General features: G+C 40.4%; 5 protein-coding genes and 2 long non-coding RNA genes across 8 annotated transcripts; 5 read left to right on the forward strand and 2 right to left on the reverse strand.

The window, feature by feature from the left end:
• Nucleotides 1-5,268: 5,268 nt before the first annotated feature.
• Nucleotides 5,269-12,783, forward strand: tmem106ba (transmembrane protein 106Ba). Its single transcript, XM_056380949.1, has 8 exons — nt 5,269-5,396; nt 7,518-7,728; nt 8,711-8,774; nt 8,911-9,070; nt 9,495-9,635; nt 10,052-10,101; nt 10,192-10,245; nt 11,332-12,783. The coding sequence occupies exons 2-8, from the start codon at nt 7,530-7,532 to the stop codon at nt 11,450-11,452; spliced, it is 789 nt and encodes a 262-aa protein (XP_056236924.1). The 5' UTR covers nt 5,269-5,396; nt 7,518-7,529; the 3' UTR covers nt 11,453-12,783.
• Nucleotides 12,784-17,205: 4,422 nt separating this feature from the next.
• On the forward strand, nt 17,206-21,116 carry seraf (Schwann cell-specific EGF-like repeat autocrine factor). Its single transcript, XM_056381587.1, has 5 exons — nt 17,206-17,556; nt 18,116-18,211; nt 19,225-19,329; nt 20,272-20,367; nt 20,790-21,116. The coding sequence occupies exons 1-5, from the start codon at nt 17,217-17,219 to the stop codon at nt 20,900-20,902; spliced, it is 750 nt and encodes a 249-aa protein (XP_056237562.1). The 5' UTR covers nt 17,206-17,216; the 3' UTR covers nt 20,903-21,116.
• A 144-nt stretch (nt 21,117-21,260) lies between these two features.
• On the reverse strand, nt 21,261-48,016 carry vwde (von Willebrand factor D and EGF domains). Its single transcript, XM_056381586.1, has 31 exons — nt 47,676-48,016; nt 44,960-45,150; nt 43,313-43,544; nt 42,082-42,150; nt 40,632-40,861; nt 38,705-38,794; nt 38,262-38,409; nt 37,891-38,105; nt 37,632-37,705; nt 37,128-37,401; nt 36,228-36,424; nt 35,224-36,104; nt 34,761-34,897; nt 34,082-34,246; nt 33,430-33,534; nt 32,252-32,366; nt 30,840-31,096; nt 29,363-29,582; nt 29,125-29,262; nt 28,762-28,977; nt 27,819-28,247; nt 27,177-27,272; nt 26,847-26,942; nt 26,633-26,728; nt 25,385-25,480; nt 25,191-25,286; nt 24,152-24,247; nt 23,933-24,028; nt 22,847-22,942; nt 22,539-22,636; nt 21,261-21,974 (listed from the first exon to the last, which is right to left on the reverse strand). Exons 1-31 carry the CDS (start codon nt 47,749-47,751, stop codon nt 21,960-21,962), a joined length of 5,340 nt encoding a protein of 1,779 aa, XP_056237561.1. The 5' UTR covers nt 47,752-48,016; the 3' UTR covers nt 21,261-21,959.
• Nucleotides 48,017-48,497: 481 nt separating this feature from the next.
• On the forward strand, nt 48,498-49,082 carry LOC130172711 (uncharacterized). Its single transcript, XR_008828324.1, has 2 exons — nt 48,498-48,794; nt 48,911-49,082. It is a non-coding gene; the product is annotated as an uncharacterized LOC130172711 (long non-coding RNA).
• Nucleotides 49,083-53,912: 4,830 nt separating this feature from the next.
• Nucleotides 53,913-57,235, reverse strand: LOC130172535 (uncharacterized). The gene is made up of 3 exons (XR_008828279.1): nt 55,406-57,235; nt 54,550-55,093; nt 53,913-54,298 (listed from the first exon to the last, which is right to left on the reverse strand). It is a non-coding gene; the product is annotated as an uncharacterized LOC130172535 (long non-coding RNA).
• A 3,908-nt stretch (nt 57,236-61,143) lies between these two features.
• Nucleotides 61,144-64,261, forward strand: si:dkey-30e9.6 (uncharacterized protein LOC564083 homolog). Its single transcript, XM_056380872.1, has 4 exons — nt 61,144-62,069; nt 62,259-62,343; nt 62,556-62,698; nt 63,300-64,261. Exons 1-4 carry the CDS (start codon nt 61,641-61,643, stop codon nt 63,384-63,386), a joined length of 744 nt encoding a protein of 247 aa, XP_056236847.1. The 5' UTR covers nt 61,144-61,640; the 3' UTR covers nt 63,387-64,261.
• A 1,378-nt stretch (nt 64,262-65,639) lies between these two features.
• arl4aa (ADP-ribosylation factor-like 4aa) lies at nt 65,640-69,748 on the forward strand. 2 transcript variants are annotated; one of them, XM_056380874.1, is made up of 2 exons: nt 65,640-65,787; nt 68,268-69,748. In XM_056380874.1, exon 2 carries the CDS (start codon nt 68,367-68,369, stop codon nt 68,967-68,969), a length of 603 nt encoding a protein of 200 aa, XP_056236849.1. In that variant the 5' UTR covers nt 65,640-65,787; nt 68,268-68,366; the 3' UTR covers nt 68,970-69,748. The 2 variants fall into 2 exon arrangements, with proteins under 2 accessions (XP_056236849.1, XP_056236848.1); XM_056380873.1 differs by lacking the exon at nt 65,640-65,787 and adding an exon at nt 66,789-66,969.
• The last annotated feature ends 1,315 nt before the right edge of the window (nt 69,749-71,063 follow it).

Raw genomic sequence — 71,063 nt, forward strand, 5'->3', positions numbered from 1 at the left:
CACGAGACAACAATAACCAAAGGATACTATAAACTGCCCGAGCATGGTAGATCTGCTTGGAATTATTTGACAGACTCCCTGCTGGGATCTATCCGGTCTCTAAAGTGTCACAGCCCTGTCAGTGATGAGTGTTGGTTATGTGCCTGGAAGCGTACAGTAGCCCTGCTGGTTCCCATCCCTCTGATTCTTTTCTGCTGCATCTAACATATGTTCTTTTTTTCTCATCTCATGATAAAGACGTTATTCAATAAATGTTGTTGTTTTGAAAAGAAAAATTGTTGTTCAAGCTCTTTTTCTCTAGACTGCTATGAATTACTGTTTTTTTTTTTTATGTCTAAAGACAGGCAGTTATTCCATCTGATGATACATAATCACAAAACAACAAGAGTGAAAGCAACAACAGTAGAACAAGCAGCAAACATCTGTTCAAATGTAGTCCAATAACAAAACAAAAAAACGGACTTTCAAGTTTTCAGATTAGCTCTGTAACCATTTCTTCACATGTACAATCAAGAAAATGTGGTTGTATTTGATGTCAACACAAAATGTAATGGGGAAACAAGACATCAAATTCCTCAAAACTCAAAAATTGGAAACATTTTTATCACTATTTTTTTTTTTTTCTGCTAATTTCATTCACTCAACTGAAAACATCACTCATTTTGCAAATTGGGGATTCAATTTGTTCTACATATTTAGCACAATCGGGCATTATGTGCAGTCACATGGACGTGATTTTTCTTTTTTTTTATCCTTTTCTCAACGCTTGCTTCTTCTTTCTGCTGTGTAAAATATTTGGTGAGTCTTGTGCAAAATAAATCCGTCTACTGCTGGGTCAGACCATGATGAATCCCTGTTAAATTTTCTTCAATATGCCATTTTTCCATGCTGCAGTTTTATTTTTTTATGTTTTCTCTATGGGTGTGTAGTAACCCTACTGAGAATCCATTTCAAAATGGCAAGATTTTGTGTTGTATAATCCCACTTTATGATAATTACCGGGATGATTCCACTCCGGCTGTATATTTGAACCCAGATAAATACCCATGATGAATGACGTTTATGCCGTCACCAGCCCCGGCACACTGATTCTTATCTATTTATTTTTATATGAGATTACTATGTGAATCATGTGAACTAGTTTCATCCCTCTTGCATTTTAACAGTTTTACAAAGCAATTAAGGCCAAGTGCGATTCACTTAAGAGGTTGTTAATGCTGTATTTAAGAGCTCAGTCATTGCTGTTTATTTGCACTGTCACTGCTCAGTTCACAGCTTACGGCCGGGACTGATGTGTGCACACCTCTTAATGATGCTCAGTAATTTCTCATTTCATCCAACAGGCTTTGTGTTATATGCTATCATATGTTTGATTGTGTCTAATAACTCAAGTGGACTTACACTGCAGTGCTGTAAATTGCTTTAATATACCATGAGAGGGCTTGTCAATTAAATATGAAGTGTGTGCTCTTGCTGTGGCACTATAGGAAGAAAACAGGGACAGAAAGCTGTCAAGAGCAGAAATCCAGTGAGTCACCGCTCCCAATATTCTTCTTTTCTTTTTTTTTTTTAGGTTAAGAACAAATTGACACCAGACATGAAATATTACAAACTCAGAATATCCTCCACTTCACCTCTGCAATAAGGAGTTTTACACATTCACTGTGAAGCTGTGCTTCTGGTTTGAAGTGCTGACACCTGAAGTAGGCTGACGTGTCCTCACCACTCACTCCCTCTTATCGGGGACACACAGGCACCTTCCTCACACAGCGGACTGGACCAGCACTGCCACTTTTAACCTGCCTCCTCAGACTGGTGCTGAGGTGTTTTCATATGCCTCACGGTGATTCAAAATGAATTAGTCCTCTCTGTGTACTACACAACTGTACTCGTACTGTGAGTTGCAGTGACAGGGGAGGATTCTGAGATTAGGGAAGACAGACTACTGCATGAATAAGCAGGGCAGGAAGCTAACCAATTTGCCCATTGGCAAGCATTAAGTTTATAACAAGCATCTTGACAGCACATTTTCGTCTGAGGTTAGATTGTTTGGCAGGTGGCGGTATCAAATCTCCTCACCATGACGCCTGAAACTACAGATGTCAGTCTTCTCTCAAGCAAACTGCAGTGTGGTTTGATAGAAGCCAGAATGTGATGCAAACTAAGTGCAAGAAACAACCACAACACACATGGTTTTATGGCTTTAAGGTGAGAAATCTTGACATCTGAAAGCCACGAGTTACCCATGCTTGGAAAGCAGAGTATAACAAAATGAAATGACAGAAAAGCACAGTGTGTGCTGAGCCTCAATTTACGCTATTTTTTTAAGAGTTCTTAACTGGAATGAACACCAGAGAAGGTAGGAGTTCAGTCTATTATGTTCAGTTCAAACATCAGGGAGATGGGAATCAAAATTTAAAAATCTCTAACCAGGTGGGAGGAAAGATTACAGAAAGCAAGAAAACTTGTCTGCAATGGTTCAGATCAGAGAAAACAAACTGCAGTGATCGCCTCCTTTAGATGCAACTGGAGCTCTGAACAATGGCTGTTTTCTTTCCAAAGTGCCTAGTGAGTTGACAAATCCAACACCACCTACGTGGACATAGCTGGTGGTAATTTCCAACCCAGTAAATAATAAAAGAGGAAGTACTCTGATCCCAAACTCTCATATCAGCAGGAGCAGATCTGCAGTCTAAATCTTTTTTGAGGATGCATGTTCCGGTCCTCCAGGTTCAACACCGAGTTCATGTTGTTACTTGCTGTACAGTCATTGTTTGATTAAAGTGAAACTAAAGGAAATGAACAGTCTAGATGGTTCATAAAACATTTAGAAAATACTGTGAATGCACATAATTAAAAACATATTTTCTCTAAAGTAGCAAATCCGTATTTAAGGGGATATTCAGGGCCGCTGTTGATGCTGGTTTCTGCCATTTAGCTCTGGCATTATGACAAACTTGTTGACGATGCCAAGTAGGTCATTGTTAAAGCCAACCTGTGTCAAATAGCATTTGCTATTTATTTTTAGCGTATTTTTAATGTGACTCGCAGATGGTTGCTGCACACAGCACTGTACAATGACTCATAAGTGTCACCGAGTTTAACAATCACAGGAAAGTGTATAAAAAACAGAAAGTCTATTGTGATAAATCATTAAACCGGATCCATCTGGTACGCAGAACAAACACTAATTGTTATTTGCAAATATTATCTTGACCTAGGCCAGTTTTCAGGCATTACAGGTTATTATTTCATTAGCTATTTTCTAAGTGTACTTTTCCCTCAGCTTGCCAGGTTATGTATTATTCACAGTGGTTGCTCTGAAGTCATGGAGAGATTAAACAGATTAAAATAAATCTATTGTAACTGTAATTTGATGTTTGCTCATGGGCATTAATGACCATGTTATGGTTGTCATGAGGCTTCACTAGCTCGCTGCTGCTGAGTGACACATTCACACATGGCAGCACACTGCCATCATCTGGCTGATGGAGAGCACATCCCAGTTGTTCTATGAGTGGTCGTAGAAATACTGCATTTTGGGTATCTGATGTTTTACAGTCAGTTCTTTGGGGTCTACTGGAGTTAAATTTGAATTTAAATTTGAGGCTTCAATAGTTTTACTTTGGTTAATCCGAAATGACTACAGTAAGAAAAGGTGGGCTTTTCATTTTTGGACTACTCTCTTAGTTTCTCAGCAAGTGTGAATAGTTCAACTTTTAGTTGAGATCACAATTAACAGCACAGCCAAAACAAAAAACTGTAAAACTGCAATGTTAACTATATATATACCTCTCGCCATCTGTTTTTCAATCTTCTGAGATGCAGTTTCCACTGAGAAACATCTGTTTTAAGAAGCTTAATGGAATAATATGGTAAATTCTTGCTGATTAGCAGTGACAATGGTAGTGCTTGTGGTACAAACTTGCTCACACCGAGAACGTCTGACATGTTTGTGTCAGCTGACAAGATTTTCCAGGAACTGCAGCAAACCTACATTGTGGATGTTGTCTTTATCACAGTATGTGGGACAGTGTTTCCAAACACTGGCTGTGATTTCTTTAGGTCTGAGGATGAGTCTAATTTTGTACTCCATGCTGTTTTAACAGCATACTGAAAATCTTGGCCTACTGTTCAAAACGTTTTGTCTTGTTTATGATGCTATTCTGATCCGTGTCACTTTAAAATCAAATATTCTGCATCAATTCTGTTAACTAATTGAGTTTAGATCAGTATCTACTTTTTATTTCATTACAAAAGTAAATATTCTTATCTCAGTAGTAAAGCTGTATATTCTGTTTTGGTTTGTTTTATGTTACTAATGATGGATTTTTCCACTGGTGCTGATAAAAAAATAATGTAAAAATATTCCTACAGTGTAATGATCCTGTTGACTTGATGTATGTCTGTATTAAATCGCACTGTTTCTCAGTTTTAGCATCAGGACACTTCAGTCAACTGTTCAGTCAACTAACAAAAACACATTTACCGCCTGTGTGTGAAAGCAGGCACTGATTTTCTTTATTTCTTTTTTTTCCCTGATCCGAGTAAAGGTTGACTGATTTTCCTCTGGGTACATGATTATACAATATTCTTTACAGCGGATTTGTAATACATAACAGTGCTTTTAAAGTGATTGCATTTTGTGGTCCTTTGTGCCTTCAGTGGGATCACTGTAACTTTTTATTGTATATATATTTTTTAAAGTATTTATAATTTGAGGTATTCATTAGGGTTTGGCATTAATAGACTGTTATTTTGTAAATCATGGAGTTAATTGCATTTCTCAGAGGTGGAAGTAGCTTATTCCCATTTTATTTTACTCTATATACATCACAGCATTTCAGAGGCAAATGCTGCAATCCACCACAAAAGAGGTCATTCAGCCAAACAAATATTTTTGCATTTGACATTTGAAGTATATTTATCAAAACATACCTTCTGTCGTAGTTAAATTCTAATATAGAATTTTGATTTGTACTAGAGTATTTTTTTACTTCAGTAAATCCGGGTACTTCTTACTGCAGTACTGTGAAAGAACAAACTGACTAACACCACTCTCGCCACTGGTTTTGCTATTGCACGTTTTACCAGGTTATTAGGTGCATAGTAATCTTGTCATACTTTGTGTTTTTTTTTTTTGTGTACATCAGTTTGTCTTGTAGAACCTGTTTTGCTGTTAATATAGCCATCTATGTTATATGTTAATATACCATCTGCGTTGTTTTGGTTACCGTCTGCAAGGTGGAAACGGTTACAACACCCCAACATGAGTCCGACCAATGGGGAGAGGAGGGGGCGGTGCCGTCGGCTTCATTTCTCATCGGTGTGTGAACCACAACAAAACAGCGACGACACGACGAATGGCAAACAAGTCAGAATAAAACACAAAACAGGTAAGACGTTAGCTGACACCACGAACCGCTTGGTTATTTTATTTAACACACAGCTCACTGCCAGTGGAGTATTGAACGGGTCTGGGTACGTATTTACGCAGCGCGCGGGCTGGTCTGCTGAGCCGCCGTTGATTCGTGCCATTTCATTAATTAAATGTCTAATTTACGCGACGACATGCAAACCCGTTTTTACGATTGTGTCGTGTAGGAATATTTAAAGCCAAATATCGGTTTCGGTGGTGAGAATGGAGGCGGTATTATGGTTTACTCTTGGCCGGTACGCTGTGTTCTTCTTGGCTGAGCCTCGGCGGCTAAGCGGCTCGGCAGCATGGCGGCTCGGCCTGTGTTTGCGATGTAGACACAACAGACAATCCTGGTCGGCATTTCTCTGAGCCACAGCCTGCGGTTTGACTCAGGCTATTATTATCTTCCACACTGTTGTGTGGATCTTTTGCATTGTGTTACGTTAGCAATTATTACCAACGGGTGCTTTGGCCTAACGCCACCGGTAGAAGAAGTGCTCACATCAAGAGGAACCATTACCACATTACCCCGTTACAACTACAGGTCCTGCTTTCTTAATCCTACTCAAGTAGAAGCACTGAAGCATCCTCTGTTAAATATATTTCAACTATGAAAAGTAAAAGTGTTTTTTGCATTATTAAAGTTACTTAAATGAAACCATATGAGAAGTGGAGCTGTCAACAACTCTCAGTGTGACAGGCCGCAATTAGACACTGTGTTGTAACTAAAATGTCAATGTAGTTGGAAACCACTTACCTAATCTGAAACAGTGCTTAGTGTTTTAGGAGCTCATATTTTCATGTAAAATCATATCTTTTGAAGTCTTAATCTAAGAGGTAACTAGTAGATAAAAATGTACTATATAAGTACAAACTGCCAAAGACACAGTGGATGACTTGACTGTTCTCACAAGCTTTTAATTTAGAGGAAACCTACTTTTCCTACAATTATTGGTGAATATATATATAATCTAGACGCACAGTAATATTAATGATGAACGATGGAAGACACACAATGAGGAAATATTCGAGTAAAAGTCATGCATCTATTTACGGAAGAAAACAGAAGTATTATTTGAAAAATGTACTTTCAGAATCAAAAATAAAAGTACTCATAGTGCAGAATGACCCATGTCAGTATTGTATCATTATTGGTACATTAACATGTAAACGGTTGTTTATTATTTCCTTCTGAGATGCAGTGAAGTATAAAGTAACGTGTGGAAAAACCTATGTAAAGAACAAGTATTTCCATACAGTACTTATTTAAATGTGCTTAGTCACTTTGCACCATCAAGGAAATATTATGAACACCATGTGATAGACAAAACAACAGTACTCAGTGGACCATCCACTATAGTTTCCTACCATCCGCTAGTCTTGAAAAGTGCTATATAAATAAAGGCTTACCACTACCACAGACAACAGACGGTCACAAAAACTCACTTTTAAAATGGTTAAAAATGTTAGACAGCTGCTACAAGTCTAAATAGCCAAATGATTTTTGACCAGAATATATATTTCCTTAATCTATTTTTACCCAGTATTATTGTCCTTGCACAGATGTGTATATACATGAAGAGTCTCTTAAAACTTGTACTTACTAAATACTTATATTTATGAATATTATACTGATGCCAGAGATGTGACCATCAATTTCCAGTATTCACCAAAGACTAGTGGCTCATTCTCCATTTAAAGACAATCAATGTCTATCATTTAAGGCCTTAATGACCAAGATGTCACCTATAAAAAGTATAAAAAGTCTCACTGCTATGATCTCTTTTGAAGGATACTACACAAGCTGTAAGCCTAATGCACTGTATACAAACATCTATTCAGCAGCACACTTCCAAGCCCTAACAGAATTATTCCTCATATATTACAAGGGTTTTTTTTTTTTATTATTATTATTATCACGGACAGTGCACCAGTTGAAGTCTCTTCCTCTGGGGAAATGTTTGCTGGAATCTGTCCAGGTCCAATTTCACATTCAAATGGCTGTGTGGCATGTGGTTAGTCAGCACGTCCTGCTGCATCTATACAGCAGTTCCTCTCTCCTCCCCTCTATTCATGCCATCTTTTGTGTTGTGTACAGACAGCTGCAGCTATGGGCAAGTCCCAGTCACACTTGGCCAAGCACAAAGACGAGAGTCAGGACGCACTGACGACTGCTGGCGACTACGGTGACGGTCAGACAGAAGAGGATGGAAAAAATGGGGATGTATCTCAGTTCCCCTATGTGGAATTTACCGGGCGGGACAGTGTGACATGCCCCACATGTCAGGGCACTGGGAGAATCCCACGAGGTACAACTTTCTAGATATTAGTCATTATTACTCAGTGACCATTATTAGTATAAATTTTAACTCTGTATACAGAATTGTTTCTCTTTAACATTAAATATTCAAGACTAAATAAGCAACAACCAACATCCTTAAATATTGTTTATTAGGAGTCTTCAGGTCTGTGTGGGTATGGATTTGTCACATTTGATTGACAATGACAGCAATGAAAATGAAATGAAATCTACAGGAACCACCTGCACATCTTGGTGGCTCCAAAGTCTGACTCAGAAATGTTTTTAAGTCCTATTTATGGACAGTGATCAGCTCTCTGCTGTTTGGGAGACAGTTTTGTTTCAGGCAAGTTGAGTTTTAATCTGTACAAGTGCAGAGGCCTCTACCAGGATCTTACTGTGATATAAAGGCAACCACACAGCAAACTCTTTCACCCGAAGTGAGCTACAGTTTTACATTTTAAAAAATCATGCATTTTGCAGTGAAGATGAGTGAAGGCTTCTGTGTTTTTATGTCCAACTCCAAAATGCTCACACGAAACCTAAACTTTATATAAATCAGATCCAGAATGCTAGTGCACGCATTTACAAATATAATACTACAACTGTCCAAATGTAAGGAATACAAGTTTCACACAAGATTCAACCAGATCTTAAGGCCTTAATGTCTACAGAAATGCTACAGATCACAGATACAGCAGGTCCATAAGAATAATGATAAGAAAGAGAAAATGAGTATTTGCAGTACGCCATATTGACTTTTTCTTAACTTAAAGATAACACAATTAAAGATCCATTTCCATCTTCAATTATCTCTACATTGAGAATAAACCAATCATTGATTAAAAAAAAGAAATAACGTATGATTTCACAATATGGCGATAAGAGTCTAGCTCTACAGCAGTATTAGATAGTGGGAAATTTACAACCTGCTCCTAACTCAATCAGTCAAATGACAGCTTTCCTATCCTTTTTTTTAAATCATTCAACAGGTCAAGAGAATCAGCTTGTGGCTCTGATTCCATACAGCGACCAAAGGCTCAGGCCAAGCAGGACGTAAGTCTGCACTCTGTGCTGTTTTTACAGATTAACTGTGTAAGCTATCTGTATGATTAAACTAAATGAACACACAGGGGCGTGATAAGATATCAGCTGGTTTCAGGGTCTCACTTCTCTTCTCCCTCTCCTGCAGAAAACTGTATGTCACAATATCAGTGGCTCTCTGCCTGCTGCTGTCTGGCCTGGCTGTTTTCTTCCTATTCCCTCGCTCCATTGATGTGTCGTATGTGGGGGTGAAGTCTGCCTACGTCTCCTATGACCAGGAAAAACGAATCGTCTATCTCAACATTACAGTAAGATTGTGTAGTTATGTACTCCCTTAACTTCAAATAAAACCGCAATCATACACTGTAGGAGAATTTGAATGTGAATATTGCGGAGCATTTAGCAGCTAAAGAGCCAAAAGCAGAGCTAAAAGAGTGTGAATATTGGACATAGATTCACTAGGGGGACAGAAACACGACTGCTAATGAATGCTAATGTTACTCCGTGTCTGCTGGGTGTGTATATAGGCCACTGTTTGCGAACAAGTTTGCCATTATTAACTTAAAATGTGATTATATGTCAGTGTTGTGTGTTTACAGCTGGTTTCTGCTGCCTCCAAGCAGCAAAAAAAATCTGTTACTGCAGCTTTAAAATGCTACACCTTTCTAAATTAGGAATTACCACAAGGTCCCTTCTGCCACAATCTCACACCTTTTCTCCTCTTGTATCCAGAACACTCTGAACATCACCAATAATAACTACTACGCCATATCTGTGACCAACATCACAGCGCAAGTACAGTTCTCCAAGACGGTGATAGGCAAGGCCAAGTTTAACAACAGCACAGTGATCATACCACTGGATGAAGAGCAGGTAGGTTTGAAATACTTCACTGTACAGAGAGGAGGTAAAAAAAAATCAATTCAAGTGAATGCACTGAACTTCTGATCCACTTTAGTTATGACACTTTCACAGCCCACACAACAGCTCATTGTTACACCCACAGTCACAATACCAAGCAGCCCCATCTGACTTAACTCATAGACTTGTCTTGTGACTTCTTAAAATTAATATCAATTATATTCAGTCATTCAAATCCAGTCTTCAAACAGATGTTCTAAGCACCGTTAAAGCCTCATTTGTCACATTACAAATCTTGGCACCACCTCTCACTACTGGACATTGTTTAAACAGAATTTAGGAGAGAAAAAACACACACCAAACCACATTAGGTTTAGTTTTAAATAGCAGAAATGTGTAATATTTTGATATAAACTGTGTTGTTGCAGATTGACTACACAGTTCCCACCACCATTGCTGATGAGATGAGTTATATGTTGTAAGTAACCTACTTAAAATCCTAAAAGTGCACTATTGATACGTGGATCATGATTATTTTTTCATTTTATACCTTTTTTTTTTTTTACAGTGACTACTGTACTTTGCCAACCATTAAAGTCCACAACATAGTGGTGATGATGCAGTAAGTATGGCTGGATGAACAGTTATTTAAACATTAGGTATTGTGATTTTTATCCTTCGGTTTGTCGTGAGATGCACGACTGGGCATCAGCCTGTTTTATGTCAACATCTCTCTCCTCCACACTCGCATAGTTTCACCCACACATGTTGAAGAGCTGCCCAGAACAGCCCCGGCCTTCTGCTGTGGAGTACTGCTTACACCAACAGAAGATACTTGGGCCTTTGGGAGCCTTGCTAATTTACACGTCAACGCTGACATTAAAGCAGACTGTAAATTTAGCAACTATTTCTCAAAGGCAGAAATGAACTTTATTATTTGACTTAATCCTCTGTGGTAAAAGCGTTCGAGCCAAGTATCATGAGACTAAAATCCAGTGGAAATGGGAAAGAAAAGTTGTAATGTAATGACCTAAATGGAACTTGCGAATGTTTGTTGCAGGCTTCATTTTGATGCAATTAACAAGGGAAAACAATGTTTATCAATCAAAACAAGCAACAAAGAGTGATGACAGAAATCAGTGCAGTTTGTGTCTAGATATTTTGGGAGGTGAGGCAAACCAGGAGAACAGAAACAAAACAATATAACCATAACATGAATCTAATGCAGACATTCTGTAAATAAGTATTAGGTTAGGGTTAGGTTAGGTTAATTAGTTTTCTGATGGCAGACTAATGATTGCAGTACTACTTAGAGCAAGCCACTGCAAAGCATTGTGGTCAATGAAAATGCAATCTTGTGATTAGCAACGTTCAGACTGGCTTTACTCAGCTCGCATACATAAACCAGGAGTTAAACAGTTAGAAAATCTGCTGACTTTTCAAGATTATGAATTAATGTAATAAAAAATAAAAACTATTTTAGGGATTTATCCATTTCCTGTGGATCTTGAAAATCTAGTCAAACAAAAACTTCTGCCCCAGAGAAATATTTATAATCTACTGAAGCTCAAATCTTAATCTGTTAAGAAGGAGGGGATTTCCCATCTGTTATTCCCACACCATCTCAGGATTTAAAAAAAAATGACAGCAGCATGTCTCACCTTGTTGCTGGATGTACGGTAGTTGACTCTGTGGTTGACCTTTTCAGGGTGACGGTGACGACATCGTACTTCGGACACACGGAGCAGGTCTCCCAGGAGATGTACCAGTATGTGGACTGTGGGGGGAACACCACCTCCTTGCATGGGCATGTGCAGGTCTACCAGTAAAACAAGCAGAAGACCCTGGGTGTCAGATACTGCTGCAAGTGAGGTTCTCTCACAGGTTGACTGGGCTGACTCCTGCAGAGGAAGTCCTCAACAGTGAAATGATTGAAAGCAGTAGTTTCAGATATGATGCACTTTAGCCGGATCCTTATCTTCAGAAAGTATTGAGAATGTTGGATGAGTACAGCAGGAATGCGGTAACTGCTGCTGCCCCCTACTATTCTATACCACTTTTAAATACTTTTAATAAAAATACAATAACTAAGCTACAAGAGGTACTTGATTTTTTTTTTTTTTTGGTCTTAGTGAAAACCACTGAGCAGTTCCTAACCACTCTTATCTGCCCTCTTTTCATTCCTTCCTGCTGCAGCTTTTCTTCCTTTTTTTTCATGAAGTAGACTTCTTGATATTGTGTAGTGCAATACGTTTGGTGTATCATCTTATGTCATTTTTTTGAGGGGGGGCTCAGAATGTTTTTTATTTTCAGCTTGAGTAAAGGTTGGTAGTATCAGTCTTTTCTTATGTTTATCTATCATCCAGCAATCATGACTAATGTGAAGATTTTGACATCAGCATATTTTTTATGAATAATTGAAACCATTTTGCCATTTAAGAAAAAATAACTTTTTAAAAAGGGATAATATTTTCAATTTCATAGCAAATGTGGAAGCAATACAGTGGGCTGTTAAATACAGGAATATGTAAATGTAAATATAAAATATGTTCTTTCCTTCTGGTTTGCTTCAAAGCATTATATCTAGAATAACGCCTGGTCTGGAAGTAACTTTTTCCCTTTAACGAGGCCGTCTTATTTGTGTGGGTTATGGTGTCAGTGCTATATTAATCCACTCTGCACCTTTACTTTGAGTCGACTGCTACTCTTTAATTTTTGAGATTACAATGACTTCTGCCTGTCTCTTTTATCCCGTGGTATCATTTTGCATTGGCTTTGGATTGATCACCACAAGTGACTCACTGTGAATGCTGTGATAATATGTTAAAGTTTAACAGCAGCATAGATTGTGTAAGTTGCTGAGTGACATTTGTTTTGTCTGACAGACCATGCCCCATAACACATAAATGCCCAATACATGATTTCTAAGTTTAAAATTTCTGATCTGATTCTTATTTTCTAATTTGTGATCACACAGATATTCTGTCTGTTAATACAATTCCCAGTCATCATAAGAAAACTGTAAGATCCAACCCTTCATGACATTTCATGAGACAAGTTTAGATGTGAAAACCTTTCTGTTTCTGCCTAACATCTCCACAATGTTTTTTTGTGTTTTAAATGCATGAAGCTGAAAATAAAATCATGGTTCACTTCAAAAGTCTTTTCAGTATTTTTCTGTGCGCTTGTAAATGTCTCTGTACACACTGGGTGTTCTGCTAAACCACAGTAACATCCGCCTCTGATGAAGACCCCAAAACTGTTGGTTTATTTATTTACACATTATTTATTAATTACATTATAACTTACTTTCATATTTATCAGATACTTAAAATGATGTTAACATCCACATCATTATTTTTTTTTTATTGTGGTAAAAATCTTTCAGCAGTGTTGATATTTATCAGGTGTTTTTACCATAATTAGGATAAAACAACCTAGAAGTGAACATTTTTGTTAAGTTGTGTCTCGATCGTACTAAAGAATATGTCTTTCAAAATTAATATTTATCATAAGGCTGCAACAAACTATTTTAATTTTCGATAAATCAGCTGATCATTTTCTCAAACAATAATTGGATCTATGTCAGAAAAGAGTGAAAAAAGTCCATCACAGTTTCCCAGAACCAAAATAACATCTTCACTTGTCTTATTTTGATGGACCAACAGTCCAAAACACAAAAGATATTCAGTTTACTATACAACAAACAGCAAATACTCACATTTGAGAAGTTGGAAACCAGTGAGTCTTTGGAATTTTTGATTTAAGAAACAACTAATTGATTATAACAATAGTTGAAAGTTAATTTTGTGTTATTTGGCTGATCAATTAATCATTTCATCTCCAGATTATTGTCTCCCAGTGCAGCCACATGTTTTCATAATTGGAACAACTTTCATGCGGGGGGGGGGGGTTGTGAAATATTGGATCATGTAGTAAAGTAATATAAACTACAAATACTTCACTGCAGTACTACTTCATTGCATTCCACCATTGCCAGACGACAAATAATAAACAAGAGGGAAACGAGGACAATGAGGTCCAGAATGTGAACTGAATGGACAGACCACCACTAACCCCACCACTAGAGGGCAAAACAAAAAGCCTCCCTCCAATGCAGAGGAACAAAGAATCACTATCTAGATATGTAGGCCAGTAAATACCCACAGAGCAATAAGCCTCATCTGTTTGGTTTAGACTTTTTAGTCTGATTGGATTTAAGACTATAGTTGAATAGTCCGTTTCCCTGTATAACAAAAGTTGCCACCGATATGTAAAAAATGTTCAGATATAACCATCTATCTATATAATCTATTTTTTTTCTTATCATTTACATGCTATACATGGTTGTATTTTACTGTATGTCACTGTGTTACTCATGACTTCTTGATGCAGCTAAAAACACACAACGTCCCCAGTGATCATGGTATGTTCACATCTGCTGCTCTCATTAAAGCACCAGTTCACTTCCTCTCTAAGATCCAGGTCAGTGGTTTGGACCAGAGCTACACTGAAATACATGTGGCCAAAAAATGGAGGAAAAACACACATGCACACAACCACTGAGCACCATCAGTTTCCTCTTTGTCTCTTATGGTATTTTGTTTTCATAGACTGTCAGTCAAAATGTTATTATATGACATAAAATATAATCTAATGTAAATGTATTAATTTAATGTAATTAGTGACATTATTGGCTTATTTTATCAGTATTTACATGTTAGCAAACATCTAATAATTTAATTAATTTGTTATGAACATTTTGATCATTTTTTTCTTAAGTGAAGTTTACTGTTGAAAGTGTTATTTTCCTCTTTATCTTTTACTGTTACTATCATCTTTGACAATAGATTTAATGTTAAACTGTCAAATAAATAAATATCTTTGTCACAACTCCACATTTAAAAGGGAAAGATGTTTCTTCACTGCATCAAAAAAGTGACATAACATGAACAAACATCAGGATTAGCCTTCAAAGGTCCAGTATTTATCATTTATCATTATGCTATGTCTTGCCATCATTTATAGTCTGTTATTTTCTGGTTTGAGATTGTACTTGTCGCCACATCTACACTGATAAGCAATTGTTTGCTTCTTTGATATCAAAATGGTTTATAATTAAACCATGCTACAATAGACTTGCGATCTGGGTGTTTCCAAGCCTTTGTCTACATGCTGGGCATTAAGCCAGCCTGCCCTTGACCATTGCTAATGATAAGCCGGTCAAGTACTGAACATATCACAATGTGTTATCAAACAAAAACGCTAAACACAGTCACATAATTATGTGCCTGTAATTCTGTACTAATTCAGCTTGACAACTCAGTCTAAAGTTCATGACTTGTTTGGATCCAAACTGAAAAGTCACAAAGGAGGACTATCTCAGGCCAAGCTGTCTGGAAAATGAAAATGAGAACTACTGAGTTTCAAAGCTTTGTCTCGCTGCCAAGACCGGACTCAACGACATACAACAAACCCAGTTCTTGAATCAGTGTTGGCTGCACGTCCAGAGTGACTGGCAATGAATGAGCAGTGGAGGCTATTCAAAGTCTTACTCATGCCCTTTAACCAGCAGCTTTAAAGTTACAGGATGATCCATCTGACTACTTGGCAGTCTGGTATCAACATACAGAACTTTGTATGAATGTCACTGTAGGCAGATGAGCAGCTACAGTGTACTGGATTTTTCCTACTAGCTCGCAGCCAACAGGTTTAACTGTACAGAGGCACGGTAGAGAAGACAGCTACATCCGCTGCTGATTTGGTGTGTTATTTCCATTACAGCAGACCTTCCCCCTCATCCCGTAGTTAATATAGGCCCAGCAACTTCCACTCACCAGGTAAAAGGAAATGGCTTTTCCATATGTGCTCTACATGAGCACACTACCTAAAAGAGGTCAGACTCACTGAAAATAATACTCTGAGTCCACTGGATGTGGTCTCCCATCACAAGAATGCAAACATACAGTATGTCCACTACAGCATGACTGTTCATGTTTATGTCTCTTCAAACAGTGTCACACTGGATAACCAACAGAACGTGTTATCAATAGTTTTTATAGGATTAAGCATATCCAAAGAAAACTTCTCACAGTGGATATTCAAAGTAATTTCTCACTTGTGTTGTACTGGGACAGGGGCAGAACTATCTGCAGGGCTACATACCTGTAAAGGTAAATGATAATGTTGTGTTTTGTTTTCTTAATTTGAGCAACAACAAAAAAACACCCCATGGCTCTATGTCCAAGTCCCATTCAAATGAACATATTTCAAATCTTGTTTTTGGACTGAATTTTCATCACCTGTGAAAAGGTCACAGTAAGGTAACAAACATACAACCACACTACAACTATCCATCGATCTGCTTTCACACCAACTTGCCTCAATATAATGGGTTTGTATTCATTTTTTAGTTCGCTTTACCGTTTAGCTGTACATATACAGAACTGAAAATCTTTTAGGCATCATCATCATTTAACTTCATACCAAGTGCAGTAAACAGATTTAGGCTGTCTCTCTCTTTGGCTTTATGTTTGGGCCAGTCAGGCACCTACCTGACAGTCCTGCATGACGGATAAGAATCTAAACATTTAAAGTGCCTAAAACTCTTGCACTGTACTGTTCATGTGAGTGCTACTGAAAACCAGTCTCCTTAATGTCCCAAACTTTTTCTTCCACTTTTTATCCCTCAAGTCATTTTAGGATTATTAAAATCCTCTTATTCCACTGCATCTGACAGTGTCATATATATTCTGTATTACAGTTTTCCAGTTCTAAATTGAAGCTATATGACAAGTGAGATATTCAAGACCTAGACTCCATAATTTAAAGGCTTGCGCTCTTCCAGTCCTCCAACTTCATGTGTTTGGTGCAAACTTTGGGATCTCCACCAGAATTTAAAATAAGGTTCTGGGAGTTTTAACAAAGTTTGTACTGACTGACCCACCAATACATTTTTTAAACATGCACTAAACAGGACTGTGCTGCATTACACTGACAGGTGTTTCTATTATTTAAGGCAACCATCGTGGATATAAATGGGGGTGGACAAAATAATGGAAAAACTTATTCAATACAATTCAACAGCAGCCTCCAAAATGATCACAGTTGAATCAACACATCTCTAAAACACTTCCAACACATACTGAACATTAAATGTCATAAAGGGAGGATTTACTGCAGGACTGTTGTGTTAAAGTCTGCAATAGTTTTAGCCAGGTGTCACCTGAGAGACTTTAGCCACTAGCTAATACGTGTTTTGAGTTAGCGTTAACAAAAACATTACACAACTGCTTTTTAATCCCCATTGAGGATTAATTTTAATTATTGACTTTCCTGCATCCATTTGCGTAATTTGTTAGTTTAACGCTAAGAGAAAAGTGTTAGCTAGCTAAAGTAGCTAGTTAGCTTAAAAGTTAAAGTTACCGTTAGTACTTTGAACTTCGAGACCGTTTCTTTGAGAAAACGTTTTATATCGTCTTTCAGTTGCCAACAACTAAAGTTTGTGTTGTTTGTGTTGTTTGTGTTAATGTGTCCAGTGTTTCCCGGCCCCCACCACAGGACACTCCCCTCCCCCCCCCGGGACTAACCTGCATGAGCTGCAGTTTCTCTAGGTGGAGCAGCGGAGGGACTTCTCTCCATCTCCGTCCACCGCCTGTCTCTGTCCGTCCTTCCCCTGCTCTCTCTCTCTCTCCAGTTTACACACCGACCATGGGCTCTGTGGGTCCCGGCTCAACGGTTCTCTTTCTCGCCTCCTTGGTGGCTCTGGTCGGCGTCTCTTCCGCGGGCTCCGACGCACCCCGGGGAGTCGCGGTCGGGTTCGTCTTCGACCCCAAAGCGAAGTGCGAGCCGCCGTGCGAACACGCAGGAATCTGCATCCGCAACAACACATGCTTCTGCTCCAGGGGCTATGAAGGAGAGACCTGCCAGTATGGTGATGTTACAAACCTTTTGACCACGTTTATTTTGAAGTGCATTTAGTGTGTAACATGTTTTCCTTTGTTAATTAGGAAAAATATACGGGAAAATTAATCGATTAATCGTTTTGTCTGGAAATGTGCAAATAAGACAAAGAAAAGCATCAAAGTCCTTATTTTGAGAAGCTGGATCCAGAAAATGTTTGGGATTGTTGGTTGAAAAAAATTACTTAAACAATTCACTGGGTATCAAAATAGTTGCCAATTATTTATTTTTCGACCGATTAATCAACTAATCCTTGCAGCTCTATATCATATGCTTCCTCTTTAAAGTGTGTTTACATGTAACTTAAACCATTTTATTGCAGAATTTACATCACAGAGATTCATGTCAGCGAAAGCCAGACATTGCTCTACCTTGATGGGAAAAGCACATTTATTTCAAGACATAAAGAGGCTCATTTCCAAATGAGCAACATTCATGTACACTTCTATAAGAGCGAGTTATTTTGCTACTGATTTTTAAAAATGTCTAACATAAACACTTAAAATCATGTGTTTCCTGTGTGAATTCAGCCAACTGTTATCCCAAATGTAAGAATGGAGGGGAGTGTCTTCGCCCTGGAAAATGCAGATGTCCTCCTGGATTTGGAGGAAGATACTGTCACAAAGGTAAGTGGGTTTATTTGGCGTGAACTGTAAATGAAATATCCAGTTGGTCCAGCAGTTGTTGACAGAATCAGTGGCTGTGTGATTTTTTTGGGAAGATTCAGAAAGCATTTTTTCCCTCTGCTCTTAATGTCGTACATTTAACTTAACTCTATTTTCTTTCCTCCGTGTGATACAGTAGAACTACAGCCATACATTCCAGTACGCAGCTGTCCCTCTTTACCAGACATACATCAGATTCCTTCTAACCTCCGGTCAGAAAGTGGAGCAGCTGGATTTTTCCCAGAAAGTAGTTCAGTAACCTTGGAGCTAAAACTTTTCCACTGGCTCAACCTTTACATGCTGTTATTAAGTGAATCTATCAAGGCTGTAGTCACCAAGGAGGACAGTAATGTCATGTCCTGAGTTTGGGGTTTATACCAACCTGTGAAGTTTATGCTATGTCACTACAGTCAAAGTTATGTAGTGAGTTTTTAAAGGATGGTTATTATGTGACTCTTTATGGCAAAAACATAAGTTGAATCAAAATAAAAGTGATTTATCTCCCTGGAGAATTCTTTGAAACAGTATTCAGACTAGTGTTTTCCAACTTAAAGGATTTACCTTGAGACGCCACAGGGGCGGGCTTTGTTTAATCCTTGCCTTTTTCTAAGAAGATTTCAGGATAATTGTACCTTTTCGTGATTCTAAAAAATGTATTAAAACATAATAACCACCCATAGACATATGCAATTTGTGACAATGGGTTGTTAGGAGGCATTGCTTCATGTAAGGGGTCATGGTTAAAAACACAAAGGGCAGGAGACTGATTTACACAGTTGCGCAGGAACAGGTAATTTAACAGGAGGGTTGCCTATAGGGTGTTAGGAATCATGACCAGGTTCTACTTCTACATGAATAAAGTATCTATCTATCTATCTATCTAAAATCAATGCCGTCAGAAACCACGTGAGGACAGGTATAACTCTTTGATCAACATCACTGCTGACAGGTGTGGTCTGTGTGTGTTTTGGCAGTGACGTGTGATGCAGGATGTTGGAACGGAGGGGAATGCACCGCCGTCAACGGAGTGGCCAAGTGCATCTGCCCCTCGAGCTGGACCGGCTCAAGATGCCAAGAGGGTCTGTTTATAGCCGTATCTAATTACCCTATTAACACCAAAGGTCAAAGTCATGGAGCCGGTCTCCCAGCTGGAGCTTCATCAGCAGTAGACTACTAAAACATTTTCTCAGGCTTTTTGACAGTGGAAAGCAACATTCAGAAGATCAATCTATCTTAGTGGTTATGTGTGATATTTAAGTTTTACAGCTTGTTCATGATGATTAAGACAGTAGCAGTAAATTACAGTTTAATTTCTGCTTCACACATGTTTTAAAGGGGCGGAGCTTCTTCGGAGGCAAAATGCACAAGTTCAATCAACAAAGACTTCAGTGATTCTGAGTAGGGTCTTTGTGTGTTCACTCTGGAAAAGTAAAAATACATTTTACTCAAAGTAGACAGTATGAAAAACACAACATGGTTTTTATGGTTACTACTGATGCAAGCTATTCGCCCACAATGCAATGCATAAATGAAAGGAAGTAGCTGCCCACAGCTGGAAAGATACAGGTGATACAGCTCCAAAACAATGTTGGAAAACAAACTGTCTCATTGGGAAGTTTATATGGTGAGTGGCACACACTGCTTAGAGCTAAATGCTAATGTCATCATGCTAACATGCTGATGTGCAGGTATGTTCACTATGTTCACCATCTTAGTTTAGCATTGCTAACGTTTGCATACTAGCACTAAACACCAAATGCAATAGGGTCTGACGGGAATGTCATTAGTTTTGCATGTTCTTGGTGATAAACCAGAGTATTGGACACACTAAAATCATGATGATGGCACTGAAGGAAAAGTTTCAAAATCAGACAAAATCAATGTATTTTCTGTTGTCTAGGTTAGCCTAGGTAAGCCTCTGGAGCAGCTCTGCCTCCATCACATATGTGTAACTTGGTATAAAGCTCAGATCTGCTTCCTGGCATGCTGAGAATGTTTCTCTATGGTTTGTTTCCATGCAGCAATTTGTCCTCAAGGCTGTAGGAACGGGGGAATCTGTGTGGCTCCAGGAATCTGCAGCTGTCCGGAGGGATGGCTGGGCGGGGCCTGCCACACTGGTGAGTTAAATCTGGTCCCAAAGACCAAGTACTTTCATATGCATCAATGCACTTTACAAGCATGATTTCTTTCGTCTCTCCTCTTCCTCTCCCCCTCATTCAAACTCTTTTCAGTTTGGTCTTAAATCCCTGTGAACTGTCTACATGTCACTGAGAAGACTAATGGTTCAGATATCAGTCTGCCAAACCGACAAGAATGATATAAATTGTACGTAGGTGTTTATTGAAGAAATTTTACAACTCAGTGTTTTTCCAGATGTGACCAAACCCAGACATTGAAACACTTCTCACCTCTGTGGCCAGTTTCTGGATTTGTGGTGTGAGGATTTACAACATCATCAGTTGTAAATCCTTCCAGTCACTTCCACTTTCTCAGGTTTCTACAGATGATTAACACCTTTTGTTGTTGTTTCTGCCTGTAGCTGTGTGCACACAGCCCTGCCTGAACGGAGGGAAATGTATTTCTCCTGACAAATGCCGCTGTCGTCCCCCTTATTCTGGCCCACGCTGCGAGGAGAGGAAGAAGTCTCACTAGTGTGACCCAGCTGGGGTCAAAGGTCAATGAGGCCCAATCAGGGACCGAGGACAGTTATATTTTGAACATTGGTAGTTTTTACATTTTTTTTACCACATGATTTTTCTTTTTTAAGAAAACATTGAACCTGTGTAATGTTCTCATTTGACTGTACAAACATGCTATGTGCTATACTGTAATTTGTGTGATTAAATGAATAAAATACTGAATTGCATGTCTTATCAAAGCTCATTTAACCAAACAAAAGCACAGAAATAGTACATTATTTGGATTTTGTCAGGTTACTTTTACCACAGTGTAATCTGCTGCTGATAAAACAGATTTTAGAAAACATAAATCCAACAGGTGGTCGTTACTCTAATACACGTTTAGTATCAGTGTAAATATATAACGGGTCATAACTTAAACGGGCCTGATCAAACAATATATTCAGAGCAAATCAGATCAAAGCAATAAAGAAAAAAACAAATGCAATTTTTGTTAAATTGTATCATATTTATATTAATGTCTTCAGTCAAATAGAAATTAGTGATGTGAAGTAGACTTTTTATTTTTTTGATTTTAGACTATTTTATTTTTCTCTTAAGTGAGCCACAAACAGTGCACATCAGTTTGGTAAAAGTTAAACCAGGCTATAATTTGGCTAAATTACAAAAAGCCTAAACCTAAAAGTTTGCTGGTAATAACCTACATTGTCATTTACTTCTTCTACATGATACTGTGCAGTAACACTCGCACATCTGTATAGAACCTCTGCTGATGAATTGAACAGATGTGTGTCACTTGTAGCCTTGAGGTAGTGATATACAGGGACAAAAAGACAAGTGCAATACATCGAGTCCCTCTGGTAGCATTCAAATGTGCACAGAGCCACACATGCCAATATCCAACAACACACACACACACACACACACACACACACACACACACACACACACACACACACACACACACACACACACACACACACACACACTCATACATACAACTTGTGGTGCGCTCTTCTTGCTTTGTGCATTTTGTAGCTTCTTTCTCTCCACGTCTCTTTTCTCTTGCATCATGCTTGTGAGGCCTGTGAAGGTGTAGAATAAATTCAGTAAAATTAGATTTCACATACCACATTTGATCAACACATTCAAGGTGATTAATGTCTTTCCCTGGTGAATTACAGTACCGCAAGCCCCAGTTTGCACCTCATGTATTAGTGTTACATTCAAGTCACAGAGCTGAGCATCAGTGTCTCTGAAAGATAAATACCCAGCAGATTTTTTGAAAAACCCAGGAGCTCGTTTAACATCACTGATCACTGTTCTGAAGGTATTTTCTGAATCCTCAAAGACTCCTCTCACCATCTGGATGAAAAAACACTCCATCTGTTGCACGATGAGAATTACTTTTAACCCCTTTCCCAAGATGCAGCTCTCTTAAACGAGCATCTGGGTGTTTCAAACATCACCAGGTATTCATCTTTCAAAGAAAAAGCGATGCTTGGATACAGCTGTAACACTAATACATGAGAGGCACCTACCAGGTGTAAGGGTAAGGCGACGCCTCGGAGATGACAAACCCTTCAACCCTGTTTAGTGCTTCTCCCACTGAGCTACACAGAGCCATGTGCTGTATATGAAGTGCTGACCTTGACTGTGCAGGTGAGGCCTTTGTAGCCTTTCCGACAGTGGCAGTAGTCAGGTAGGACACACCTGCCTCCGTTCAGGCAACGCTGTTTACAGACCGCTGAGGAGGGAATCAATATTAAAGGATTCTTTACACAGAGTAAACAATCGAGATTTATGATTCAAAAATAAATCAAAAGATGTATATCCTGTAAAAATACTTACAATACAAACAAATAAATAGCAACAACAATGATAAAGCTTCAGGTAGCTACTGTAACTTCACTCGAGTCTCTGAATTTCTTCGCTGTTTTATCATGAATACACTCACGTGTTTGACACTGAAGGCCTTCCCAGCCACTGGGACAGTGGCAGGTGTTTGGTCCAACGCACTCACCACCGTTTTTACACTTTTGCAGACAGACGGCTGCAGTCAGAGCAGAGAGGAAGAAGTTAGCAGTCTTCATTAGCTTGGCCAATGATTTTAGCACAAAACCTATAACACTGTACCTCTGACTCGACTGCACCACCCAACGCCAAAGATGTTGTAAATGATAGTTTTACATTGGTAAAGTATAATATATAATGTATCTTGGGAGAGATAAACAAAATAAAAATAGCTATTCATATTGAAAACAGTGAAACAAGCTTTCAGAGGCTCAGTATCTTTTCGCTGACACTCATTATCTGCATTAGAGTGGTGACTAGTTACTGAACGTTGAATTGCTTAGATGTAGATTTAGTGTTTCTGGTGACTACATGGGATGAAGAAGGTAAAATCATCTTCACTGCAACGCTCACCTTCTGCTGTGTGATAGAAAATATTGTATTTTGCAAATTTACACAGTGGGACACACAAATTGGGCCTGTGCACAAGTTCTTCCAACGTTCAGCAGCAAATGCTTTGCTTTAGACCACACTTGGTAAAGTTAAAGTCAGGACTATGGTTGGGGGTCAGGGGAGGGACAGGGTAAAAAAGTCCTAATAATTCACAGAGCATCTATTATGTATGTCCGTTGAAACAAGATGCCGAAGTGGGTCGTAATGATATAAGGAACCTTTCATGTTTAATCTTGAAATGCATTTACACCTGCTCTGCGAGACATAATGAGGAAATCACTGAAGACACAAGATTTGCTTGAATGGAAAGTACAATGATTGATTTAAAATTGTTTAAATTGTCAAATTGAAAAAACGTCACTTATTTCTAGTTATTTGAGTCACTGAAAAAATCTTAAAATGTGGGGAAAGCTTAAGAGATCTGGAACCAGCATTAAATTAACCGACCTTTGACCTGAACAAGGCTGAGCAGGTTTAATGCTTGATCTTAAAGCTAAACGTGCAGACTGCACACACTGTATGATCCTCATATTACCTGCGATGTAACTGGTGTGTATGAATACATGGAGTCACTCACGTATGTTACACCTCCTCCCTCTCCATCCTGATGCACAGGAGCATGTGTTGGGTCCCACACACTTGCCTTTGTTCATGCACATCGGCTCACACACACCTGGAACACATTTTTATTTTATTGTTTTTCCCACCATATTTATTTGAATTGTGAACTGCCAGTTGCAGGGATTACTTCAAATAAGCCTGCACTCAACTATATGCAGCCGGTAAACTTACTTACTCTTTTGACACCTTTTTCCCGTGTAGCCTTCGGGGCAGGAGCACACGTTGTTCCTCATACACTGACCGCCGTTCTTACAGGGCGGACTGCACACAGCTGAAACACACAGCGACACTCAACTGTGGGGACTTCGAGGGGCATTGAACACATGGAAAATAGACATTTAAATCTGACAGCGGTAACACTGACCACATTTTTTAAAGAAATATTGACATAGCCTCCAACGTTCAAATGTCAAACAGAAGGAAAACAGAGGGAATACTACAGTGATTGTAAGTAAAAGGCATCATGTGTCTCCTCTCAGCCATCACCTCCTGTTGCTCTTAGCTGGTGTATTAAATAAGAGGAAAGAAAGCTCTTAAGCTACATCTAGGTCTGTGTGACCTGGCTCTGACCTCTGACCTGTTTGTGTGGAGGGGAAGTGAATAAATCTGCCTGCAGGGATCGCTGAATAATCACCATATTATTAGTGAAAATAAACCTTTAGTACTGCAGACTGCTTTAAAATCTTTTAAAGGGTAAGTATGCTGATATCTGTGGAGAAAAATTGCTGATATTTCTGGCAACATTCCCTCTTTTTATACGAAACACAACAAGAATTAATTTTCCCTTAATTTCATTCTCACCTTTCAAAGATTCTCCATGAACTTTTCATCAAAACCCAGCTATTTAAGTCTCAGTGGTCTAACATATTATTAAATGTAAAACATCATGTGCTCAAAAGATTTAACAAATTAGCTAAGAATGACAAAAAATATATAAAATAGCAATACATTGATCAGAAAGGGACCTCCATCTTATCAGAGGTGAAGTGATTGTATCAGAGTTTCAATAAAAAAGCCAGTAACAGCATCAATAAATGTCTTTAACGCTGTTTGAGGCTCATTAACCACCTCAGAGATCCTTCTTTGATCTCACAGTTGTTGAAATGGAAACAGGCTCCATTTAAAATTCAAAGTTTCTGTACAGCTCACTCTCAGAGGTGGAAGAGCAGAGAAGTAGAACTTGTCCCTGTGATATTTATTCATGACCGTCTCACCAATTTGACACTGAGAGCCATAGAAACCACTGGGACAGGCGCAGATGTTGGGCTTCATGCATGTTCCTCCATTCAGACAGACGGGGTGACAGAGAGCTGCAGAGGGAACAGCAGGCTGCGTTTAGATAAGAGTGCGCGCAAGTTTTGTGCCACCTGGAAATGTGGTCTGAGAAAAAACCTTCGAAATGTTGTACCTGAGTTACACGTTGGTCCGTACCAGCCGGGTTTGCATCTGCAGACGTCGGGCGAAACGCACTCGCCTCCATTTTCACAGTGCCTGTTACACACCACTGAGACAGACACATGATTGTTACGCACACTCCTAAATGAAAAGACAGAAACTCAATCAAATGAGAGAGAGAGAGAGAGAGAGAGAGAGAGAGAGAGAGAGAGAGAGAGACGGCATCACAGCATCAGCAGGGGAGACACAGAGTGTCTGCTGAGCTCTGCTGGTTGGAGACTTCAGACACTGACTGCAAAAAGATGAAAAATGTGGACTCACCATATCTTAATTACATTTGGTCCTCTGAAACTAGGGTACACAGTTGTATGTACATACAAGTTTGCCCCCCCCCCCCCCCCCCCCCCCGGGCAAATGATGTGTTTTGTTGACTTTTGAAGTGAAAAGAGGTAAATATAACCCCTGCAGCACAAACAGACATTTTCTATTTTTTCGCTGATGAAATAAAGTCAGTAACAGTGCATTAACAGTGTCTGTTTGCTGCAGGGGGGGGATTTACTTCTCTTGCATACAGCTGTATATAAGGCTATAAGTTCTCAATGGTTCATCTGATGTAAGTAAATGCTCCCAAACTAAAGGAACAATTAAGACAGTTTGGGAAATACTTGTTTCTTGCAGAAAGTTGGATGAGAAGATTATATGAAGCTCCAACCAGCAGCTGATTATTTAGATCGGAAACGGGGGAAACACCAACCCTGGCTCTGTCTGAAATAATTCACCTAGCGGCTTCTCTGCAGCTCAAAACATCATATTTCGTTTCTTTAATCCATACAAAAACAAAAAAAATCTGCTGGTTGTCTGTCGACTTTACCATGGCAACAAGACTACAAACAAATGAAAGAGTTCGGGTAGACATTGACTGCAAAAAATTGTTAGTGAGCTTTATAGGTATTGGCAGCCAGATGTTTTTAACTTTGGAGACACCCTGGCTAGCTCTTTCCCCCTGATTTCAGTCCTAATGCTAAGCTAAGCTAATCGGCTGCTGGCTGTAGCTTCATGTCATCATACAGATGTGAAATCCAGCTCTCAGAAAGAAAAGCAAATTAGCATAAACTATCCCTTTAAAGTCAGTACTGTCAACTCACGGTCACTGTTTAACGTGCTGAAACACAGAATCAGTACCACACTGTTCACAGGCTGCACTGTTGTTACCACATCACAAAATGTTTCACCACGTCAGAGTCATTTAACAACATCTCACTGATTTCACATCTGGGTCCCACGTAGCCGTAGGGGCAGGTGCACAGGTTTCTGGCCAGACAGGTGCCTCCGTGCCGACAGGGCGGATCGCAGCTCGCTACACGCCGACACAGGGTTGTAAACAACACAAAAAAAAGACAAGACGCTCGTCGGTATTTTGTGAGCAATGTGTGCTGCCAGTATGTCGGACAGGTGTGAATATGAGCTCAGATTACCTTCCTCACAGGTGGGCCCTCTGTAGCCTGCAGGACACTCACACACATCAGGTTTCACACACTTCCCCTGGTTCTTGCAGTCGGGTCGACACACAGCTGAGAGAGAAGAGACGTGACAGCTCTGATGAACATTATGAGCCGCTGAAGTTAATAGGACGAATCCTCAGTCGTGGTTTAATAGTAACGCGTCGAGACAGCGTGCGGAGCACTCCAAGGTCTGCTCTGCTGAAACGGTGTGTGGGCTGCAGAGGTTCACTGGAGTGTGACACGATTTAATGAACTGGGTTTCATTAAACAAATCGCCCTCTGTCCACCCTCCCTCATTCTCACCTATGTAACAGTTGTATCCGGTGTAACCCTCTTTGCAGGTGCAGGTGTTTGGCAGAGAGCACTCCATGTTCCTCCCGCACTGATACCTGCACACAGCTGGAATAAATCACAGGTTTATTTTGAAGGTGTCTATCCATCATGGGGTGACTGTACACTGCTTCAATGTGCACAACTACTGTACAGAACACTGAAGGCGAGATTAATGCTGAATTGATTAATAAGCTACGAATCAACTAAAGCAGACACATTTACACATCATTGTTTATTGTTGATGCGTTGTTTGTATCTTGACCCTCATTAGAGAAAAGAATTATCTTGGGCTACATCAGTTTTTACCAGTCTGATCTATCTGCTGTGATCATCTTCAGATAAGTTCAATATTAATTTCTGGGAGCCTTTAATTAAAGACAATGACGAAGACATGTTTTGCTTGTTTAACTGATTCATTCTGGAGTTAATATACCAATAATTTGGAGGTTACAAATTCCCAAATTTGAGGATTTCCTGCTTTTGCATTTCATAGTGTAAATTTTGTACGTTTCATGTTTCTCTGTTGGTGAAACAAAAATAAGCAGATTTAAAGAATAATTTTGGAGCCTGCAGACATGCAGTAGACATTCACCATTACCAGGAAGTCACTACCTTTACATGTGACCCCGTCCCCGGTGTAACCGTATGGGCAGCGTCCACACCTAAAGGACCCGGTGGCGGTGGGCTCACAGGGAACGCCAGGGAAGCAGGGAGAGTCGGCACAGGTTATGCGGTAAGACGGAGGCCCCCATTTGACCCCAGTGGTGAGGTCGGGGGTCAGCTCCACCCCACTCGGCTGACCTCTGAGGACAGTGGGAGCAAACACTCTGGCTGCAGTTTGATTCTGTGGAGTCGCTGTGGCCTTCCTGTCCGAAGAGGAAACTCTCCTGGTGGTGGAGATGGTGGCTTCTGGTCTCGTCCTCCTGTCAGATGTTCGTCTGGGTGAGGTGGGAGATGATGATGAAGAGGAGGAGGAGGTGGTGGGATTTGATCTGGTAATGTGAATATGTCCATCTGCTCCGTTGGCGACGGTTCCCTGCCCTGTAAAACACTGGAAGTTAGAGGACATGACTTAAAAAAATAACACTAATATAGTTGATAAAACACTCAACACTCAATCAGGCTGCAATGACAGATTTTATTTGTTTGAACACACAAGTAATAAACCTACTTAATTAGTCAGAAAAATAAATATTTTTAATTTGTTTTGGGTTTTTATTTTTATTTTACAATCCTATCACAAAACATTCTGCATCACAGGAACAGTATTCAACAACAACAAGCTCTGTTAGAGTATCCGGACTCTCCCTGGACATTAAGAAAAGAGATGTTTGCTTTAACTCTGTGTGTCTGTGTGAAAAGTTTTAATTAGTTTTCTTTGGGTTAAGAAGCAATGTTTTGTTCTTTGAAACATAAATGCTTCATTTGTAATATTATTGTGTGTCCCGTGATGTAATTCATGATTCATAAAATTTTCAAAAACACTATTTCACAACTGTATATCCTGCCATAGCACACAACATGGTCACTGCTGTCCTTTCATCAGCATCCTCACCTGGCGTTGCGCTGCATGTTCGTCCGTTTCCATGGAGACCAGGAGGACAGGGTCCACAGACGAAGCCTGCGGAGACATGGATGCTTTCAAAACACTGAACCCCGGGGTGACACGGCCTCCTGCTGCAGGGCGACCCGCCCGAGGGTTTGGGCTTCAAAGGAACCTGCGGTACTCTTGGCGGTGTGGTCCCCGCTTTCGCAGTAGAGTCTGTGTTACCTTGGAAACGAAAAGGATGAGAGCAAACTTTAAATGAACGACGAAGAATTTTCTTATCTATGTAGGGAGCACATCAATCCTAGAGATCGGCACCTTATCCTTTAGCAAACGAAAAAACAACTGATTTTCAAAATAAAATCGACTTACGGGTGCAGTGTTTTCCATCACCACTGTATCCGTGTGGGCAGACTCCACAGATGAAGGAGCCCAGCGTGTTGTTACAGCTCACTCCAGGGAAACAAGGCTGAGAGACACACTCATCTACATCTTCTCTACATGTACGGCCTGAAAACACAGGAAGCACAAAGTGGAATAATGTGAGGAAACTCCACAACTTACAAAAAAATTAAAATTAAAATATGCAAATATATATATATATATGCACCTGTCATTCCAGGTGGGCAGAAACAGGAGAAGGAGTTGGGGCCGTCAATACAGCGGCCCAGTCTGCAGGGGTTGGGTTTACAGTCATCAATGTCCACCTCACACCTCCCCCCTCTAAATCCATCGAGACACACGCACAGGTATTCCCCGCTGCCGACAGGGAGGTTGACGTTGGTCACACAGGAAGCTCCGTTCAGACATTCGCAGGAACGCACAGACACCTGGGAGAAACACACTGCTTTAGTCTGACTCGTTATTTGGATGACACCAAATGACCAATGTCACCACCGGTTTGTGACTTAAAAACAAGCAGGTACATGGACGTATTTATACATGTAAACAAACAAAAGAAACAGAGGTGGAAAGCAACACTTATTGCACAGTAAGTGAAATCAAACTCATGATAAGTACACAAATGAACACTCTGAAACTAAAAGTAGGTTTACAGAGAAAAACATTTTAGCTCACAGTTGCACAAACTATTACTGTACAGTTTATGCCTCTAGTTTAATTTTCATAGTATAGTTTTGCATAGTTTTTGCATTTAGTCAGTGCACATTACTCGTGTGCAAACAGGAAATCATACAAAATATCCACAATGATGCATGTCATTCAAACAGTGACTTTAAGCTGCTACTGCAAAAAAAATAAACTTCATAAAGAGGAAGGAAATCACACATTTTGTGAGTTGTTGTTATTTAACCACCATCAAAAGTTTTTGTGAATGTTTTGCAACTATCAGCAGCTCCTCTATTTCCTGTGTGCGTTTCAGTACAAACTCAAAACCTGCTTAGAATTAGTGACACAGCACCTTCAGTAGAAACTAAGGCATCGTCAGCGCCCTCTAGTGGGAGGAAGCAGCAACGACATCAACAGAGAACCAAAGACCATGAAAGTCTCTTGACCAGAGGTTTGCTGCTTTTGGACCCCCCCCCCCCCCCCCAAGAATTTACTGACCTGCCAAAAATAACTGACACTTAACCCCTCCCTCAAAATACACGAGTTGAGATGCTGTTAAAAAAAGTACTTAAGTCCCACTGCTGCAGTGGAGCTGCTCACTGATCGTCTCTGTACAAGGCAGTAAATGTGTGGAAGCAAGCTGGTTCAAAACACATTTGAATGTTTGACTAGAAGAAATGTTTTTAGACAAGGAACAGCTTCTCACAGTGTCAGCTTCACTAACAGTGGCTTATTTATTTTGAAAAACACCTCATTCATGATGTCTGATTAATTCGATATAATTTTTTACATTATCACATGTATAATTGTATTTTTTTCACACCTGTATAAACTATCAGAAAATAAAATAATGATCTATTCAGGCTTATGTTTTCATTATATTGTATTTATTTTGTAATTCCACTTCTCAAACATACTGATACTTCATACTATATTTGTAAGAAAACTTCAACACTTGTAAAATAAAGTCTGCTCGGGTCACAGCACGACACATAAAAGAAAAACAAACCCAGCAGTACCTGCACAGAGGCTCCGGTCTCAGCGTTACAGTCGTCCGTCACGGTGAAGTGGAACGTGTGCGTGTCTGTAGTTTCGGCTGTGGCCTTCCACATCAGCAGGCCGGCCGCAGACAGAGATGCACCTTCGGGACTTGATATCAGGGTGAAGAGAACCGCCGAGCCCTCGGGGTCCTCAGCTTGTAGCTGGTAGATGAAGTTCTCCCCCTGGAAGGACCGCAGACCAAACGGCAGGGACTGCAGCACCGGGGGCGCGTTCTCTGATGGGGGATACAAAGGTGGGAAAAAGCAAGTGAGTGTGGTTAAATATGTGAATAAAGGACATAAACCACACTCTGCAAAAACAACCACAGCATAATACAGACGGAACGAATCTATCTTGTCTCTCTTTAGGCTGCTGTGTTACAAGCTGAAAAAAAGGTTCATTTTTACATAAGACTTCTGCCTCGTAGACATTTTGACAGAGCCCAGATATTATATTGCTATTCTAACTATAAAAAAATCATTTCTTGTTTATAATATAGAGTCTTGCCTGCACAGCACAGAACTTAATTTTTCTGTTTATTATAATTCTTCTATAATCTAATCAGTTTTCTTTATCAGCTGTATTTTTACAATCTTATTTTTCTTATCTCAACATTAGTATATTTTTGTAGCATATTTGTTGTTGTTTATAGTTTTTTACAGGACATGACATGAGAGAGAGACGCAGTGCCAACATCACACTCTGGTTATTGATAATACTTTGATTTCCAGCATGATTAACGGTTTGTTAATTTATAATATTCGTTGTTAGGGTTACTTCTTCAAATGACAAATGTCCCACTCACTACATATCTCATGTTTAAGAAGATGTTTTCTTATGTTAACTGTTAATGTAAAATATCATATTATAAAAAAATATTGTTCTCATATTTTTTAACTCTCAAATATCAGAATTAGCCTCAAAAATCAAATATCATACATATTAATGAGTATATATATATAATCAGTCTAATCAATATCAGCTTGTCTGTCATCATTATCCTGTAACTCCTGTCAAGTTCATGCCACGTATCTTGTCCCTCCCTGCGGTCGGAGCACAGCACCGTTTGACCTACTTTAAGTTGAAGAAGTAAAGTTGGTCAGAAAGTGTAACAATGAGGTAAGCTCTCCTCATGTCAGCGCCGGGGGACTCAAGCAACTTCAATGGCTCCAATCTGCACAGAGCTGCTGACAAATTATCCAAACAGCCCCGAGCGGCTACCAGCCACAAAACTCAGCGATGGCTATCCAGCCTCAGCTCCACTGAGGCAGTGACGGCTTTCTCAGCCTTACACAGTGCTGGGTCTAGTTTAGACTTTCTCTGTGCTGTTAAATGTGCACGAGCTGTGAGACAAACCAGATTAAAGACGCTGACATTGCTGTGTACGTACTCTCTGCTATGGACCATGTGTGTTTGGACGAGTCCGGCCGGCATGTGAGGCAAGGGCTGCTGGGATTGGACTCTCCCTCACTGTAACACAGACCGTCAATGTTGCAGGTTTTCTCCTGGGAAGCAAAGAAAATACATTGTAAAAAATAAATAACCTCAGTGTTTATTTCTATCTGGAACAAACTACCTTTCTTAACATGAAACATGCTGACCTGCCTCAGTGACACGCAGACAGAACACGGCACCAAGAGAACAAGGTCAGTTTTGTGGAAACAAACAACACGTTTGGTTTCGAGGGAAACAAACCTGATTGTTTCCTGTGTTTCACCTCACACATTCAGCAACACTAAGTTACAAACAGATCAGTGATTGTACCATTACGGTTGATAGTTGCATGATGAATGTTCACGCCGCTGCAGAACACGTGGTCGGCATCATTGCTCAATGATATACAGAAAAAAAACTCTATTATACTTCTTTATTCCCTCAAACCAACACAGAGAATTTAATGCAGCACCTCATACTGATTTCTTTGCATTGTGCCTAAATATATATTTTTTATTCTGAGTTACTCTCCTGCCACAAAGTTGCACCTTTCTGTTGGAAGTTGCCGATCACTGCGTCTGTAAGTGAAAACTTCTCTTGATATTTAGTCAAATCAGGTTTAAGCGTCGAACACACACAGTTAAGTGTTTTGTAAATAGCGGCAGCAGAAGCGAGACGCAAGGTTTAACTGTCGTCTCTTCATTTTCAGCAATACAGGAAAATGCTTTGTTTGTCAGTCAGATTAGTTAATAAATCATTTAGTCAATCAACAAAAAAATAATTGCCAATTTTGTTGATTTATTAATCATTTAAATGCTAAACATTTGCTGTTCTACTTTGCCACATATTTTAAATGCACATCTGAATTCCTTAAAGTTCTGGGATAATTCATTGCTGATTCTTACCAACATCAGAAATGTAAATGAATTTATTTTCAGTATTTTATTTCATTTATTCTTGAATTCACCAGGAACAGAGGGCAGCAGAGCTTTGAAACCAGATGCAGAAGTTCAGAAGAGAGTTCAGCTGAAGATGTTGCAGGATGAAGGATGCAGGCTGAGAGGAAAATTTATCTTCAGAGATAGTGCTACTTTTTGATCCATATATTAAATTAAAATCAGGAGGATGTCTTACCCTCAGGGTACAGAGAATTTCAGTGTTGAGGCTGCAGATCTGACAGGCTCCATCGTACAGAGTCAGTATCTTGGCGTTACTGTAGCTGTAGCCGTCATTAGATACCTGCCATCAGAGGAGAGGCGTTTACTGTGGATCACTGGGAAAATTAAACATATAATCTGAACAACAGTCGTTCACAATGGGTCATTTTTGACTACTCAAATACTTAAAAGAAGCAATACACATAAGAGGCAATATGAACTGGGGGCACTGTGGCCCTGGAAAGGTCCTCCTCAGGGAGAAAGTGTTCCCACACACTAATTTGTTTTATGCACTTTGCTGATGGCACTTTGAATCTGCACTGTCTCAAAGTGCTGAGTCTATTTTCCTCTTAAACCCAGTTAAAACAGGAAAAGCTCCAGCTGCACTCTGTGGACCCTTTCCACTCCAGCAGCCAAATAATGAAAACGAACTTTCACATCTGTCTGCTTCCAATTACCCCAGTGCAGATTTACTGTGGAAGCATTCTGACATCTTGCAAAATAAGAATAGAGTTTCATATTTATGAAACTGTGCGGGGAGTGGGGGGGAGACAAAAGACAAATAAAAGTGAGTGAGAGTGAGTTAACGTATTCTTGATTTCACAGTAGTTTCACCAGATGTGACTAACTTTGATCTGCCAGCGGGCCAGTGGTCTGTTTATCACCGTCTCCAGGTCCAGGCTTGAAGGAGTCCGACCGTCCTCCAGGGGGAGCTGGCACTCCAGGGCCGTCACATCCAGAAAGGTGGCCAGGACAAACTGGGGCTCGTCCAGAAACCAGTCTCCATCCACAAACTAGACCAGAGACACAGAAGGAGGCGGAGGGAGAGACAGACATTAGAGATGAGAACAGGAAAGGCAAGAGAAAAGGGGTTAAAGTAGGGAACGAGAGAGACGAAGGAGAGAGAAAAAAAGGAGATGAAAGTGCAGATGTCAACTGGGAATCAAGTATAAATCACCTGTTGACATTGGTCAGCTTAATGCGGATCAGAGCATTACATTAAGAAAGGGGCTTATACAGGGAGACACAAGGTCACGAGAACAGGCAGCTTAGTCACTGGAGATCGATCCAACGGTATTAAGTGAATGCTAATGTTGCGCTACATCTGCTGGATGCATCAGTTTTGTGTTTACAGCTTGTTGCATTGCTTTTGTACAGTTTTAGTAAAGATCTGGAGCTGAACATAGACGTGTAATAATCAGCGATGCATTTCGGAGAACAACACACAAGAACATGGAAGTTTCATGTTTCTTTTTTTGATTTTAATTAATAAAACAAACTAAATGAAGCAGAAAATCAAAAAAGTACCTTTTCTTTAACAAACTCACACTTGAGCTCGTAGGAGTCCTTGAAGCCTTGACCGTAGACCTGGACGGCGGAGCAGTCTCCCTGTCGGACGTCACACAGACCTTCCTTCTCCAACTCGGTGATCTCTGGGATCTGGTCTTCACAACATACACAAGAAAACGCGCAGACAAGCACTGACTGTTAGAGCTAGGAATTCAGTCAGAATCACAAACCATATGTCTCTCCGTCATACATCTGTCATCGCAGAGGTCCAGACAAAGTCAAAGTCCAACTGTTAAATGTATTACAAGTAGGCTAGAAACAGAGATACCTTAAAAAGGTGTTGTGGTGCGGGTGCAGGTCTGTTTTTATTCTAATCCACTACAAGCTGTAGCTTTAACCTGCTGCTCTATGAACATAAAAAACAGATGCTTTTTTTTCTAGCCAGGTGTGTGTTTGTGTTGGTCTGTGTTTAGTATGTTACCAGACAGCACGCTGCAGTCATAGGACCCAAATCCCGGGAAGCACACACAACCCCACTCCGAGCACTGGCCGTTCCCGTTGCACAGATTGGGACACTTGAGGACGGCCAGAACGTCCTGGTGCTCTTCTTCTCTCCTCCTCTCCTCCACCAGCCTCCTCTCACACTCGTTCTCCAGCAGTGGCAGCGTTGCATTCAGCCATGACGTCTCATCCTTCAGCTGTAGGTCAGTAACACACATAGTCACAGCGTGGCTAACTAGTGACTCCTCTAGAAGGCGCCCGCAACCTATAGCAATGCCTGAGTGTGCCACAGTCTGCTGGCACTGATCCCGGGCCTGCTGCTCGGTGAGGCCAGAGAGTGTGGGCCATGTTGGGGAGGAGTGTGGTTGAACTGCCGGTTCGTGGTCCTCTGGGAAGAAGTAGGTAAAGCCCTCTAAGTCAGACTGACTGAGGCTTTGATGTGGGGAGTTAGAAATGTAACGGTGGGTCTGCCGCCTCCCCCTGCGCCGCCGGTGCTGGGCTGAGGTCAAAGCCTCATCCCTGGAGGCTCTAAAGCTGAAGCCTTTTTCACGCAGCTGAGCGTCAACACCTTGATCCTGGGTGTTTTGGGTGGAGTGACCCGGAGGCAGCGACTGTCTTTCATTTCCTCTGAGTAGCTCCACTGAGCCGATGTACTCGGCCGTGACGTCCAGAGTGGGGATGACACTGAGGAGATGCAGGTTGCCATAATGAGAGCAGGTGGAGTCAGAGGAAGTGACTGGTCGGGATCGTGCTCTCGGAGAGGAGAGGCGGGGCTCTGTCTGACAGGTACAGTACTTGCGGGGGCTCAGTGTACTCAGATGGGATGGCACGGTGTCAAACAGGCTGGAGCCTGGAGGGAGTCTGACACAGGAAAAAAGGAGGGTTTTACTGTGCAAATTCCTGAAGAAATCTGCAAATAATCATAATACATACATCAACTGTTGTCTGCTAACTAACTAACTATAACAAACTAACAAAACTAACCTCCACTCAGAGATAAAAGCATGCAGATCCTCCAGTGTGGCGCCCCGTGCTGAGTGGAAGTCATTGTCTGACTGTCCGTCAAAGGTCCCACACAGACCCTCAGTGTGACTCCAGTCTGAACTGGGAGCTCTCAGCGTCAGACTCATTCCCCAGTTAGACACGTCTGCACGAACAAACGCTCCGGATGAGAAGGTCATCTGCAGATAAAAGAATATCTTATCTTCAGTAACCAGCAGCAGCTAAATTAGGTTATCACATTTTGAAACCAAGGCCGTCTTAGTCAATCGACTTGTACAGATTTCAACAGAGAAGGTAAAGGTAGGTGACCTGGCCTTTTTTCTTTTAGCTAAACATTAAGACTGGAAGCAAGTGGTTTCAGAGAAAGTACTATTTCTTTGTTTCCCCCTGCTGCCAGCTTTATGCTAAGCTAAGCTAATCGCCTCCTTAACACACAGACATGAGACTGGTACAATCTTCTCATCTACCTCTCGGCCAGAAAGATTATGATTTCCCACAATGTCATCTACTCCTTTCTTTTTTTGTCCTACATGACTCCTTCCCATGTAAAACATTTTAGTGATGTCTTTGTTTTAGTCTTTGTAGGGGATAAGGGGTCTTCTTCTCAGTCATATTTACATATTTTATACACCAACCTCAGTATTAATGTTTTGAAACAGCTTTAAATCTTTCTGAAAGTGCTCTGGAAGTTGGTTGGGGTGTAAGTAGGTACAAAAGTGTGTTTTTTCCCCGTAAAAATGCAATGAAAATAATAACTGAATAATAATGAATGATGTTGGTCAAAATATGATAATGTAAAAAATATGCATGTGAACTAAAGCGCTGTCAAAATGGAGCAATTTCATATATTATATTTTTTATTTGTGTCTCGTCTTCACTCACAGTGACTTTGCGCCCCTGGTAGGACTCCGTTATCCGAATGCCGCTCTTGCTCAAGTCCTTGTTCTTCACAGACAGATGAGGTTTGGTTTCCCCCATTTCCCCACTGCACATGTCAAAAGCGACGACATCGCCGCCGTCCCTCGCCACGAAGCCGCACACGCACGAGGCGGCATGCACCACGCTGCCGCACTCCCACTGACGAACGTGGACTTCAAACGGCCAGACAGTGCTCTTATACAGAACAAATGTGCCTATTTGGTAGCTCTCATAGTGCCTGTGAGTAAACAAAGAAAAATAGAGAGATAAAGAGAATTGTTTTCCTTCTGGTTCCTGAGCCCTGGATCATTAGATATTTGCAGCTACAGTGCAAAAACAGAGAAAAGCCATTATTCATTATGTACAATTCAAAATTCACACATGCAGTTTAATCTGTTAAACTGCAATTAAATATAACAAAGTGTATGACACATCTTTCCTGATTAACTGAATAAGAGACTGAAGTACCTGCCATCAAATGTGATGATGTGAGGATCAGTGAAGGAGTAGCAATAGGCTGAGGGAACATCCTTTACTGTTATCTGAAAATGTGAGAGCAATTAAAATAATATACAGGATCACACTACAGATAAGTGCAACCAACACATGCAACAACGATGATGATGTAAGCAGCTACTAATATATAAAAACTGAAGCCTTATGAATTAATAAACCATCAACAGAATGTCAGTTTTCAAACTCCCCCCAGACAGTTTGATCTGTTTACCTCAACAGGTTCTGGTGAGTATCCGCTCCAGAGAAAGTTTTTTGTGACGATGGCTTTGACAGAGACCTGAGTTGTCCTGTTGCCATCTTTGACAAAGTCAGTGATTGGGCTGAACTGGATCCCAGCTCGGCCACAAACCCCGTCCCTACAGGGGCTCCGGGACAGCTCCACCACACAGGAGGACAGAGACAGATCTGCACCCAACACTCCCTCATCTGCAACACAACAAGGATTTAGGTTTAATCTATTTACATGGTGATAAAACAGATAGATAGAACAGCAGTTCTATTTCCACAGCAGTTTTACTTAACCCTTTGTCTGCTGTTATTGAGCATATATTAGATCCTTTCACGTGTTTCTCTGTTTCTCACCCCGACTGCTTGTGCTGAGCTGCAGGGACAGAGTGCACTGTTCCGTAGAGGAGGAAGACTCTTCCAGACATGGGACAGGAACTGTGCTCTCCACCACCAACTCATACAGTCTCCCATCCTCAGGTACACTGCTCACCTCAGGTCTTAGCTGCACATAACAGTCAAAAAAGAAGAGTGGTCAGCCATTTTACACATGATATTCAGAAACACATGACATTAAGAGAGAGGTGTTAAAGGCAAACAGTCTCTCAACCCAACCGGTCGATGGCCACCCACCCTAAGTATAAAATATTCATGGTACAATCACTTATACAGAAATATAGTGACACAGACACACATGCAAAAACAAATAAATGATCTCTCTTTGCTCAAAAAATATAGCCATGGTCATTCACATACATCACACAAACAAAGTTGTAAGATTTCAGATTACTGTGATATACCCTGATCCCAGCAAAAAACTCCTGACTTTCCACTGAAGCACCTCGGACGTCGGGCGAGTCCAAGAAGAAACTGGAGCTGGAACAGTAAATCTGAGAGAGGGAGAGAGATTTGTTTTCTTTCTTTTACTATAATATACTATGTAGTAATGTGCACATGTTTACATTGTAAACCCTGCACATCCTGCTTTGACAATACTGAAATTAATCAAGGTCATGCTAGTAAAGCTAGTTTAAAAATAAATATGACATAAAGGCAGGGAGAGAGAGAAAGAGCAGAAGGAACCACATAGCAAATAAAGGGGAAAAATCCTGGATGTATAAAAAGTTTATTAGGAAGTGTTATAGTTCCAGGTCACGCACATGACCAGTGGACAGTAAAACAAAACGACATGTTGACATATTTCAATAATAGCTTCAGTCTCTGCTGCCACATACTTGATTTACAGTATGTCTTACTTCCAAAAAAATGGAAAGTCAATTGTCGCAGGAATGCTATACTGATATATTCACTGAAATTAGGCTTTAATTTTTCTGATCTGTTCAGATTTTTTCCAGACCCCAATTTATCCCGGAATCACCTTCACTATTAAATTTTGACAGTTCTCTTCCAAGAATATAACAACGTTAAAATATCACAATGTGTCTGTCCACCTGTTTTCAGTCCTCTTTAGTCCTGGTACAGTTACATGTCCAGAACATGGGTAAAAAATATTAATGCATGGCAGAAAATTACATCGGCTGCAAGGGACAATAACAAGACACTGGTAAATATTTAAACATAGCATAACTGCAGATTAAGCAAAGAAGGGTCATACAGTTTAAGTATGTACAAAACTGAAATCAGGTTCATTTAGCCTTGTCTCTTTGCTTTTATTTATTAGCCAAAAGCTAATAATAATCCTAGGCTAAAGAGCAAAGGCTGTTAGCAAGCGGCCAAGTTAGCCTCCTCTTTAAACTCAAACAAATGAGAATAAGTTAGTTTTGATTAGCCTATGGTTATTGTATAATATAACAAAAAAATAAACAATGCTACAGATAGGAAACATCTAGGGTTATTAAAAGTATTTCATAAATACAAGCCCTCAAATGAGGTTAAGTCAGTCCTGACTGTTAGCTGCCATTAGCTAATAACGCTAAGCTAAAGATAGCAAACAGTTAGCTTTGAGTTCATTTCCAAGACAACTGAGGGGAAATTAGCCATTACTGTTCATTTTCAGTTTGCGATATTATTATTATTAGATCATTGCTAATAAAATGCATATACAAAATTTAGCAAACAGTATAACACTGGGGTAACCTTATTTCATAAAAACACGCTTTAAATAACGTTAAATTAGCCCCGACTGTTAGCTTTGATTCTTTGCTCTGACATATGACACTTAACTACAGACAGCGACGCTGTTATGAGCTGGTACAGTTAGCCAGTGCTAAGTTAACCTCCACACCTGCCTGAAATTAAGTTAAATCAACCTTGAACCTTAACTAGCTTTCCATACCATCGAATAAGCTAAAGATAGCGGTGTTGTTTTTAGCCGATGCTAAAACTAGTTTAGCCTGAAGTAAGCTAGCAACGGGGGCTAGCTTAAATTCGTTTCAGGCTTGTACGAAATGAACTCAACTGTAAATTAGTCCTATTTTAGCCCATTGTTAAGAAATGCCACCGCCTGATAATGTGTTATCAATATAATGTTGTCACTGAATGAATTAAATGTTGAAGAATAGGGTTCCCATTGATATAGCTATTAAACTACTACTCTCTCTGCATATTTGCAAGAACCGTATTAGCCATTTCCTCGTCTTTTATTGGAGAAAACAGACTTCATTTGTTGTTGTTCGTGCTCTTGTTTCGGGTTTATCCCTCTTTAGTTCTTGATTAAGTGGAACTCATCTTGAAACCAACTTAAGCCACTGTAGCCTTTCATCAGACCTTGTCCCCCAGGCGGAGGTTGAAGCCGTCCAGCTCGATGAGGGCGGAGGTCTGGATGGTGGTCTCCTGTTTTAGCTCCTCCTTCCTGCCCTCAGGTGAGAGACGAGACCAGGCAACCACGTAACCCAGGGAGCTCTTGGAGCTGCTGTCAAAGCTGCACTTCAGGTAGACGGTGTTACCTGTCAGCTGGGAGACAATGACTGGTACAGAGGGAGCGGGAGGATGCTTGTCTGACAGGGGAGAAGCAGAAACAGTAGGTAGATTAGTGGGGTCTGAGATTATGTTTATGCATGCGTGGTTTGAGTATACACTATATGCCCATATTGTTAAACTTTCAGTTATTCCTGCATTCACAACAATTTATCTTTGACAGCAGTAGTAAATGTTTTGCTGACTAAATTTGCCCTGTGATTTGCTCTCAGGCTACAAACTTATCTACACTCTGACAGGTGGATGTTTGTACCTGCAGCCTGAAAGAAAAACTGCGAACAAGACTCAGGGCTGGAAATAAAATCCTCAAACTCTATTTCAAGGAAAATAATAATAACTGAATGACAAATGATGCTAGAATTTAACATTATTCAAAGTTAGGGCAGTGCACAACTGTGCTCTTGGTTGTAAAGATGCATATCTATAATTTATCATTAAATATGAGCTGTTTACCAAGAAAAAACTGGCATATGTTTACAGATAGTATCGCAGTTAACATGGTGTTTCTAATTTTTTGTGATAACCAGTTTCATAATAATTTTAACATGAGTTTTGATGTCCATATACAGTATTTTTGTCCATATAGTCTATGTTCAGAGAGCTTTTTTTATTGTTGGTTCAGTAGGATCTTACTTTTTTTGTTTACTGCCTCTATCATATTAACTACTATAAAAACATAATTTACTAACATTTGATTGGAGGCTGGTGCTAATTTCAACTCCAGGTAGATTCAGTAACAAAAAAAAAGCTCCCTCTCTGGGAGAGTAACACCGCTGCTACTTCTACATAAATTGCAGCAAATGGTTATGCAGAGGAAAGTAACTGAAGTAGAGGAACATGAATTCATTTATATGAGCAGCTGAAGCCAGAAAATATTCAGCAAGGTTTGCAAGCTCAGGAATCACAGCAACCTGGATTCCATTATTTAAAACAAGTTAATGAACACGTTCAGGGATCTTTCATCTATCTCTAATTAAACCTTCCCTCCTCCTTCTTTCCACCTCTGCCAGCTTCCTAAAACCTGCCTTGGCATAATTCACGTCCTGGCCGAGGGCCGTCACCATGGAGACAAGGCCCAGCGGACGCCGGAGCACATGCTCAGCTCATTAAGAGGAGCGGTGAGGGGGCCGGCGGTGCATTCCTGACCGCATGGCAACTCCCTGACCTCCTGATTGTTTTGCTGTTTGACCTAACATGAGGAGACAAGCGTAGGCCATAAACACGGCAGCAGGATCCTCACTTTTACATGTTCCATCGACGTTCACCTCGTCAGGGCCGCAGGGCGTTGTGGGTAAAGTGTCGGACATCTCTGATAGGGGCGAACAGAGCAGTAATAACAGTCAACTGTAAATCAACATTAATTAACATACAAGAGTATTCATGGCAGAGAGGAGACTGTGAGTTTGGTGCCAACATGCACTTTGTTTCAAAGATCTTATCTGGGGAACAGTTTAGTTTAAGTGAGTGTGCAACTCTTCTGATAAGGCTGCGGTTTTGTGTTCACCTTTAATCTGTCTCTCAACATTTTGAGTTGGCTCTGCTGCCAGAATAAATGCTTAGATGTTGTATCCTAGAAAGCAATGGAAAGCCCCACACTCATTACTCCAATGTAATCTTTTTTATACTGAATGCATTTACAAAATGTTCCAAAGAAACAATTTTTTCTTCCTTCCAACATCCGCTCTTGAAAATCAGCACCAGCTCAAGGCAACTTAAGCCTGAGTAACATTATTTTAAGGGCATGTTTTGGATCTCACAGCAGGTTTAGAGAAAGGTTGTTGTATTGTAGACAGGATCTGTTCACTTTGTAAGATTTGACCAAAACCTCAAACCTTAACCAAAGTGGTTTTGTTGCCTTAATCTAACCACACACAGGACTCAGGATGTCTCCAGTTTCAAAAAGTCTCATTTAACAGACTTTAAGTCCTTATGTAGAAGGTTATGGATTTGTAAGAATTGCTGATGTGATAAATAGTAGTTCAAGAATTGTGAGCATTCAAAGCATCACACCACATTATCAAGGCTTACAGCCATATTAGAGATTGTGCATTAGCTATACATAATGCTGTAGAGACATGGGCTTCAATGAAAGTATTATCCTCATTTGCGAGATGTTTGTTTTTCTATAGTGGGAAATACGCTGAGAAACAAGCAGCCTGATCCTCTGAGAAGAACCAGGCAAAATGTTAAGAATGAATTTATACACATGAGATTTGAACTTGGAGAAACTGCCAGTCCAACTGGGAGACTTCAACCTCGCAAACTCACACTGTCCCACACTGGCACATACGTGCTGTAACAGAGTGACGGATAAACAGTACCAGCTGCAGGTCATAGCTACAAACTACCAAGTCTTTAATGACATGTTTAGTTATAGCTTTTACAAATACAAACACATCTAAACTTTAACTTTTGAGTGTTTGTATAATATATAAGGAGCAGATCAGAGCCGGTCCTCTGCACAGACGTACCCTGAGCGCAGTATCCCATGCATCCCTGTGTGGGCTGCAGCAGGTAAACATAGAAGTCTCCACAGTTACGCACGGTGACCGGGATGCGGAACAAGCAGCAGTCTTTGCTGCTGCTCGGGTATAACTGCCACGCAGCGCAGGCCGTCAACTGCCTGACCTCCAGCGGCCCAGGCAAGGCCTCACCGTCACCCAGAGAGAGCCACACAGGGGCCTGGGTCCCACAGTGGTTCACCTGGATGTTCAGAGAGAGAGGGGAGAACATTCAGTCTGATGAAAGTGCTCATATTTTGACTATCTAAGACGCTCATGAACCACAACTTCGACGAACTGACTTTGACTTTTAAAAAAAACAACTAAAAATCTGGATTTGTATTTGACAAAGTTACAGTTTGAAAATCTCCTTGGCCTGACAAATCTGGCCATTTATCCGCCATTATCATAAAGACATCGCCTTATTATGTAACACATGTTCACAGCGATCTTCCTCTCTTCCTTCCTCCGCCCCACTCCTCTGGATATCCATCACCCGGGGTGCAGAGCAGCGATGCCCTGGGAAGGCAGAGAGAGGCTGACACTTCAGATGGATCCTGCAGGCTCCTCACAGCGGGCCGCCCGCAGGAAATGAGACACATTCCAGCTCTCCTTGCACTCTCCTTCATAAATACGTACACACACACACACACACACACCGATAACTGTGTGTGTCCATGCCTGCACAATCAAACACACACTTTATTGTTTGACACACAGACCCGTCACCCGGGTGACGACAGACGCCACGTCAGAGCTTCTCCACACGAGGTCACGCTCGGGCTCTCCGGAGATTTCACCGCCTGACGTGTTGATGTTTGTAATTAAAAGAAAACATATATCAGCACGTCTATATAACAACTCTTGACCTCACCACATGCTGCTAAAAAGTTATTGACGTGATAAAATGAAAACTCTAATTTTGGGGGTCAAGAGAATTTTAATTTAAATAATAATAATTAAAAAAAAAAAGTCAGGTCACAGCCGTCAAATAGTGAAGAAACACTGAGCTAACTGCAGTAAGACTTGAGTGTAGGGTTGAACGATATGCAAAAGAAAATCATATTGCGAGTATTTTGGCAGATATGTGCGATATGAGTCACAATTTCAGTTGGAATGGTCATTTTTCCGTTTTATTTTCACTGAAAAACATGTAAAATTGATGATGATATGATTTTTGTTAGGTCTCGTACCAAACATGAACGTTCCCTTTCATCTGGAGCATATGATTTGGTATGTTTTATGTTTCAAATTTAACTTGCAGCTGCAATTTGGATATTGCACTTGGCAACAACGTGATTTCGATAATACTTCGATTACTTGTTCAGCCATCGTTGAGTGATGTTAAATTCCAGACTCTGGCTTTAAAAGCTGTACCGACACTCGAACTGTGAATTCAAGTTTGACCATTTCATGTCAGTATGGGGACATTTCTAAGACATTTTTTAAACCAAACAACTAATAGATTAATCAAGAAAAATAATCTGTAGATTAGTCGATAATGAAAAAATATGAATGGTAATGTTAATGCATAGTGAAGTATAGACATCACAGAATATTGTTCCTCCAGTCTGTGTCTGTGTCTTTGCAAGGTGTTCTACAGAAAAGGTGATTTACCTCCACACACTGAGTGGGCATGCTGGCCGGCTTGTCAAAAATCTGAAACTGGTACCAGCCCGGAGTGAGGGAATGGTCGCAGATGAAGTCCTGCAGGGCCGACTGCTGCAGCCAGCTGGAGCTGAAGGTGGTGCTGCGGTAGGGGTTCTGGAGGACGGAGTGGCCGCCTGGTGCACATTCAGGAGGGAGCGCTGCAAGTACAGCCAGCCAGAGTCAACATAAGCACTGGATGTTCACCAAGACTGTCAATACCAATGATCAAATATATGGAAAGCTTTCTGCGAGCCAAACGGTGGATTGTGGACGCTCATTGTCCAGCTGGTTTATAGTCAAGATAAACATTTCCAATTGAGTTTCCAAGCTGATAAAAAAAGGTGCAGAGCTGCCCGGTGCAGCATGAGGGACAAAGCATGACGTTATCATTTAGGATATGAATACATTTACTGAATGATTCAGTCATAAGAGAAACAATTTTGCAAAACTTGACTCGTAGCAGAGAATAACTGTACAACAGAGAAAAATATGGTTTTGGAAAACATGACAGAAACAGCAAGACATGGTAGGAAAGAACTGTCCCTCATGTCAGGAACAGCAAATGTACACAGACTGTTTAATGAATACCCACTTTATGTAATGTATGTTGATGTCATCATACACATGGATTAGAGTTACTCCAAAAATTAAAAACCAAACTGCATATTCGCTGTTTCAAGCACCTGCTTTTACTTTAAATCATCTGCAGCAGCAGGTGAAAGTGTCGGGAAACAGAAACAGCTAATTCAGGTGAGCACACTTGCATTATTTAGACTGATTATGTCATGAACTAAACTGCAGGATTATACATCTACATATATAAACAAATGAAAGAAGTGTGATGAAACTAAAGTCCATCCGGCCGACAAGAAGACATCGCTGTCTCATGAAATCTGAAACAGAGAGGAGACTTACCCTGAACTTTATACAGATCTACTGGGAACACTGAGTAACATGACCATTACAGGTTTGAGCTACAACTAATGTTTCACCTCTAGTCTTTATTAAATAAACTACCATGATGACAGACTGTCCTTCAGACACCAGCACAAGGAGAACAACCTCTCTAACAATGATGAAGACCTGAGCTGCAGACAAACCCAACAGCATTATTATTATTACTGGATTTCCCCAGCAGGAAGTGACTGTTGATGTCCTCATGGTATCATGTATCAGCTTGTGGTATCACTGTTTGAAACATCATTCTTTTTGCTTAATATGAGCGCATTAAAAAAAAACGTGGATTTCAAGCTTTAGGGCAACTGTTTATTTGGATCACACCATAAGTAAATCAAAACTTTGCTTAGTGGAAGGAAGTTGGAGAGCTGGTCCAGAGAAAGGAAAGGTCAGCAGGTTAAAGGTTAAAGAGGGAGTCTTAAACACACAGTTTGAGCGCTCTGAGATGATTAGAACAGCCAATAATATAAAAATGACCTGGCCAATCAGAGGTCAGCAGGTGGGATTAAAAATTGCCATCTATATGGCTGGCGAGCTACGATAGCTAGCAGGGTGAGATACAAGCTGTTGCTCTGGGAGCAAGAAGCCGAAATGTTTTGAATCGACACGAGAAAAACTCCCAGCCTCATAAAACACAAACCCCCGGCTGAGCAGTTATAGTTAATTAAAACCAATTTAACTGTATTTTAACACTTGTACACACGCACCTAATTTGTAATTTTATTTAATGATGACAATTGTTAATTTAGCTGTAGCTTGTCAAACAGTATTTCATGGCATCATCATTGTTACTGAACCTCCTATGTGCCTTGGTTTCGCTTAACCACAGAACAAACTGGACACCTCAGGTATTTGCTCCATTAATTAACCTCAATAGCTCAATGCACAAAAAACTTTGCCATCCAAAAACTTCACATGCAAATTTTCTTATGTAACATGGGCTCAATGTGTCAGCTAAGGACTGGATTATTGTGGCAACATTTATGACTTGGAGCAGGAAATGAAGGAGGGATTTTACTTTAAAGGAGGTTAAAGGACGGAGAGAGGCTTAAATCTTATGGTGTTTGACCACAGAAGTTGAAATATGACCGCATGACCAGAGAGAAAGAAACAGCGGCATGCTGTGAGAAAGAAGTACCAGCCTCTGCTCCACTGCAGCCCGGGTTTCAGACCCTGACCTCTGAGGTCAAGTGAAAGGTGATACCCTGACAGTCTGCCACAGCGGTGACGGGCTGACGAGCCGCTGAAGGAGACGACAGGAGCTGTCAGAGCCGAACCAGACATCCTTCATTCATTCATCCTTCAGCACCTGGTCACTTCAGTCCTCATCACCTGAAGACGGACTCGTGGAGTCCTCGTCCCGTCATGAGGAAAAGGCCCATGTGGGCGAAAGGAGAGTGAGCCGCTTCGTCTTTGCTTTCCAGTGACAATATATTACACTGTGACCATGAGACGACACATGATGGATGAAGAGGGGTCAGCTTCTTTTTGGCAGAGGGACAAAAACCACCTGAGGAGTCATGGGGCTGTTTGATAAAGGGCCTGTCGAGATTAAATCTGAATTTTCATCCCATTTTTGTTTGTAAATGGTGAGTTTTCCTTATCTTCATCATCATCATCACCATCACCAGTGAACAATTTAAGGTTAAACTTGTGAAAACAGTGCGCAGACAACAACTGTGACGCATTTAAACAGTCAGACAGAGTTTCTGAGGAGTGATCTTACCTGTCTGAGCCAGCATTGCGTTAGGGAGTAAAAACACAACGCAGGGAAGAAGCTTCAGGAGAGTTTCAGGTCTCATCGTCCTGGAGTCACCAGCGCGCGACTTTGCCACCGGACAGCACGAGAGTACCGGAACCGATTCACCAAAAGTCCTCAGCCTGCCCGGAGGGAAGAGGAGACCAGCCGCCCTCTCTGAGTTCCGACCCACAACAGATGAAGAAGACGGGGATCCGGGTGAATACAGCGACTCGTGACGGTCGCTTGTTGCCGGAGGACTGCAGCAGCTGTCGGCTGATCCGAGACGCCGGAGAGCAGCGGCTGACCACAGACTGCTGCAGGCTGCAGCATCAGTGTGTTAGGAGGGGCATCGGCCGTACGACACCTTCTCATGACCCAGACCTCCAAACATCTGCACACATCTGCCTCTGAGCTGCACGACTCCTCAGCCAGGCCGAACTACTATTTACTGTGGCTGCAAATACCAGTTCTGAACGATCAGAAATGTTTATGAGATTCAGAATCTGCCCATTCTCAGTCTCACTTTGCTTTGAAAAGTGAAAAAAAAAATAGTGGGAGTTAGAGATTTTTTTTGTTTCTTCTTGTGATGATGTTTCAGGAAAAGAAAAATATTTCAGCATATGTGCATAAAACAGTGGCAAAAAAAACCCCAAAAAACAGAAGTAGCCCTCAACCAGAAATGTCAAAAAAAAAAACAAGTAATTAAATGAATAGATATTTATATTAGATAGATATATGTAATGGGCTACCCTTATATGTCTTACAAGTGTGTCATATATATATTTTTACATTTTTAGACACTGAAAAATAGCACAGCCGACCTACACAACACTTTTTAATCTTTATAATAATATTTAGATTCAGCTATTTTTTTCTTATCTTTTGTATTTCTGTTTTTAATTATTGTTTTTAACTTTAATATAATTATTATTCTTTATTGTCTTTTTTTAACACACCCTCAAGAGTATGCCATGAGTAGTTTTTATTTGTCAGTTAACTTCATATGAAGTAAATCAGACGAGTATTTGCTGTGACCTCTTTGTCTTTACAGCAGCACCAGTTCTCCTCAGTGCACCTGCACACAGTTCTTCAGGTACTTGGCAGGTAGGTTGTTCTGAGCGTCTTGGAGAACCTGCCACAGTTCCTCTGCCTCTTCATGTGATCTCAGACTAACTCCATGATGCTGAAATCAGGTCTCTGGGCTTGTTCTCATTCTGCAGAATTAATTTGGGACCAATCAGACGTCTCCGTGACGGTACTACATGATGGAGGTGAACCCAAACATCTGGACTGGATGACAAGTGTCCAAAACTATTGCACTGTACTGCATTAAAATGGCATGTGAAAAATAACACCTTTAAATCTTAAATAAATACCAACCATGGAAAATGGTCTGTTGACCCCTGATTTACTGTGCACAATTAAAATTACATTTCACTGCATATTAATCAGGTTAAGCACCATAAACCTAATGACTATCCAAACAGTAGGGACGTCCAAAAAGTGACTCATTTGTCCAAGCTTTTAGGACACATCTTCTTCAATCTAATCACACTGATCCGTTATTCAGAGCAAATTAAAATATGTGATACAACATAAATACGGTGCCTCAGCCTGTAAAACTTTCTGCACCAAAATTTGTTTTAGAGGGAAAAAAGTCGACTGAAGGTCCAATCATGGAGGTTCACTACTGGGCAGCCAGAGATATTTCATTAGTCACCACTCCAAACCACTAAAACAGATGGCCCACATGCTGCATTTTTCAGGGAAGCGGCCTCGGCCAAAGAGTGGGATTTTGGATAAGTCAGATATCACATTCACGTCCCTCCAAACTGCTCCTTTCCATTCTCACGCTTTCACTGCTACTCAGATATGGAGTTTCACTGGCCGGAGCCGATCGCTCTGTCAAAGACCTGAAACTAATCTCTGGGGAGGAGGAAATGTGATACGGAGGAAGTGATGGCTCTGTAAAAGATAGTAAATTCAGGAGGCAGTGACTGAAGATTATAAGATGCAGGGAATTAAATTTAGTCAGCTTTACATCGAGGAGAGATGAGATGCTGCATGCACCCATCACACTATTACCAATATACAGTCAATTATAAACAGAAATCAACATTCATTTTCTAATTTGTTGCATGCTACTACAATCCAGGGCTGCATATCATTTACTTTCATTATCATTTCATCCCTTTGCCTATTGAGTACAATAAAATAATGAGAAATGTCCAAAAATATTCAATTTATCACGATATAAAAGATAGAAAAAGCAGAAAGTATTCATATTTTAGAGGCTGGTAGCAGCAAATGTTTGGTATTTTGGCTTGAAAAGTGACTCAAACAATTAACAAATTATTTAAAAAGTTACACATTGATCTGATTTTCTGTCTCAGTGTTTCTACTCAACAACAACAACTGTATGATACGAGCTGTGTGAGGTGTTCATGCTCTGCAGAACTGCTGCAGAGACACTGCTGCTGCCTCAAACTCAGACTGATGCTTTTGCCAAGTATCAACGACTATTTTTAAAATAAAGTGCACGGTTCTGGTAAACTGTGAAGTTTCTATAAAGTCAGAAAGACGATCTTCTGCGATTAATGATGAATAAACCTTCTGCAGGTCTAAAGGGAACCAATGGGAAGCTGACAGCTGTGCAGGTCGTAGACTGCTCCTCCTGTCCTCTCCCTGAAGCTGCCTGACTGTCATGTGTTTGACTCCCAGACGGAGGAGGGATACAACCCCTCCCTCATAAATCTCCTGGACCGTCAACCTGGTGAGAGCCTGGAATAGCCATCAGGTACAAACCCACTTTCTTCCCGTCTGCCCACTGCTCGTCTTACACAACCAGCAATTAAATCTCAATCGACCCCTTGGATGGGAAACATGAATCTATGTCAAGCGAACATATGTACGTACATGACATGTATGAGTTTGTACCTTTCAGACTAAATCCAGCAAGCAAGAAAAAGTGGTAAACAAAAAGGGATAATTGCCTCATTTAATACTTTAATCTCCACACATGAGCTCATTTTGTGCAATTTTCTCTCATTATAATCAGTTATGCAGATGTGGGAGAAATGGCAGCACTGCAGTGTCCCCTGGGAAATGTGATATCAGCTAAACGATGCAGGGAATTCAAACTGTATATAATTACCTCAACCTCCACCCCTGAGAAGAAAACTGATTGCACAACTTAAATGTCTTTCAGAGCAGAAAAGCTGGAGAGAATAAGTCAAACCCACGTCCAAAACCATGTTCTAAAGGTCTCAACATAAACACACCTCCACAGTTTGATCTCTTTGTCTTCCTCACTGTTGGTTCTCTCTCTCTTTCACCTGCATGACAATCACAGCCCACTTTCAGTAAAGGTTGAAAGTGCTTATCCGAGTCTCAAGCACACTGGGATGATGGGAATCCCTGCCGCCTTCGCCGGGCCCCTGTGGAGAAGATTCGGGCATCGACATGTTATGATTTGTCAGCTTGTGTCTTGCCCGGCGAGTGCAGGGTGTTTTGGCAACAACAGTGATGGAAGGAGGTCTCAAAATGTATCCAGATTAATCAAGACAAGTGCTTAAATCCAACGTTTAAGTGAACATATGACTATCACAGTGGAAAAGCACTGCACTACTGTCCTACTCTAACATTTTATTTTGGTAAAAGTGCAGAAATACTGTCAGTAAAATGAACTTCAAAGGTAAAGTACAGATGTGAAGAGGCATGGAGATGGCTGCTGTTGGGATCAGAGCATTTATTCATTTACAGGCATATTTTGGGGCATTTTATGTCCTTATCAGAGTAGAGATCTGACAGGAAATGAGTGGAAATGACAAACAAATCCCCACAACTGGACTTGAACCAGACACATTATGGTTAGCATGTTAACCCATTGGCCACCAGGACACTCCTGCTCACAGATCAGTTGAAAAAGGAAAGAAGTAAAAACAAAAAGGTTCGGGGAGAAGGAAGAACAGAAGATAATGAAAGACAGAAGGGAAGGAGACAGAGGAAATGTCAAAATGAAGAATGAAAGAAAGAAAAATGGAAAGAGAAAATTATATTCAGCATTTAAAATCTGATTAGGTAATTACAGCCGTCAGATAAATGTAGAGGAAAGTATATTTTTGTTTGCAATCTAGAAGGGAGTTAGAAGAAAGACTCTCAAAAGGGAAATGCTACATTTGAAATTCGTACTTGTGCAAACTCGAGTAGAGACTTGAATCGTTTTATTTTCCACCTCTGGAGAGAAAACAGCACACGAGAGCTGCTGAATGTGGGTTTTGTGTTGTAACTGATCCACGCCGCAGAGGGGACGGCCCTGTGTTTTGTTACTGTAGAGGACAAATGTGACCTCAGAGCAGCTGGGTCATGACATGAGCTATTCCTGCTTCCACCCCCGACATCCAGCCTCCATCATATACCGACATACCCAGACCGCCAGTCAACGCAGTGCAGCAGCAACAACGCAAACGTCGTCTGTACAGTCGCTGTGACCCTGTAACAAACCAAAATCAAAAGATCCAACAGGGGAAAAGAAGTTATAGCTGAGACGCCTCTCGCCTGGACATGTATTGTTCTTTCTCACGTGGACGACTTGCTGGATAGTTCACATCTCCTGAGCAGTTATCATGACATTTAAGACTCTAAAATTTAAGACTCTGATTCACAGAGTACAAACGTTTTTGAGGTTCACCTTTTCTTTTAACTGATACTCAACAATTTCACACGCAGGAAGATCTGAAGAGATAAAAATGCGATCAATAGACTTGCAGGATTTGTTTCTTTGCAGAGCTGTTGTGCGTTTCAGGTGAATTACAAACACCTCAAATGATTTGAACAAGATTTTCTTGATGCATATGGGTCTAAAAATACTAAAAAAAAAGGGTTTGATCTGTTTTTGTCCTAATGAAACCTTAATAATTTTCCTTCATATTACAGCTTTACATTACATTACATTTCACTTAAATGCGTTAAATTCAAATCAGTTTGACATAATTCTGGTTTAAAAACCTCTATCTCAGGTTGCTGACAATGCTTTGTATAGGGTGCTGTTCTGATTCACCTGCAGAATGTCACTGAAAGAGACGCGCTGTTTGTCAAATCTGTGCAGTCTGGGTTTTTCCACAAATTGAAAGATATGTTATTGTCTTCATCAACATCTTTGTTGTGGTTGTACTGAAACTGTAAATGTTGGCATGACTGCAGTAAGCATCATAAAATCATAACTGACTCCAGTGTATCCATATCTATCACATTTCATTTGACATGTTTTTATGTGGAGGTTTGCCTTGATTTACAGTATATCATCTCCTCTCTTTGAGCCGGGATGAAAAAAAGAAGAAAAGGAAGGAAGAGCGTCTGATGGGGCGGGATGGGCGGTGATTGCACAAACTGAAAATCCTTTCTTCCCTCTGTGACGATGCTGAAAAGACAGTAAAAACAGATGGAGGTCCTGACACACAGTCAGATGCTGGAAGGGAATATAAGAAAGTCCAGAAATCAGAGCAGTAATTTCCTACGTTTAGCCTTGGATAATGTTTCAGCTTGTTTCTATTTCCTCCAGCAGTTACAGAGTCATAATTTACAAACTTCCCTGGGTTACCCCAGAGGAAAATTGTACGGCTCAGTTTGGTCTTCTACAGCTCAGGAGACAAAACTGTGATTCTCATTTCAGTCTCACTTTAGTTTTTATTTTGTCTGAAATGCTGTTTCTCACATTTTTCTCCTAAAATTCACGAAGAGAAATAGGTGAGACACAACGACTTAAGAAGAAACCCTGCTGAACTTGATTCAGTGTTTTTAATGGCTCCTTTTATTCTCCTTTGTAAATGAAACTGAGCGATACTAGAGCTGCTATGGAGCAATATGTGAGGCTACATGGGAAAGTGGTCTCAGACTTTTGAACACCACTGTATATAAACTAACACTATACTGAGAGGTGTTCCTAATATTTTGTCCATCCCATTTATAGGAATTAGATTTGACAAAATATTAGGAACACTTTTCAGTGTATACCAGTACACTTAAACATTACCACAATTACAGCTGCCACAATGACCATAAAAATAAACCAACACTTCTCAAACAGATTCAGTAAATACTGAACATTATAATCCTCATGAAGGAGGATTTATTACAGGCCTGTTCCATTATATTGCATTATTTTCATCCAGGTTCACCTAACACATAAATATGAATTAAAATGAAAAATCAAGGACACTTACAAATGCTTAAACAAATCAGCCCTTTATTTAAAGTTTACTCAATATAAAGCAACGCTTAATAAAATGCATTCCTTTGAACAGAATGGTGATGGGGTTAATGGGACAGAAATAAGTGACTGCAGATGCCTTAAAAAGGTTCACTGTGTAACTGCTGCTAGATGTCCTGAACTGTTCGTCTCATCTTGTAATACCACTTTGTTCCTCAAGAGGAGATATTGAGTCACTGCAGTGCCATAAACTTATCATTTAACTTACTAACAGAACTTGAGGTACAGATGAAACTGACGGTCTCTCCCAGGGCTCCTCCCCCTGTGACAGTGAGTCATGTGATGACCTTAGTTTTCTCAACCGATGCCCATCCATCCACTGTACCACAGCACATGTGAGCTGCAAGAATAAAAGAAAGCACACATTACAAATTAATCCTTACATACAGTAACAGCATTGTGCCCAATGGAAACTATTTACAACATTTTTACCAGGGAATCAGTCAATGTCCAGCCTTTGCACTGCGCTCATTTTAACTTTCCATCTTGGTGTTGAAGAGTTTTTAAGACCTTTTAAAGCCATTGTGAACAACATTTAAGAATATAATTAAAAGAAAAAAAAACTGAAGTAAACAACAATGATTCAATTACCGTCTTTGTCATCTTTGAATGTATATACTTTTTTGGCCGTAGCCACTGTCCACGACCTCCTCAGCAGCAAACAGCAGACAGACACGGTGCGAAAGCAGCTGGTGAACATACTGGAGCATTAAGAAGCTAAAGAGACAGATTTCCCTCAGGAGCTGGTGGAAACCAAACACAGAGCTAAAAGAGAGGGAACACTGGACTGAGATCATCATGAAACATCAGCTGACACAAACACCACTCCAAATGCAACAAATCAAATATAATAATAATAATAATAAATAATGTCAATTAAAAGTTATAAATGGAGATAGAAAAAGTTGTCCTCCAGTATTTCCACCAACAGTCACAGTGTGACACACTTGCTATGTGAGTGAGGTCAGTGCCAATCCTTCTGGGTTGGCCACACTTGCTGCAGATGCATGATGTTGGCTGCCGGTGGGTTGTTCCTCCAGACAGCGGCCCCCGCTCTGCCACAGCAGCTTCGGGCCGCCTTCCTCTTCCTGTAGGCTCTGGTCCTGGGTACAGGTAGTCCAGGCAGAGGAGGTGGCTAAACAGAAGAGGGGAGTGGCACTCTCAATCAGGGCTGATCTCCTAACAGTAATGTAAAGTGGTTACAACATGGTGAACCGATCGACGTGTATTCATTCGGTCTACTGGGTCCATACAATCTCAAGTTACAGTCAGTTACAAAATGAGCCTAAAGTTACTGACGTCACTAGCTGTACAACAGCCGAGAGCAACAGACACAATCCGAGTAACCGCTAAAACGTCTGTCGACAACGTCAATATCACCACCTGAAATGTTTGTTGGTGCACTGATTATAATTTTAGCTAAAGAGCTAATGTTGATGCTACTTACCAAGCTAACAGGAAAGTTGCGAGCTCGGCATCAAACCGCATCTCTTTACCCTCAGCAGCTTCTCCAGCGGTGGAAAGTCACATCGAGATTTACTCGTGTTGCTTCTTTTCTTTGCCGTTGAACGTGGTTTCTTATCGGGAGCGGTCCTTCGGGATGCAGATGAATATCGTCTTTTAGGAGGTTTAGCCATTCCTGTGTTTCTGTGATGCTAACCTCGAGCCTTGCCGGAAGTTGTTCTTCTTCGTGGGACTGAGACCAGACTTGACGCTCCGCTGACTCACACAGCGTCTAGTGTCACAAAGTGGTATTACAACACAGGACAGGTCGGGCTGGCTAGTGCGCATGCGCACTTCAGTAGATAACTGAAATACAACAGATGGAGATCTTGATCATGACATCGTCACTGTGGCTGCTTCACATACTGTTGATAGTGATAATTCATTTTTGGAACATTTTAAACTAAAGTTCTGGCCACATCTTATATTGCACCTTTACAGCAAAACCACCAAAGCTGACATTTAAAAGTAAAGCTACATGTTCTTTGCTCACATTGCAAACCAACTTACAGTTTTTAACACTTAGTTAAAACAAAGACATGGAGCTTAACTTGACTGATATTGACACATTTGATGCATACAAAACATTTGATTTGCTTTTACAGTATATAAATCTATGCTTGGATTAGAAAAATACAATCATGCTTTCCATTATACTTACATTCAATTTGTGACATACAAACGTCTGTATTTGCCCATTTTGCATTCAGGCCAGTAGATGTTGCACTATTCACATGAAGCATCAAGATATAAACCCTTTGTGGAACCACTTTGCTGAGAAAGTGAAACCTCTGACGCTGTGGGACTCACATCCAGTACCAGGCAGTTGATTTCTGCAAGCAAAGAAGATACAACAGCCTGCAAAATTTTACTCATCTAGTATTTCACTTACTGACTGTGGACTGCTGACAGAGCCAGGTTTTAGTACATTGCAGACATGTTGGTTTCTAGTGTGTGTATATAAGGCCATGGGGCTGTCTTCCCAGTCACCGTCTTCATGTTATGACCCAGCTAGGGGAAAAGGGAAGCAACATAAAACCAGGTGTTATTGGTAAATCAAATTTACTGATTTATTACATAACCAGGAGGGTAAATAAGTAAACAAAAATCCAAACAAGGCAAGAGGATAACTGAAGTAGGGGAACAGGAGCCAACAAAGAGCCTAACTATGTGATTCTAACCAACCCAAAAACACAAGAAGCAGCACCCCTGTTCTTAATGTGTCCAACAGTCTTTTTCTAAGGGTGTGATGCACAATCAGAATTTTAAACCTAGCCCAGTCCCCAACAATCACTACCAGCATCAAAAACCAAATCACAAATTACACACGTTAACACAAGTGGTACAGAGGCGAGCTGCCTATCATGTCAGCTGCCACTAACGATGTGAGGGCTGGGCTCTTAAACTCTCTTCCTCTGATGCTTGAACGGCTGCAGCTGTGGTAAGGATTGTCAGGATCATTTCCGCACCAATAGGAGAAGCCGGCCGTGGAGTCGGAGGCTCCTCCTCTCTGCTTCCGACCAATCCCGTCATGGAGTCCGCGCAGCCTGATTAGCATACAGACAAAACACACTTTAAAATCCAGGTGACTGCGCTGCGCTCAGTTTAACATATTTTTATATGACGAAAAAGTTGAACAAGAAAGAGCAAAACTGATGACACAGTTACAGAAGATTGCACCAGTAGATGATGACATTAAAAGTACTAGAAAATTCCTGGATAACTTTTGAATGTTCCTGCTGCTTGATGCGTGTATTTCACTCCTCACATTTCAATCTGCACAAAGGACATTACCTTCAGTTTCATTCATGTGGCAGAGACTCATCCTGACACTGACCTCAGTCACTGCAGGTGTCCCTCTAAAAGCCTTGTGAAGCTGTCACGACTGGCCACAATAACCTCACACTGATAGTTTCAAACACAAATGTGTCCCCACAACCACAGACAGACATGTACACACACATGTACATGCCCTTACAGAAGTTGATCTGCAATAAAGCTATACCACTATATCCCCATATAGACGATAGCTGAGTCATTCTATGAAACTGGACCGGGCCGCTCTTGTGGCTCAACTGGTAGAGCGCGAACCGCTTAGGCTCAGTCCTTACCTCAGCAGCCATGGGTTTGCGTCCGACCCATGGCCCTTTGCGGCATGTCATCCCCTCTCTCTCCCCCACTTTCCTGTCACTTTCTCACTGTCCCTATCTGAATAAAGGCAAAAACTGCCCCAAAAAAAATAACTTAAAAAAAAGAAACAGGTGCCATTTGGTCTGTAACATTTGATGAGATGCATAAGGAACAAAAATGTGAAAAAGTGTGTTTCCAAATCTTAGAACCATTAAGTCAAGTATTCTTGCCATGATGTTAAATGAGAAAATACTATTTATAAAGACTAACATACTATTTTTAGTATTTTTCCTTAGAACACGGCAACTTTCACGTCCATATTAAACAAATTGACACTTGTATCTGAAATATCACCAATAAATGTTGTTTTTTATAAAACCTTTATTATTGTCAGGATTATATGTGTGTCCCTATTTAAATAAGATATTCTTTTTAATAAAAACATACTTTCTTGTAAAAATGTAATGATTTGTGTGTGTCCCTCATTTTGATTTACCACCCCGTCACAGTAACATGTTTTGTCTATAAACAATGTACTGTTGCTTTTAACTGACATCACAAAGAGGAAGTGACATCAGTTGAGGCTTTGGAGCAGCCAGGAAGAAAACCAGGCAAGTTCTGACCCGCACATAACAAATGTCTAAACAGCTGGTCTGTCTTCTCATCAGAGGAAGATGAACTGGAAGTTGTTTTCTGGCATCATCATCATCACCATGAGAACTAAGGATGTCCATACAGTCTCCTTTGTCCATACATGAGGTCCTCCTTCTGTGGGCATCAGTCATTCAGTTTTCAGTGTGGATTCCTCTGAATGACAGTAAAAGACAAATACTTTAGTTCAGACATGGTGGATCACAGTTAATCACATACATATACCAGCTGTCAGGACAGGTGCATGAATACCTGCTTCAGTTGAGGACTCCTGTGTATGAATTTACAGTATTAAATGACAAACCCTTATAAGATAACGATCTTCTATACATTGTGTATTATACTCAATACAATACGATACCAGCGAGAAGAGGAGACAGAAAATACGTTAATGAGATGAACCTGAATGTTTTGCTGCATGTAGGAAAATTCTATCAGTGAATGATTTTTTTTTTTAATAAGATGAGAGTGAGTTAATTTTTCAACTATATTTCTCCTTGTCCTGCAAATGTTTGCATGTTTGGGACGGTGGTGGTGGGCCTGAATGGTGTTTGTTGATTTCCTGCTATTTCCCCCACGCCAGCCCTTCCCTTAGAGGCAGGCTGGAATCAGATTACATAACATGCTGTTTTATTAAGACATATTTACACACAGAGTAAAGCAGCATGAAGTCCACAAACAGCAGCAAAAATCTATAAACTGCAGCTGTAAGTGAAGGTAAACTGCAAGTATAAGTCCAACAGCAGCTGTGCACGAAGTTCAAGTTACTAATAAATAATAATCACATTGTTCATAAACATACAGCTGATTAATTTGAAAGCAATTTTGACTAAATGAAAGGCTTAAATGTTCACTTATGTTACTCCTGGGCCCACAGAAAGTTAAGTCTGTATTATCTGTCCTAAAGCTAGACATCACAGAGAACATGGAATAAAATCTGTGGAGTGGTTAAAGTGAGTTTTAAGTTCATGTAAACCTCTGACTTCAACTGTACATAAGGGGTTGAGATAAAACATTAAGTCTGAATTAGAGTTCAGTGAGTGTTTGTGGAGAGCTCTTTGTTTGCTCAGTCTGAGCTGATGAGTTCATACAGAGAGCTCTCTTGTCTGATTTTCATCTCCCCTGGGACAGCGCGATTTATGTGCGGTACTTTTTCTTTTAGTGTTCAAACAACAATGCAATTAGGCTCCATCATGTTGTCAGAGTGACACGGAGACGTCCCTGAGGCCGCTGAAAAGCAGGGTCAACGGCACCATCTCTGACTGACACGCTTGACAAAAGGCTCCTGTAATTGTTTCAGCAGAGCCACTGATTGCACGGTGGCTGTAAATGTCACTGGACACAATGGTGGAGGTTTTTCAGACGCAGAGCTGAGGGGCCAGGGGTTGAGAGGAGCCTCTGAAGGTGGCGGCTCCCGGTTTTACAGGGGCAGTGAGGTCAGCTCCTTCACAGGCGCTGTTTGGTCTCGGCTCAGGTTTCCTGTTACTTTTGCCCCGTCGTGTCAGCTGTCTGAGCTGGTCCAAACAAAGATCTCCTGTCCTTACTGTGTGGCTCTTGTAAATCACAGCCCTGACCTCTGATGTTACTGTTTTTCTACCATTGTGACCTTAAAACTTAAAAGGATTCCTTAGCTGTAATAAGTTATGATAGCAGTTGATGTACTGACAAAACAAAAAGGAAAAGTTTTACATTTTAGCTTCAGTCCTAGTGGAAGAGGAACAAGCCAAACAAAGCAAACAAAGTTTACATATTATCACCATGTCAATTTGACATTACCATCCATTTGAAGTCATGTTTCTGTCCAGCTGGTGGATTTAAATCCAATATTTACTCTCCTATTAACTGTGTTTCTGCTGTTTGATGCTGAGGAGGTACAGTCTACAGCGGGTTTATCAGAGCTTTTACGCTGAATACATTTGCCTGCTTCAGCTGGAAATACCACTGATGAGAGCAGTGAGAGTGAACCCAAACTGAGCCAAAAACAATGAGCTGAAAGACACTAAAAAGCCATGTTGATGTGCTGTTGTTTTTTTTTTTATATAGATTGAGATTTGTTCATTAAAATACTTGGTACTGAGGAAAACCAGCAGCCTCCTGTTTGCTACCAGCTCATTTCTGGACTGTTTTCTTGACTTTTTTGGGGGGTTCAGCCCGTGAAAACATCTTATGTAGCGACAGCAGACATTAAACAGCTTTTTCTCATGCAATCTGGAAGAGGCATCATCTCCTCATGCCTGCCTCCCGAGATGCTTTACACACTGTAAGCATTGATGATGTTGGCATCATCATACAGGACCTTTGAATTAATTTAGAGCCATGCCCTCATTCCCAAACCTGTATTTCTCCCAGTCTAACTTTACAAGTATAGAAATTAAAAACTGTCTGCACCTGCTAAAAAAAATTGAAATAACACTTAATACAACCATGTGCTGAATCAGCTGTTCTCTGACTGCTCCCAACGGCAGGACTCGAGTGTCTGCTGCCATCTAGTGGAGACATGACATCACACACGATGTGATGTGATACTGTTGGGGTGAATTCTCTCTTGAATTCTCTCTTTAACGATTGAGACATCGAAATGAAACATGGTGGATTTAATCCGCATGTATTAAATACTATACAATTATACATCAGAAATTTATTTGTTGATTATATCTTGGATTAATCATCAGAATCTGCGAAGTAACTAATATCTATGGATGTCAAATGTGGTGGAGTAAAAAGTGCTATATTTTCCCCAAAAATGTAGTGACGCAAAATCATAAAATAGCATAAAATTAAAATACTCAAGTAAAGTAGAAAGAAGAACTTGCAAAATTGTGCCTAAGTACAGTTCTTGAGTAAATGTACTTTGCTAACACTTCAACCTCTGGTGTTGTCTTAACCATGAATACTCAACAACAGTGTAAATCATCTAAATATTGGATGAGTAAGCATGAAACTAAAAGTAAAGATTTTTTTCTTTTGAGAAAGAAAACCTAAATTACACATGATCTAATCTAATATATCTGTAAATGAATATTGTACCCGCCATAGAATGTCTTGAAATGAACTGATAATACGACTACAAGCTGGCAGGATTTCTGCTGTTCAGCGGGCACTTTGTTTGCAGTGTTGCTAAGTTCCTGTTTTCTGTTTTTGTTGAATGTCTTACTGAGCTCAGCCCACTTCCCTTGATTCTTTTTGTTAAGAAGACTAAAGGCGCTTGTAACCAGGCAGCACTTTTTATGTGTTGTGTCTGTAATAAACCCTTGTGCTACTGTCTGCCTCTTTCTCCTGGGGCTACCGCTGTGTTGCGAGTTGAGTTGGATTTAATCTTGTGAGTCTCGAGACGTTGACAGGCCTGGCATTGAGATTCAAGGTAAGCAGATACCTCATTTGTCGGTCGACAAATCAAAATGGCTCCATATGGTTTGTTGCATCCGCTGCCCTCAGTCTGCTTTGAAGGAAAAATCCAATTCTCTGCAAGTCAAGACCTCCGCCTTGCAAGAAGCAAATATTTTAAGCTGCCAGAGACTGAGATCAAGAGTGACGTGTGGAGCATCAAGCCGCCGGATTTCTCCCTGAAGCTGTACAGATCTCTGTCGGTTCCTCAGGAGAAAGAAAGAAAGACAACTGTAGAAGTCCCACAAACCACTGAAACAAAGAGGAGAACTGGAATATTTCTACCTAATGTTTTAGATCAGAGTTACAAGAGGAAAGACCATCCAAAGTTCATCACATTGTACAGGCCTCCTGATCCTCTGGAGACTGAGCTGATGTTTGTCAGGACGGGAAAGTATCTTTCTGAACCTTACAAGAACCCAAAACCTCATAACTTCAGACCGGTAAGTCTCTTTAAACTCCATGTATTATAATACTGGTGTACATTGACTCAATACAAGACCAGCCTGCAAGGTCCTACACATTTTACCTTGTTTCAAGTAAGGTTGTAATATTTAATTTGACCACAAGATGGTGATAAACACAAAGACTAAACAGACTAAACATTTTTGCTTTTAAATCACTCACTTCAGCTTGATGACGACCTTCCAGACATAGTAACTACATATGAGAGAGATCCTGGCAACCTGAATTTAAAATTAAGGCACTTGGACACAAGTAAGTAGATTAAACAATCTTTTTTTACTTTGTTCTCTGACGTCATTTTGGCTGAAACTTTGTCTCAGAAATTGGTATTCTGAGTGTCACAATTTTGTATCTAAACTGCAGCACCATGTTTTATTGAAACAAATGCAGAACAAAAGACTGTTATTGTATTATTAGACTTCATGCACCTACAAATGAATGACTTAATGTCTTTCTTTTTCCAGTGCGGACCATCAGATCTGACATATACTTCAGTTCAAGGGACACCAAGACAAGGATGGACACATATAAACCTGCAGAGCCCAGATGGGATGCGGGGCTCATCCTCCCTCTGCCGCCCTGGCCTCCAAAATCAGCCTCCTACACTGTCAGTAGATGGTGTTTTAACATTATATATACGCACAAGTGATCGGTTCTGATATCACAGTTTGTCACATTTGGTCAACAGTAAATACCTCTACAGTAAAAACAACCCACATCATGCACATTGTGTGCAGTATGAATGATATCTTAAAAAGACGTAATTTATTGTGATTACGAAGTGGAAAGTAGCATTTTCTCTGTACTGTACAATTTTGAGGTAAACTTGCACTATTTGATCCACTACATTAATCTGACAGCTATTTTACACTCAAAACATATGAAGACTTTCTAAAAACATGGTACATTGTTGTACATTGGACTACCAACCAGTATATGAAGCAGTTAAAACTACATGTAAATGCTTTTAAACTTTACAGTACTGTCTGAAAGTTGGTCAAAAGTATTACACACGCAGAAGAACAAGGATCTAATTGAAGCTAAATTATCATTATAACCAGCAAACAACATGGTTTCTGGTGAATCCTGTTACATTTTTTATCATTTACTTAAGTTGTGAGTAAATATATTTTATTTATAAATATATTTATCAGTTTAGACGGTTTGGATTTAGAGCCACGTTGAAACTGACAGTTTGTGTTTCACAGAGACACCGGCGAAGACGAGCAGCGCACAGTGCCTTCTTGGATCGAGTGGAAGAGAAGCTCTCAAGATCCTGGAAAAATAAATCATGATTCTTTCTTTTCAAATCTATATTTCATTAGTTTTCTGTGTGTATATTCACATTCTTTCGTTTAATCTGTTGAGTTTAAATCAATATAATATGTGTTGAGAAAGCATGGAGTCCCAACTAACAGACTGTTTCCATTAATTTGTGCATAAACAGACTTTATGTTGTTTGAGATTTGACTGGAAATCTTTTCATTACATTATTGCGCCCTCTTATTATGTGATGGTGTAATGACTGGAGAATTAGTGCCAAAAACTGTTTATCTCAAACAATTCGTACGACATTTGGACGGATATCTGACTTATAACTATAGGCGACAAAATAAAACAAATAACCTCAACGAGATAAAGCTGTGATGATAGAAAAATACTGTATAACTGAGTATGAGCTGAGAATATAAGTAAGGATCACATCAGTGATTTTTCATGTTACCTCATTTACTACAATTTACATGTACTTATATATTACATCACACATAATTACAGCCTTTTTCCCATTTTCTGAATCTGTTTTTACTATCTTCCAGGTAGCTACATGATTTCTGTTGTTTCAATGCAACATTAATGAAATTCAAGACATTCTTACACCATCCCAACTGTCAGCGTTATGTTATTAAAGCTGATTTAAACCAAAGAGGACTCAACAGAACTGGCAGAGATAGCATGAAACTTGCAGTGACTGGTGTCATGGAGGACACAGCGCACCACATTACGAAGCCCACTGGTCCACTGACAGCTGCCTCGTTCAGAACCCCAACAGTTATAAACACGTGAGGCCTGCACATGTCTGACGCATATCTGTAATAGCTGCACATGTGTGTTTAATGAGACATGTGTGACTCTGTGCATAACTCATGGACTAAATATAAAATGAAAGGAATATCATGACCCAGAGGCTGCCATGTGTTCTACTTATTTTAATCTCCTGTTATGCTTTCCAGAATCTCAAGAATCTCATCAAATCTTCCCTCTCATTAAACAGGTGTATTTCAACATGAATAATGAGGATTGTATTTACGTTGTGTCACTTTTGTTATGCCAACTGGGACAAACTTGTACAGGGAAAACAAAAGAGGAGCCTAAACATGGGTTAATTATCCACCTCCCTTTTATGGGAAGCTGGAAATGAAGCACAGGATATGTAATAGAACTAATATGGTAAATAAAGCTTACGAGACAAAGGGATGCTCTGTGGAATTAGTGTGATAATCTCAATGACCCCATAGATCCTTTGTCCAAGCAGCTTATTATGACCTGTAGTTTCATTGTTAAGGGTCCGTGCATGAAGTATAATTCTTCTGCAGTTTCTCACGTTGTATAATGAAAAATGCCACCTTTGGGGGTATTGTCTAATTTGATTGTCCTACTTGTGTGCGAATGTATGTTGACGCTTGTGAGCTCGACGCACCGAAGCGTCCAACCAGTACTGACTTTAACTCAAACTGTGATCTTTCCCTAAACGTAACCCAGTTGTTTTTGTGCTTAAACCTAACCACATCTTTAACAGTGTCATGTCATAAAAATGTAAAAGTTATTTATTTTTCAACAGTGATTTCGAAGTTTAGATGTAGCATATTTTCTGCAGTAGGGGGCGCTCATTTCCAGAAACTGTCAGTTGTCAATATGACTTTTAAATGGACCATATGTAACCTGATTTATAAGCTAAAATTAATGTATTTTATCATTGTTTGCATTCTGTCCTATTTCGTTTGTAATTTTTGTTGAGTTTTGTGTATTTGTATAGAATACCATTATGGAACAGGCATGAAACGGGAAAGGGATAAATGCAGTGGTATGTGGCATCGATCCATCCATAAAAATAAACATTAAATAATAAATTATAATAAGTTTTCATTATTTTCAATGAAATAACTGACTAATACCTGATTGTACTTGTTGAAATTATTATTATTGTTAATAAGTAATCTCTTGATCATACATGGTGGCTCTTCCTTTGTGCAGATTCAAATGGGGCTGTGTAAAAATAACCAAATCAAAAAACCTAATGTGACCTAAAACAGCAGCAGGTTATGTAAGGCAGCCGGTGGCTAAAAGCCAGTGACTGTTTGTTATCCTTCATGCATGATGGGCTGCAGTGTGTGTGTGTGTGTGTGTGTGTGTGCGTGTGTGTGTGTGTGTTTGTGCGTGTGCGTGTGCTGCTTTTCCTTTCCTGCCCTCTGACCAATCATTTTAAACAAAAACACGCGGTCGAACGGGGCGGCGCTGTTTCTGCAGACACACACACACACACACACACACACACACACACACACACACACACACACACACACACACACACACATACACATTATGGATGAACACACACACCCTCTTTATCTCTCTTAACACACACATACACACGCAAACGGACAGAGGGGCAGGACGACTCGCCGAGCTGAATCTACGGTGAGTTCAATCTGAATTTACTGACATTTATCTGCTTCTGAACATTGAAAGTCACTGACTGGTTTAATATGAGCTGTAAGAAACTGAGAACGACAATGAAACCACAGAGTCACTCGCCTGAATCATATCACAAAATAGGCTTTGAAACGTATTTTCGGCTCTTGAACATTTTCTCTCAGTAGCCACAAATCTCCAACGTGTGATGAATTACATCATCAAAATGTAATAAATAAAAAAAATAATCAACAGATTAATCCATGATAAAATAATATTTGGTGCTTGCTTTTATGCAGTATAGTTAAAATGAGCTCCACCCCAATCAGCTACTGCAGTAAAATCAATCTTTTTAATGCGTGAGTAATAAAAAATGCTGTCATGATATAAAATAGAACCATTTTCTGCATTTTTCTTTCACTTTAAAACCAAGTAGCCTACATTTTCCTGATTATACCTACATTCTTATATAGAAACGATTGATTGATTAATCAATTGGTTGATCAACAGATCAACTGTTTTGATTATCAAATAATAATTTTAGTCACTTTTCAAGCAGATATTTGCTAGTTCCAGCTTCAAAAATGTGAAAAGTATATAATAGTTTAAACTATATATCAATTTTTTTTTCTTTTTTTTGATGAAGCAATTAATCGATTAATCAAGGAAGCCATTGTCAGATTAATTAATAATAAAAATAATTGTTAGTTGCAGCCTGATGCAGATTTTAGTTGGAGTATTTTTTACAGTATAATATTGATACTTGTAAAGAAAACTCACTTTGCGGCTGAAAATGGATCAAATAAAAAGTAGAATGGCGTGACAGACTTGGAGCAACAGGTGATCCTGGTTCCCGGGCAGACGCGTGATTGACAGCCGTGTTAGCCAATCAGCTGAGAGAGAACCGAGGACACGCACCAATCGCGGGCGGCCGCAGTGTCCGCGTGGGCGTTGATCCAAGACTGGGGCTCACACTCACAGCAGCGGTGTCCCTCCGCGGTAGATCCACACGGGACAGCGAGGACTGACGGGGAGGGTGGCTCCGTCTCCAGCGAGGGGTTTTCTTTTTTCTGTCGTCGATGCCCCGAGATAAGAAGTGGGAATACTAATCATTCTCAGGCTGTGTAGACGCTGGAGAGGATCGTGACTGTGCTGCTGTAGTCTTCTCTCCACAGATGGCTCTCACTGGTAGGTAACCAGTTTTATCTGGACTGGGAATAAAAATGCATTTGTCCACCTGTCGGCCCTCTGTGAATGTAGTGCAGTCTCATATCCAAGCAAAATACACAGGCACCGATTCAACTCTGTAGTAATACTAATAAGATCACAGTATAATTAGCAGGGCCTTATGGGAGGGTAATGTGATACCATACAAGATAAATTAATTATATTTTGTACTATTTGTTTTGGACTTTTGCATTAAAATCAGCACGATAAGATCACCGTACACTGGATCAAATGAAGTATATGAAAGTAATAAGCTGCCATAGTACTTTTGATAATGCCTGTTACATTGATATCAACATAATAATGACACTTTGACACCAGAATATATACAGCATATAGCTCAGATGTCATTTCCTGGTCTTACATGGTTATGGACTTTGGCTTTTCTGGGTGAAATGAAAGCTGAGAGCCTCCCTCTGTTTGGTCAGGTCCATGCATGTGAAAATCTTCTGATTGGCACCTGTAGTCATCCCTAAAATGTCGTCATATTTCAGTAATTGATATATTCAGTATAAAAAAATACTATAATATTTGTTTTTCACACGATAAACATAATGATAAATGACGTTTCACTGCTCAGGTCAACAAGCTGGAAACACCACGCGCCATCTGACGCATCGTGTTATAAAGTTTTTATGGTGAATGTGTCAGCAACCATTCACCTATATACACACCCAGCAGTCTCAGAGCGGCATTAGCATTCATGTTGAGTGGTGTTTTCTGGCCATGTGACGAATGAAAATCTAATATTCACTCTTTCCTGTGTCTTTAGCTTGTTAGATCATCCCCCACCATGTTCACAATCTAGTCACTAACTTTGTCTGTCGGTCAGTGTCATCTATTCAGTGGCTTCATCAAAGCGCTTTTGATTTCATTATAGCATTACATTGTTAAGCCCAGCTTTAAAGGGCGGTGATGTAACTTTTGAAAGAGGACATAACACAGTCTTCCTCCCACAAATGCAAAGTTGAATTCATAAGCAATGAAATGCACCTTTGATCAGTTCAGTACACTTGAGGGTTGTGCTGCTGCAGCCCGACCAGAGGCTCACAGAGGCTAATGCGAACTTTACATAGATATTGTGTGACTTACATCCCTCAGTTTGTTGACTTTATGACTCCTCTGTACACATGCAACATCAAATCTCACAATGATGGCGTCTTGAAAACAACAGACCTTGGGAATCTTGGGAAATCTCATGTTCAGTAAAAGTTGCATTACCTCAATAACCCACAATAACATGTGCAATATTCTTCCAGGTTATTGCTGCAGCCATTTTGGAATTTAAGCAACTCTTCGCCTCTGCTGGACAGTCGGATCAAACCTCTCACGTCACAAATCCTTCCTCATGAGGAAAGATGGGGAATGGATTGTCGGAACAACCTAGCTTCCTGTCAAGCGTCCCGTTCTTCCAGTCGTTTCACATCGCCATCCTTGGGCTGGACTCTGCGGGGAAGACCACCGTTTTGTACCGACTGCAGTTCAACGAGTTCGTGAACACGGTGCCCACCAAAGGTTTCAATGCGGAGAAGGTCAAAGTGTCTCTGGGCGGACACAGGACTGTGACGTTCCACTTCTGGGACGTCGGTGGTCAGGAGAAGCTACGCCCCCTGTGGAAGTCGTACACGCGATGCACGGACGGCATCATATTCGTGGTGGACTCTGTGGATGCGGAGCGCATGGAGGAGGCCAAAACGGAGCTCCATAAAATCGCCAAGACCTCCGAAAACCAAGGGGTGCCCCTGCTGGTGGTGGCCAACAAACAGGACTTGAGACACTCCCTGGGATTGGCTGATGTAGAGAAATTGCTGGCGCTGAAAGAACTGGGCCCTGCAACTCCTTGGCATCTGCAGCCAGCCTGCGCCATCATCGGAGACGGGCTCAGGGACGGCCTGGAAAGACTCCACGACATGATCCTGAAAAGGAGAAAGGTGCTCCGGCAGCAGAGGAAGAAGAGATAAACCCGTCACGAGATAGACTTGTCTGCTGTTTTAATATGTGAAGGAAACATAAAGGATTTTTCTCCTGCTTCCACTGCAGGTCCAGATTCAACACGCTGAGTTTTATCAGTCCAAAACTGAGCTTTAGGATTCCTGCTCTTGGTCTTGTGATGATGCTGTTGATCAGGAAGTGACACAGAGGAATACAGTATGAAGATGAGAAAGTTTCAGACATGTGTGGATGCTATAAAGAGTTTATATGGATTTAAATGCACAGAGGGTTTGGGGTCTGGAAAGGTGATAGAAGTTGTTTTAAGGATGCTGTACGTTTCACGAATGGCTACCGGAAGTTCCAAACAATATTACCAAAAATAATTTAAGAAAAGGCTTTGACTCGTTGAAGGGTTATTTGGTAAATGATTCCACATTGATACACCAGAGAGGGCAATGACATGAGCATCAGTTTTATTTTTACTGTTTTGTATGTTGTTATCATAACTTGTTAATTTTTCCTTTTTTTTTTTACACTGGACTTTCTCTGTGAAAGAAAAGTATTATCATGCATTATAGCATTATTATGGATTTGCTTGCTGTCTTATATCTTGATTTTTAAAAGCACTTTAGAGTATCACTTCCTATGAGGTTTACAGTTTTTAAATAGAGAATATTGTGTTGGATTTTACAGAAACGTTTGGGCGAAATACAAAAGATTCTGCTGTACAGTAGGTCGGCCATATTGTTATTAGACAGATATATGCATTATGTTTTGCTAAATAAAACATTTAGAACAACGTTCACAATGGTATTGTAGCTATTATTATGTCCACTGATGTTCAGGATTGTAACCTTCAGTCCATTTGAGGCGGTAGCAGAAAAGAAGCTCGTTTGAATCTGCAGAATGAGACAATTATTTAAACAAGCAACATATATAAAAAACACCTCTTTTAATGAGGTACTAAACCACCAGTGGAGCTGCTGAGTTGCTGACGTTGCAGGACTAGTTGTTGTGTTACATGTGACTATGATTGGAGGGAGTTTCTGAAAAACAAACGACACGCTCAGTCAACCTACCCTCTAATTATCACAAAATCTTCCTGTGTTTCTTTTTAGGCAACTTGCAGAATGATTATGTTGACACAGGAGCACACCCAACACTTCAGGGTCCATTTAAATGATTAAGCACGGAAAAAATTTACATTTACAGTCAGGTACAAGTGCTCAAAAGCAAAGTTGGTGCATGTCATCCAAGACCTTAAAAACAATGAAAGGTTCGCCGCAGTAAAAAAGATTAAATGTTTTTCCACTATTGGCTGCAGCAGTGTAAAGGGTTAAGAGACGCACTGATGCGTCGCAGCACACACAGGCTCTCATCAGGACTAGAAAATGTTGTTAGGGCAGTCTGGAGGCCGGACCCAGTACAACAGGCTGGGGCAGGAGGCTGTGAATCCGGGGGCCTTACTGAGTATTTTGGTACTGAGCTGTCCGGGTGTGTGTGTGTGTGTGTGTATTAACACCATTTGCTCTCCCCATTCCTCTGAAACAATTAATGACTGTAAGCCCAGCCGGTCAACGCAGCTGCTGCCTTTCTAAAATAAGTGTGTGTGATGCAGATTGGGCGTTCGCACCGCTCCCGGGCTGAATCACCAAACATCCTCACCCATACAAATATCTGCCCCAGTTCAGTGTGATGATTACGAGCTTGACGTGAGGTTTTTTTGATGCTGAATCTTAGGGGATCAGCTGCATTTAAAAATAGAAAAACGTGGTGTTAGTGCTAGATTTCACACATTACGGCAGAAATGAAACACTTCTTGGTTAATGCAAGTTTTTTCTGTGGCTCTTACGGCTTTATCAGAGCAGAGGGGAACAGGAATTATGGCAAGAGAGTGAGGAGGAATGACATGCAACAAGGGTCCTGGCTGGATTTCAACCCAGAGTGTTGTGGTCACATGGTTACTAAGCTCCCAGAATGCCCTGTTTTTGTCAGATGTTGATGAATCATGTTTTTGTGCCGGGAAGACCAGGTGCCTCTTCCCTACGTGTTTGCCAAAGAAGGAAACTTTAAGGGGGCAAAGGCATGCTCACACTTTTCCTGATTCTACTTCCTTTTCTCTA

Source organism: Seriola aureovittata, chromosome 7 (assembly GCF_021018895.1).
Source record: "Seriola aureovittata isolate HTS-2021-v1 ecotype China chromosome 7, ASM2101889v1, whole genome shotgun sequence".
NCBI lineage: Eukaryota > Metazoa > Chordata > Actinopteri > Carangiformes > Carangidae > Seriola > Seriola aureovittata.

Bases quoted from the DNA above. Each gene is read 5' to 3' on its own strand.
- arl4aa (XM_056380874.1), top strand. From the start codon at position 68,367: ATGGGGAATGGATTGTCGGAACAACCTAGCTTCCTGTCAAGCGTCCCG.
- seraf (XM_056381587.1), top strand. From the start codon at position 17,217: ATGAGCTGCAGTTTCTCTAGGTGGAGCAGCGGAGGGACTTCTCTCCAT. The intron at 19,330-20,271 runs GTCTGTTTATAG...GTTTCCATGCAG, and splicing joins CGGCTCAAGATGCCAAGAGG to CAATTTGTCCTCAAGGCTGT. The intron at 20,368-20,789 runs GTGAGTTAAATC...TTCTGCCTGTAG, and splicing joins GGGCGGGGCCTGCCACACTG to CTGTGTGCACACAGCCCTGC.
- tmem106ba (XM_056380949.1), top strand. From the start codon at position 7,530: ATGGGCAAGTCCCAGTCACACTTGGCCAAGCACAAAGACGAGAGTCAG. The intron at 7,729-8,710 runs GTACAACTTTCT...ATCATTCAACAG, and splicing joins CACTGGGAGAATCCCACGAG to GTCAAGAGAATCAGCTTGTG. The intron at 9,071-9,494 runs GTAAGATTGTGT...TCTTGTATCCAG, and splicing joins TCGTCTATCTCAACATTACA to AACACTCTGAACATCACCAA.
- vwde (XM_056381586.1), bottom strand. From the start codon at position 47,751: ATGAGACCTGAAACTCTCCTGAAGCTTCTTCCCTGCGTTGTGTTTTTA. The intron at 45,151-47,675 runs GTAAGATCACTC...CTGTACTTGCAG, and splicing joins CGCAATGCTGGCTCAGACAG to CGCTCCCTCCTGAATGTGCA. The intron at 38,106-38,261 runs GTGAGAAACAGA...GTTGTGTTGCAG, and splicing joins GCTCAGCACAAGCAGTCGGG to ATGAGGGAGTGTTGGGTGCA.
- si:dkey-30e9.6 (XM_056380872.1), top strand. From the start codon at position 61,641: ATGGCTCCATATGGTTTGTTGCATCCGCTGCCCTCAGTCTGCTTTGAA. The intron at 62,070-62,258 runs GTAAGTCTCTTT...CACTCACTTCAG, and splicing joins AACCTCATAACTTCAGACCG to CTTGATGACGACCTTCCAGA. The intron at 62,344-62,555 runs GTAAGTAGATTA...TTCTTTTTCCAG, and splicing joins ATTAAGGCACTTGGACACAA to TGCGGACCATCAGATCTGAC.